Source organism: Nelumbo nucifera, chromosome 1 (assembly GCF_055504915.1).
Source record: "Nelumbo nucifera cultivar China Antique chromosome 1, China Antique-T2T, whole genome shotgun sequence".
Taxonomy (NCBI): Eukaryota; Viridiplantae; Streptophyta; class Magnoliopsida; order Proteales; family Nelumbonaceae; genus Nelumbo; species Nelumbo nucifera.
Window position 1 is genome coordinate 5,602,076 of NC_142649.1, and position 61,554 is coordinate 5,663,629.

At 37.1% G+C, this 61,554-nt stretch overlaps 3 protein-coding genes across 5 annotated transcripts; all 3 read left to right on the top strand.

Annotated features, from left to right (window-relative positions):
• Positions 1-2,997: 2,997 nt before the first annotated feature.
• On the top strand, positions 2,998-15,176 carry LOC104605203 (protein FAR1-RELATED SEQUENCE 5-like). Its single transcript, XM_010269860.3, has 3 exons — positions 2,998-3,151; positions 6,175-6,626; positions 14,649-15,176. Coding segments are annotated over exons 1-3 (654 nt in total). The 5' UTR covers positions 2,998-3,150; the 3' UTR covers positions 14,850-15,176.
• Positions 15,177-25,365: 10,189 nt separating this feature from the next.
• On the top strand, positions 25,366-50,145 carry LOC104605202 (protein FAR1-RELATED SEQUENCE 5-like). Of its 3 annotated transcripts, none has more exons than XM_010269857.3 (3): positions 25,366-25,622; positions 26,351-26,787; positions 49,461-50,145. In XM_010269857.3, coding segments are annotated over exons 1-3 (642 nt in total). In that variant the 5' UTR covers positions 25,366-25,621; the 3' UTR covers positions 49,665-50,145. The 3 variants fall into 3 exon arrangements, with proteins under 3 accessions (XP_010268159.1, XP_010268161.1, XP_088752491.1); XM_010269859.3 differs by lacking the exon at positions 49,461-50,145 and adding an exon at positions 30,802-31,094 and having other exon boundaries at positions 25,441-25,622; XM_088896365.1 differs by having other exon boundaries at positions 25,468-25,629.
• Positions 50,146-51,361: 1,216 nt separating this feature from the next.
• Positions 51,362-60,522, top strand: LOC104605201 (protein FAR1-RELATED SEQUENCE 12-like). The gene is made up of 3 exons (XM_010269855.3): positions 51,362-51,514; positions 52,639-53,075; positions 60,145-60,522. Coding segments are annotated over exons 1-3 (642 nt in total). The 5' UTR covers positions 51,362-51,513; the 3' UTR covers positions 60,349-60,522.
• The last annotated feature ends 1,032 nt before the right edge of the window (positions 60,523-61,554 follow it).

Genomic DNA, 61,554 nt, shown 5'->3' on the forward strand with positions numbered 1-61,554 from the left:
GGGAGTAGTCAAATCGCGCTACATCAGGTCCCTAAGGAAGTATAAGTCTGATTGTAAAGAGACAAGTTTGAAATCATTGGGCAACGACGGTGACTTGTTGTCGTTGGGAAAGATTGAACTCAACACTAGGGGGAGATCGAGCTTTGTGTGGAGCAGGGAATAAGCTATCTAGTTCCTCCATCGGAGTGTTGACAAGGTGTCTGGTTTGATTGACTCCATCAATATAGATAGCAAAGAAGAACAGAGCCCCACAAACAGAGAGACATAAGAGGTTTGAACCTGGTTTGGCTCAACCTTCTTCGGTTGGGACTCACTCACCGATGGAGAATCCGGAAGACATGGTTTTTGGTTCTGGCTTTCTGCTGCTTGCTTCTCTCTCTTTTGTTGTTTGCGTTTTGATGGGCCTATATTTGATGCTTGACCCCCACCCACTGTTGTACCACCTCTCATACAGTTGGGGTTTAGATATTTACCGAAAGATTGACCTGAAAGTGATCAATTAAGCCCTGTCCCAACAACGAAGGATTATAGTTAAATTCTTAACTTAAGAAGAACTTACCGAAAGATTGACCTGCTTAGTACTCCAACACTGGTCGTTGCAATCTTTGGAGTGGTGGCTGGGGTCTTTGGGATGAACTTCTCAATATCATTGTTTAACGAACCACAAGCATTCAAATGGGTTCTTATAATCACAGGAATATGTGGGGTCATTATATTCTGTTCATTTTTGTGTTTTTTCAAGTACAACAGACTCCTGCCCTTGTAGATGCAACAAAAGTGAGAGAGAGAAGGCAAGGGAATCTCTCTTTTAGGCCTATTTTAAATCTGAAGAATGAAGAACTGTCGGTTAACGTTACCTCTATCGTTCCTTCAACCTAAATTGAAGAGAAACGGGAATAGGGTAAAAAGAAAGAAAACTGGAAAAAGGTATAATGGTTTGAATATTATGATAAAGGTTAGTTTTGTAATTATGAAATTATTTAAAATGCATCTGATCTCACGTGATGGGTGTGACTGAAAGTGAATTAACGCCAAGTACGGATTGTTATAAATTGAAAGTTCGAATACTGAAATATCATATTTTAAAATTACAAAACCAAATTATCACTTAGCTAAAATATAATATACTACTGATCGAGAATTTTCCCTATTTTTTTTTTACAAGTTGGAAGAAAAAACTCCCTACACAGGTTGCCGCATTCAACATAATCGTGCGATTTCTGATGGCCCAATAGTAATGGCCGCAACTTCCATTACTGTTGGCTTACGAGGCCAGCTCTTCTACTTCGCAATTGTACATGCCGCTCTCCCTCAAGCGATCATCCCTTTTGTGGTCCACACAGCAATTCTGAGTATTGCATATGTAAAGAGAACTAAATTCAGATTGGATATGTTATTAATTTGTTGATTATCTCATTCGGTTGTTGTGGGCTCATAACCAAATCAGATGGACGGCTAGAAATGGTAAAATTATAAACATTAACAAAGGGTAAAATGATAATCTAATAACACTCGTTATTCTCTTTGACATCAAGTTATTACCATGAGGTTTCTTGGATGCTTTGAAAAGTTATGATCAGTTTAAGAGAAATGCTGTGGTTAATTTTAGAACAAAGTTCATCCAACCCAAGCCCATCCCAATTATAATTTGATGTACTCGGGTTGGGTTCAGATTGGTTAATGAAGCCACTCTAAAATTATACATACATATGTATGTATGTATGATTGTAGATAGTTGGACCAGGTTCGAACTATCTAAGGGTTAGGCCTGGGCTTGGCCTGACTTCTTGGGCCCAAGCCTAGTCCAAGGACTGAAAATCCAAACCCAACCATTATAAAATTTCAGGCTGGACTGAGTCGGACTTTGGTTGGGCCGCCCAAGTTGCCCCCCTACCTGTGGGATTGGGATTTCCGTTCATCACATTCTATCCATAATTGTGCCAACAATTTCCATCTACTATTAAGATTGCTTGGTCATTTCATCTTCCCTAGCAGCAATGCAGCATTTCCTTCAAGCTCAAACGAAAGCCTACAAACCTAATTGATAAATCTCCTTGGAAACTGTTTGAAAAATAAACGAGAAATGTCAAAATTAATACATATTCATTGTTTCCCTTATTAATCAAAATATAAACTATCCAATGCTTCCACGAGCATAAGCAACAAAGGAAAAAAGTAAAAATATAAGCTATTTGACTACTTCCATATTATAATCCAAACCATATTCATCAAATTAGCAAATATAAAGGCTCAGATAGTCACTACATTGTAAATCCAGCAAAAGTACCAAAAAGGAAAAAAAATAGCAATCTAGCACATATCAATTTCAGTCTTAGCTAAATTTAAGCATCCACAAGAAAAAAAAAAAAAAAAAAACTTTAACAAAAATTTGCATTTCTTTCATTTTGCACTCTCATGCATTTGTATTAATGCAAATAAAATTGCACTGCAATTAAATACAACCTAAACTTCATTTGCTACAAAGACCCCCTTAACTTTCACTTTGTGACAATACACCTTTCGTTGGAGTTCAAACTAGTTAACTTCAAAAAAGATTCTTATTTAGTTATTTAAAATTATTTAAATCCTAAAACTACATTTTTTTATTTATTTGATCGAATTATGATTGAATTAGTTTTCTAAATATAAGATTGATACCATCTTGGTTATTCTAATTGACTCTTGCAAAATTTCTAGTTGGATTCAATATTCACATTAATTGGTAAAGGTTTCATTTGCTTTTACTTAAATTTATTAGAGAAACGTGTGGATACTTTTTATATTTTAAGATGAAAAGAGGCATTCATGTGAAACAAGAATTTAAAGAAATTTGTTTTTCTACATTATTATTATTTTAGCTGATTTTGTTTGTAGAAAACGAAGGCAATTTTGAGTCAATTGTAGAAAAAGGACGATGAAAAGAAAATAAAGAAAGTTGAAGTGCGTATTTTAGTAATTAAGTGAGGGGTTTTTGCAAATGAAAGTGGGGTAATTGTCACTGGCACATAGTAAAAAGGGGGTCTTTGTAATTTACCGGAGACATGATTTCTTTAAGCTTGCCAAAGACTAAAATTGAGGAGCTAATCTCTCTCGTTCTCTCTCGGAGGAAGAACCCGTGGAAATTATTTTTTGACTTCAATCCCTCAATCAAGTAAGTCTAACACTCTCCCTACAACTTCGTAGGTTAATTCAAACGCAATTTGTATTTATTCTGCACTCGATTCAGTGTTCAATCAAAAGAACCAAGAGTGAAGTTAGCAATTCAAAAGGGTAAAGAATTTTGACCAAAAGCTTTACATTTCTTTTTTTTTTGGTTTCTCTATTTTCGCCATGAATTTCTTTGACGAAGGAACTGCATATTTTGCACTCTCGTTTCTCTTATGAATCATGAGTTTCTCAAGGTAAATGTTTCGTTTTTTTTTTTTTTGAAAAATGTCTCGTTTTGGAGCTCAGAACCTCTTAATGTCTTAATAAACGAGGCAAAAAACTGTTTCTAAATGGCATATGTAGCGATTACATCCTCCTAAAAAATTGGAGGACAGAAAAAGAGAGTTCATGTTTGATGCGTGGGCCATGTGGAAGTGTGGGTCCCACCCAGGGTATTCCAAAAACTACCTGATTGGAATGGCCATTATTATGGTAAAGGAAAGGGAATTACCACACGCGAGTTTAGTAGTTAATCAGCTCTGTAATTCATCTCTCTTATGGGTTAGCTGTATAGGTTTCCTTGAGGTGCATGCAATCCGTTTGGTGAAATGCCTAGAAGAGAACTTCCTTTCCGCCCACCCCTCACCCCCTTTAGTTACGCATGAGGTAGACCCTTTGTACTGTCATAGACTTTCTATGAATAACTTTGCTGATCCAAAATGCTCAATTTATAAGCTCTATTTTTAGGATTCCAAACACCAAAGATTCAATACTATTGGATAATTAAACCAACTATTAAATATAAACATTTTTGAATGGTCAAAAAAAGAAGGATTCAATTATTTAGAAAATAATTTATTCATTTTGATGGTTTAAGGTATCCAACCAATCTGGATATTTTCCTGTTACTAGTAAATGTGCACATGCATTTGCACGTGGCAATTTCAAATAACAATAATAATTCCAACATGTTTATTGAAACCCACTAAAAAAGATAAAGTAATTAAAGTATGGTGTGATAGTGGATTTAAATTTTGTAATTTGTTTCCACTGTTAATAAAAATGCTAATTATTTATCAAATTTATTTTTGTTTAATATGATAAACATATAATATTAGAGATGTGCACAAATTTTTTCGATAAAATTTTGTATTTTTATAACTTTTATTTCTTTCTATTTTATTTGAGTTTTTATTATATTGATCTATTTGACTTGAAAGGTAAAGCAATCCCAATTTTGGGAAATTTTAGATTTTCTATGTCATTTCCATAATTAATTGTAAAAACTATTCCCGTGTATGGAACTTTGTTTAATATGACAAATCTATAGTATTTGAGATATGTCAAATTTTCTATTTTTTTTGTAGTTCTATTTATTTTATATTTTATTATTTAATTATGACATCATTGGTTAACCCATTTTACCTAAATGATTGAATCATTAGGGTGCAAGTTGGGCCAAGTTCACGCTCAATCTAGGCCCAATCCTATGCATTGGGCCTAAAGCTTGCACCCAAGGTCAAGGTTGATCTATCCAATTTGGGCCCAACTCACATTAAAATTTGATGCAATTGGATTGGACTTAGGCTTGAATTGGTTATACATGTATGTATGTATGTATCATCAAGCCAACCTTAAGCTACCCAAGGCTAAGCCAAGGCACACCTCAAAAATTAAAACTTTTGGGCTAGGCCCAACCTGAGGACAAAATATCCAAGCAAGTTTGTCTAAAATTGCAAGCTGAGTTGGTCCAGGCTCAGATTGAGCCCACCTAATTTGCACCTGTATGGGTCACTAACCACCAATTAGATGGAAAAATAGTTTTTCTTTTGAGTTAGTTTAAATTTATATTCTATTTCCATCATTAAAATAACTATTATTTATTACACTTATTTTTGTTTAATATGATGAAATACGTAATATTAGAGATGTACCCAAATGTTTCAACATTTTTTTTGTGTTTTTAATGAATTTGTCTCTATATTTTTAAAAATTTTTGTTATTTAATTACAACAATGTGGGTTGATCATTTTGACCTAAAACGCTGAACCATGGACCCAATGCTTGAATAGGAAAATGGTTTGTGTTTCTGGGTCAGTTTTAGTTTTTGTATTTCATTTCCATCATTAATAAAAATATTTCTTATTTATCATACTTATTTTTATTTAAAATGATAAATATATAATTTTAGAGATATGCCTAAATTTTCTTGTAATTTTTATATTTTTATTTATTTTTAAACTTTTATTATTTAACTATGAGACCATTAGTTGACCCATTTTACTTAGATAGTTGAACTATGTATCTGCCTCACCGACAAAAGGACAGCTTAGTTTTCATGTTGGATTTTAAAACATAGGTTTTTTATTGTTAAAATTATTGGGTATAAATTTAATTAGTAGAATTTATTGGTGAGAAACAAAAATACTTCAAATAAAGAATCTAAGGAGGGAGAATGGGAATTAACATCTTAATAAGAGGGAATTGAATGAAGTGAAAAGTAATAGCTTAAATTACATTTTCTGCCATCACAGTTAGAGAAGGACCAAATTCAAAAGTTGACAAAGCTCATTTATTTAATATGCAATAAATATATGATTTAATGAGAGAAGGGTTTAACAAAAAAAAAAAAAAGAGAGCAGAAGTGAGTAAATAACTTAAATATAAGACTTAATAAGAGAAAATTGAATGAATTTAATATAACTAGTATAATGAAGGATCATATTCAACAATAAGGGTATTTTAGTTAATAAAAATTCCAGAATCTATACCTAATTCCCACTTTTAATAGTAATATAGATATCTCCTAAATGGCAGCTCTATTGTCTCTTTGCTTTCTTTGTATCTCCAAAATGGCGGCTCTACCGTTTCTATGCTTTCTTTAATAGATTTTTGACCAGTTGTCTTGAACAAATTAGGTGGTACAATGCTTGTACTAGTCTATGGGCATATGAATGATTCTCCTTTTTTCTTCTGTAAGCTTATCAGTTGTTTTAATGCATAGAATGACAAAATATTGTGTGGCAGTGGATGGAAAACATGGTGTGGTTGAGGGTACAGAAATCATGGAGAGTTCCAATGGAAAAGAATTAGCTGTATGTGAAGATGAAATCATAGAACCTTATGTAGGTATGGAGTTTGAGTCTGAAGAAGCTGCTAAGGTATTCTATGATGCATATGCTACACACTTGGGCTTTGTTATGCGTGTTGATGCATTTCGCCGTTCACTGCGTGATGGCAAGGTTATTTGCCGCCGACTTGTATGTAATAAGGAGGGGTTTCGCCGAAACAGACCCAGACGGAGTGAAAGTAGGAAGCCTCGAGCCATCACCAGGGAAGGCTGTAAGGCAATGATTATGGTAAAGAGAGAGAAGACAGGGAAGTGGGTTGTTTCCAGATTCGTCAAGGAGCACAATCATCCATTGGTGATTTCTTCCTCTGGCAATAGTCGTCGAAGTTTGCTTCTTTCTCAAACACCAGTAAGTTTTCTTCACTTTGTAGAATCTAAAGATGACCAGTCCCATCCACTGCAAAAATACAAGAATTCATTTCTGATGTTCTATTCTCTGTCATTGAATTTTAGTGTTTGGAAGTCTTGATAATTTTCTCTACTTTCTAAGTTGAGACTTTATTCATAATGAGACTTATAAAAAAAGGCTTTATTCATAATGAGAAGAAAGAAAGAAATCCCTGCATTCAGAAGGGATCTTAATGCAAGGAAAGTGGACAACATATATATAGCTGACCTATATGTAGAATGAGTCTTACCTTTCCCTTTTTGCCTTAAATTGTGCTCCTCAAAATTGTTATATTTTCTTTCTTCTTTTTCTTAACTTGCATACTGTAGAATTGCTGAATTGGTACATATTGTTCATGTCAGCACATAAATGCTAAGTTTCAACTAATGTGTGAAAGCTCAAGCGAGTAGTGGTTTTTATTGAAGAAGAAAAACTATTCCTCTGAACAAATAGATGGTACAGTTTACAACTCCTTTAAGCTTAAAAGCTTGACTTAGATTCTCTCCACATGACTTTTTATCCTAAAATCCTTTAACTTCCCCTTGTCATGGTAATGGAAGAAATTAGTGTAACCTTTTAGCCTTTAATGTAGCTGTCATCCAACACTTTACCCTCTTTCCTTGTATAAAAACAAGTTTATTTCCTTTTGTTCTTCCTTATCTAAGCAGGGATTTCTTGGGATTTTGGGTTCAGAAGATGATTAAGGGATTGTGAGCCAACTCTTGCTTCTGAGGAAAATATTTTCTTTTGAGATGGCTATGGAATCAATTGTTTTTTTTTTTCATTTTTTAATTAGATAGAGAATAGAGTCTAGTGTACTTATCTTCAAGGGCAATGGTACACAGCCTATGTCCTCCCAAAACTTCATTTTCTCCCCTTTCCACACATCTAACCTGGTCTGACCAAGAAACTAGTTAAGGATTGACAAAATTGATTCCCATGGAGAAGTGATGGTGTATCTAGGGGCTTGATTTGTATTTGGACCATTAGGATGCAATCCATGTATGCTCATAATTTTGGAGTGCCACAATTTATCTTATTCCTTAGGAAACATCTAGAGCAATTTTCCAAGCAAAGTATTATTTTACAAGTCTAACCTTTCTCATCTTGAGCCCACCATCTACCTTTCTTGTGCTTACAATACCCCAGTTTATTAAATGATCTTTTTTTTTTCTAACCAGGATGTTGTTAGAGAAAGTTCCTCATGGTTTTCTCCAATGTCTTATTAACTTTCACAGGGGCTTTAAAAATGGAGAAAATGTGAACTGGTAGATTTGAAGCCAACCTAATAAGTATAATCCCTGGTGAGATATAATGTTTTTCCCATGATGCCAATGTTTTTGTGTATTTTTCCAAGGGAGGGCTCCAAAAGGGGTTGTTCTTGGGTTACCTCCTAGAGGTAGACCAAGATATGTGATTGGCCAAGAAGATTGATTTTCAAATTTCACACTTTCTTAAAGCTTCTTATTAAGGCCAACAAGTAGACTAGATCTTCATCCCTATTTTGGTCAAAAGTAATGATGTCATCAACAAACATGAGGTGAGTTGAAGGAATCTTCTCATTACCCAACTCCAGAACCTCTAGTTATGCCCATCCTATTTGTCCCAGAGATTAGTTTACTAAAAACATCAATGATAAGGTGAATGGGAGTGGTGACATTGGGTCCCCTTGCTGGAGGCCACACCTGGCTGGGAAGAAATCTCTTGCCGAACCATTTACCATTGTTGAGTAATGAATCGATTTGAGACAGTCCATGATCCATATTCTCCTTTCGTTCACTAACACCTATTTCCTTCAGGACCTAGATCAAGGACTACTCCACATAATCATAAGCCTTCTTACACACAAAACTTTCCTCTCCTGCTCTCTCTCTCTTGATCGGTAACAGTGAATTCTTTATTAACCATAAGCAGAACATAGCTACAATTAATGCTTAGCACTCCCTACAACTTTGCCCAACCTTCTTCTTCCCTCTATTTAAATTTTGTTACCTTACTTTATTTTCTCATTCATGCCCTGTAGTCCCCCAAGAAATTGATTCATGCTGTTTCCAAGTCTTTCTAACATATCAGCCATTCCATTTGGTCGATCTCCTTATCAATGTAACTCTACTGTTCAATTCCATTTCAATATTTCTTTGCTCCTTGACTGACTATCATTTTCCTTTTGAAGCACCTTTCACAATGAGATTCCTGTTTCTGAGTGTTTTACCCAGTTTTTACCCCTGAAGTACTGCCATTAGTTCAGATCCCGTGGAGTTCCTAGTCTCTTGCTCTCAAATTTTCGTGAACACTCTCATTTGCAGTTAAAATCTGATCCATGATCTGCCTTACTTAAATAGAAGCTGTTTGTTTGGCAATCTTCAAGGATGTGTGAAACAGTAACAATGGAGCTGCTTGTTTGGCAGTAATGATGATTGGCTGGAAAAGATGCATTGGCAAAAGAAGGGGTAAAAAGAGGGAACTTATTTTGGGGAGGGAAAGGAAATTTTTGATATATCCAGGTTCTGTTTTGGCCATCCCAACATCTGGGGTGTAGCCATCCGTATCATATATATATATATATATATATATATATATATATATATATATATATTTCTAAGTTGTTTAATAAATATGTTGTTACTCATCAAAAAAATAAAATAAAACAAAAGGGGTAAAGTAGCAATGGTCCAGATGAATTATCATATGCTCCATTTCTTGGTGCACTAAATTCTGAGGTTACTTTACTTCTCAATAATTGAAGGTGGGATTTTTTTATCAGATCTCTAAGTATAGAACAAGGCCCATTCTGCTGATTGGAGAAAATAAGTCTTGCAATTGGCCAGACTTCTTCATATAGGTCTCAACTTGAAGAAATCACACATTACAATAGTGACCCCTTTTAGTAGTAAAATTGAACTCCCCATCTTACCCCTACTTAAGTTATTAGGATATAATGACTGACCTACCCTCCCATTAAATATTATAGCAGTAACTCTCTATGTTTTACATCAAGCTGCTGTGTATATGTTGCGTAGACCCAATTTGGATACAAAGAAATCAACCAATGGGTTATACAGCACCTCGTGAACAGATCTGCAAGTTTAGTGTTTTGAATCCACGGGAGTATCAGTTGGTTTACAGCCTTGTGAACAGATCTGCTGTGTATAAGACATTTGGACGTGTAATAGTTAAGTAATTCAACTTACCAACTGGACTATATTATCCCAGGTCATCAACCAACTCCCCCTGATCAAATACAAGTTTAGTGTTTTGAATCCATGGGAGTAACAGTTGGTTTACAGCCTAACATACCAATCTCTTCAAGTAGGCTGAGTGTATACTTCCTTTGTCAAAGGCATATCTCTATCTTGGATCTTGCGATTTTCAATACCTAAAAAATACCACAACTTCACCAGATCCTCAGTATGAAAACATTGATGGAAAAATATCTTCAGCTCATTTATGCCTTTACAATCACTACCCATATTCACAATATCATCAATTTGTACCATAAGGCAGCTTCTGAATGCCAACCAAAAATTGAATAACCTGATTGGAATCACCATATCACTAAATTCACCAAAGCAGGCATGTGGGGATTGTTCCAGTCCATATATGGCCTTCTTCAATCTACACATAATCTGAATACTCACCCTGAGCAACAAATCCAGGTGATTGTTCCATATTAACCTCCTTAAAAAGATCATCATATAAGAAGGCATTCTTTACATCTAACTGAAACAAAAGCCAATGAAATGCCGTAGCCAATGCAGTTATGACCCAAATAGAAGAGATCTTAGCCATAGGTGAAAAAGTCTCATCAAAATCAATCCCATGGGTCTAAGGAAAACCTTAGCTACTAGCCAAGCTTTAAGCTGTTCAACAATCCTATCACAATGAAACTTAATTGTATATGTTGGAGATATCGGTTTGAACAATAAAGCTATTATAATAAGACAATTCCGAATCCAATAAATCAAAGCAATAATAATAGATGAAAGTAGCAAAAGTAATTGAGCAGGAACAATGGAAGAATTAGAAAGTAGCAGCACTAAAGTATACAAGTAATCAAAATAAACAAGGAACTTATCAATTTAGAAGATTGAGACACATTGGATCACTGTTGTCCTTGAATCTAATCTTGCCCCCTTTTGGATGCTGAATGCTTGGATTGAAGCATCCAGACTCCAAAATTCAAAGAGCATGCTCTTTGAGTTGCACTTCCGACGGAACTCAATTGACCTCTAATACCAATATCAGAGAAGAAAAAACAATGTAGAAGAGAAAGGTTAGGGCTTTTTTGTTGTTAGAGAACTATTGAATCTAATCTTGCCCCCTTTTGGATGCTGAATGCTTGGATTGAAGCATCCAGACTCCAAAATTCAAAGAGCATGCTCTTTGAGTTGCACTTCCGACGGAACTCAATTGACCTCTAATACCAATATCAGAGAAGAAAAAACAATGTAGAAGAGAAAGGTTAGGGCTTTTTTGTTGTTAGAGAACTATTGGAGGAGTATCATAGGTAGACCAAAAACAACAGCTCCACCCGTTGTCTCCCACACAAGCCTATGAACTCTCAAATGCAAAACAAGCATGTTATATATGGAAAACAAAGCTCAAAGAAAAAAGCAAAAATAAATAAAAATTTATTTATTTATTTCTATCACAATGTTTAAGGCTTTTATAGTAAATAAAAAATTATTAAAAAAGAAAATGGTAGATTACAATTTCAGGTGATGACTGAGACAGAAATCAAATAAATAATACCACATCCCCTAAAAGACCACTTTTCCCCACCAATCCAGACATAATCGAGAAGAATGCAAAACAAACCCCAACAACACCCCTACCCCCTACTAGATAATTTATCAAAGAACAAAAACACCTCTCACCACTCTAAAGAAAAATTACCCCTAAATCTAGGATATATCAAGACACAAATCCCCAACAACCCTTTTGCTTCAACACGATAGAACTTCTAAACCCCACATTTACATTCACACTTGCTAATTGATATTTTTCCAATCTGTTTGTTAACATCAGAGCTTGTGAATTTAAGGTTTTTCTTTCTCTCTCTTCTAACTCCAAGAAAAAACTCCTATTACCCTCCTTTTCCATCCTATCAACTTTCTCTACATGCAATCTCTAACCAAAACATCATGGTTGAGTATGAATTTATAACAGTTGAATATGGCTTGTAATGGTTTAATACGAGTTTGTAACAGTTGAGTATCAGTTTGCAGCAGTCAATTATCAATTGATATGCATCAATATTGACTGATACACACTGATACAAGCCTAATACGTGGTGGATATGGAACTTTTTGGAAACCCCTATTTTCCTACCATGTCATGTATCAGTTTTATCCAAAAACCGATACATATTGGACTCTATCTTCCATTACATATCAATACTTTAAGTAAAAAACATATTCATAAGAAAAAGAAGAAAGAAAAGAAAACTCAAAAAATATGGGGTCTGAATCCCTATTTTGTTATAGGAAAGGAAGAAAAGAAAAAGTGGATAAGAAGAAGATATTGTGTTGATTAGACAAAATTTTAAGTTCTTCCTTATTGATTCAGGTTTTGAAGTCTTTGGGGGTTAAATATAGCATTTAGCAATGTTTGTGTTGATTAAACCCTAACAAATAAGAAAATAATAAAAAATAGTATATGAACATAGAAAATGAATGTTTTAGTTTAATAATGTCTATATTATAATTATAATCTCAAAAATTAATAATATAAAAGTATTTTATAATACAATGTACAAAACTGCTTGGTGATTAGGCAAGGCAAGCCTCCAAGGGTGCCTTGTCACCTAGGCGTCACCTTGACAACTATGGGTGTGCCTATGTTTCTTTTATCATTTCATAAAATACCATTCTATGTTTTTGCATATTTTACAGTGTTTCCACCATGTCTATAATTTTTACAGTATTTCCATACTGACATTTCCGACATGTTTATTATATTTGGACAATATTTCCACTGACACCGACATTTTAAACCTTGCATGTTGGTCCTCTCTTGTTGGATTATTTAGTCATTGTGAACTCTAGCAATTCTTTTGCAGGACCTTTTAGTTCTTTGCTACTAGCCCTTGGACATCTACAGCATGTATGTAGTGAAAGTCCCAGCATCCATGTTATTGGGATTGGGGGTGTTTGTCCTACACTTGGATTGAACTCCACCTTCACAATTCCGAGGAAGGGAGAAAGGCTTCCATAATAGCATGGATATCGTTCACAATTTAATGTCAATTTGCCAACTGTTATGGTTAACTTGTGCTCTTTTCACTCAGTGACCTACTTCACCTCTGGGTTTTCAATTTATCAATCTTGCTGTATAAGAAAAATTTTTATTTGAGATATATGAAGCCACAATGGTTCACTTGTCCTCCTTTTAATTGCCACATAGTTGTCAAGGCGACGCCTAGGCGGGCGTCTAGGCGACTAGGCGGTTTTTGAAGGTCACCTCGCCCAAATGCCATATGTTATGCGCAAGCCTGGGCGGGCGCCTAATGTATCTAAAATAATTTTTTTTTTTTAATTTATTAGCTTGATATTTCATTGGTTGTTGTATTCCTTTAAAATAAATATGTTACACTGTATCAGTTTATTATTAAGACAACTATAGAATAGTCTATACAACTAAACTAAGACAAGGGTATACAACTAAACTAAGATAAAGGTTTTGGTTCGACTGGAGGAGGAGAACCGAACATGCGAACTCTGCAAGCTCGAGCAGCCCAGTTCCATCGCAGTTGCACTCGCACCTTAGTTCGAGCAGGTACTTCTTCTTCTTCTTCTTCTTCTTCAGATTTCAGAGTTTCAGCATTTTTTTTACTTTTTTTTTTCGAAAAACAGAGGCTCCGCCAGTCCTCCCTTTCTTCTTCTTCTTCTTCTTCTTCTTCTTCTTCTTCTTCTTCTCCTCCTCCTCCTTTCTCTTCTCGGATATCAGTTCAGTCGAAAAAACAGGGGCTCGCCAGTCCTTTTCTTTTTTTTTTTTTTTCAAAAAAGCAGGGGCTCCGCCCCTATACTCCTCAGTCCTCCCTTTCTCCACTTCTTCTTCTTCTTCTTCCACCCACCCCTTGAGTGGTGTTCTCAGTCAGTCACTCTCACTCTCTCAGTTGTCAGTACGCCCCATGAGTCCCTTTTTTTTTTGGAAAAAAACAGGGGCTCCGCCCTACTCTTTTCCTCCCTTCAGTCATTCACAGTTTCACACTTGAAGTCTTGAATCATCTCAGTTTTTAATCTCTTCTCTAATCTCTTCTTTAATTCTTCTTCTTCTCATTCAATTTTTTTTTTATGTCATTAATATATATGATTATGTGGCTGACTTTTTTATGGCTGAATTAAATGTCTTGAATCTGAAACTTGAATCAAATGTTTATGGCCAATTCTTCTTCTCATTCAAATTTTTTATGGCTGATTCATGATTGTATGGATGAATTGAATCAAATGTTTTTTCTTATGGCTAAATTACATGTCTGAAAAGCATATATAAAGTAAAAACTCAATAAAACAAGCATTTTAAAATTCCAACGCCTGGGCGCCCTGTGGTCGCCTAGCCTTGCCTAGGCACCTTGAAAACTATGAATTGCCAGTCTTTGAACTTCATCCCCTTTTCTTTGCCAATCTAATTGGACAATAATGGAAATAAAAAAGATAATGAGAAGGAAAAACTGCCTCAGATTATATAACCAGGATAATTTTAGATCAAGTCTCTTCCTTAGAAATCTCATTGATTTCCTGCCTGATGGTGACCCCCTCTGGTTAATGCCATATGTGTGGTGTGGTTATCATAAACTAATTATTTGAATTTGACATGCATGCTTTTGTCATGTTAAATCTCTGCCGATGTTTGCATTTAAAAGGAAAAGAAACTAAAAAACAAACTCTCTACTTGTGTTTGCATTAGAAAACAAAATGCTGGTGTGCACAGACACAAATACACATTAGTAATGGATAGCATATATTAATTTTCTAATTTCAGGATGAGAAAGACAAAAAGATCCGGGAATTATCAACTGAGCTGATGCGTGAGAGAAAGCGCTCAGCAGCTTATCAAGAACAGCTGCAATCAGTTTTGAAAGATATTGAGGAGCATACTCATCATTTATCAAGAAACATTGAAGATATAATTCAGAACGTGAATGATATTGAATCTAAGCGGCAAGTACTATCACAGAGCTGATAGCCACTAAGCTGTTGAAGTAGCTTCCATCCTTGTACAATACACTCTTTTGTTGGATGGTTTATGTATGCCTTTTGCCTATCCTGAATGTATGTTCTTAGATTTTAGCTATAATCAACTTGTACTTAAATGATAGTAAGCATTCTTGGCAGTGCTCTGAACTAAGTTGTGACCTGAGGTTGTCTCATGAGAATATAATAGGATATGGACATTGGAATTGGAACAAAGAATCTTGTATGCAGTGATGGAAAAAGGGAATCTTGTATGCATGGTTGTATCTGAAGAAAATATCATGGAAGGTGTGCATTTTATATTATTATTCTCAAATATGTAGCATCAATTGAAGGGCTACATTTCTAAGAAAAGATTGCCTTTTATTTCTCCCTGCCATTCTAAGCTATATATGTGGCGATTAATTGACAAGTTTGCATCAAAGAATGAGCTTTAGTGGTTGAAAGGTGAGGGTTTTGATTTGTGCGGTAAGAAAAAGGTGAAAGGACCTAGTACATCTATATCTATACTAATAAAAGTAAGAATGGGGTCTGGTTTTCTATAATTTTCATTGGACATAAATTACCCCTTTAATCACTGAATTTCTTGGGACAAATGCGTACTTTGACAAAGCACCGTAATTAAGAGTTTAAGACAGTTGTTTTATGGAATTTTCAGGACATAAATTACCTCTTTAATCACTGAATTTCTTGGGACAAATGTGCTCTTTGACAAAGCACCATAATTAAGAGTTTAAGACACTGGTTTTCCAGAATTTTCATTGGACATGAATTATTCCTTATGAATTTCTTGGGACAAATGTGTATTTTGACAAAACACCATAATTAAGACTTTAAGGCATCTGATATTGTAATAGTCATTGTTCAAAAGTCATGCATGTGGATAGACTCCACCTTATCCTTCCATTATAATTTATTAATCAAAAAGAAATGTATCCTCACACCTTCACATTCACCATTCTAAATGTAAATTTTCCTCTCAGGAACAAAATTTACAAATAAAAAGGTTAATTATGAATATGTGACAAGAAATAATGATTAAATGAACCAAATCTAAATCTCATTAGTTATATATCATTATAGCATTTTTTTGGAGAATTTTTACTGGCATCCCTTTTTAAATTGCTTTTATTGATTGAAATAAATGGGCTATTAAAAAGTAGTTCCAAACCGGTGTAATTGGACTTCATAAGGTATTTTTCCAAGTCCATTGAATTTGTGACAAGTGGACAATGTCTGGTATTAGTCAAACCTTTAATCGGATGGTTCTCTAAGGTTGTGTTTGGTTTGAAGGAAAAAAAAAGTAAGGAAATTATACTTTTTCCTTTCATTCCCTACTTTTTCCTTAATGGCAGCAAGGTGAAGCGTGGTCAAGTTTTGCCTGTCCTGTCCCCGACCCCAAACTCAAATTCCCTGCCCCGAACCCTGGTGGGGCAATAAATTCTAACCCCATCCCCGTCCCCGTGGGGAATAGGGATCCTCGAATTTGCCCTACCCTGCCTCGATTGTTCCTACTTGTATACTAAAAAATTTATTTATTTTATTTTTTTGAAACCTATTTAAAACTATTTTATATTACATAATAAAATAGTATAATGATATAATATATATTAATAGTTATATAGGTACTATGTTACATAATATAGTAGGGGTAGGGGCCTGATGATGCGCAATCCGGCTGGTCTTAGTTGTCAACGACCTTGCCTCTGAACTCGGTAGCAGGGAACCTGAAACGGAGGAGATGAGGAAGCTCCGGGGGGAACCCGGTGTAAAGGCTCCGAAGCTCAAGTTAGAATCCTTCAAAGGCAAATAAAACCAGATAGCGCAAAGATTGCATACCTCCTCTTTGAGGGGGTGGAGAGCCTTTTATAACCACCTCGCACACTCACTCCTAGACTTCTGTCAGGTCGGGAATGATTACTTTCGTGCTTCTGCCAGTTCGGGTGTCATTGCCTCTGCTGGGGCAGAACCGTCACTGCTCTTTTTGTCGGAGCCGTCTCTGTAACTGGAGATGGCGGTGGCAGGTGACGATGGCAGGTGGTCGTTGAAGTGCGGCCGTCAAGCGTCAGATCCCAAGTCAGTCAGGTGCGCCGCCCTTGGATACGGACTCCTTCGGTGTCAGGTACGATGTGGTTCGTCCAGTTCAATGCTTTGGAGGCGAAGTGCCTGGAGCGGTGCGCGAGGCGAAGTCTTGAGTTCAGATAGGGGGGTGTCCCGAACTGTCATGAGACGGGCCAGTTCGGGTCTCTGCTTTGTGTGACTCGGGGCCAAAGGGAGAGTTCGGGCTCCTCGTAGGGAGTTCGAGCTCTAAGTAGGGACTTCGGGCCCCTTGTAGGGAGTTCGGGCTCCTCTTAGGGAGTTGGTCTCCTCGAGGGGAGTTCGGATCGCTGGTCTCTCCCCTTTGGTGTTTTCTACCCTCGGTATGCTGTTTTAAGTGCCGAGCTACTTATTTTTTGCCACGTGGCATGATTTGCGAGGTCGGGCCAAATCTTCCTTCATCAATTGCCCCCCACTCCTCGTGCTAAGGGTCTTGCCCTGGCGCGGGGAGTTTGCAAGGTGTCAGGTAGATTTGCCTTGCATTTTGAATCTTGGTTTTGCCGGCGCGAGGTGTGCTGTCAGGGTTCCTTGGGCTTCTTCGAGCGTCCATTAGGCGGGAAGCGCGCCAGCCTGCCTAAACGCTGATAGATGTGGCGACGCGCGCTTTATTTCGAAATTTCAAAAAGGCGCACCACTTGGGGGGCGCGATAGTGGGCGTCTTTTCAAATTTGAAAAAGACGTGCCACTACTGTTTTTACTGAGGAGACATGTGCTGGCGTTCCGTCAGTTTCGAAAAGATGTGTGCCGGCACTCTGTCAGTTTCAGAAAGACGTGCGCCAATCACGTCTCGGTCTCGGGGGACGTGCGGTCAGTGCGGCTGCAGGCCGTCGGATTGGCTTTGATCTAAGTCGTTGTCTTTCGGTCACTATGAATATAAATAGCGGAGGGGACCCCAGTTGTTGTCACTTCTGTATATTCTCATGGCGTTGTGACTCGTGCTGGCTAGCCGGGATAGGGCGTCGGCCTCAGTGTTCTCTGACCTCGGGATTTTCCTGATGAAGTGTGACTGGAAGTTGAGCAGAGCCTCCTTTACTTTTACTAAGTATGCAATCATAGTGAGCTCGCGTGCTTCGTACTCGCCTGTAACTTGGTTGACCACGAGCTGGGAATCACTACAGATAACTACGTGCTTTGCTCCGACCTTCTGTGCTAGGTTCAGCCCGGCTATCAGTGCCTCATACTCCGCCTCGTTGTTGGATGCCGCAAACTCAAAGCGTAGTGTGTATTCCAACTTTGTTCCGCTCGGGCCGCATAGCACTATTCCAGCACCGCTGCCCTACTGGTTCGAGGAGCCATCTACGTGAAGGATCCAGGGCTCCTCATCCCAGTTCGCGTTTGGTCTAACCAGGAGAGATGCTACACTGGCTGCTACTTCACGGGGTTCAGACTTTATTGGCTTGGGAGCTCCGAGCTCGCCCGAACTGGGGATCTCAGGCTCAATCAGCTCAGGGGCTTCGAGACTAGACGTGCACTCGGCGATAAAATCTACCAAGGCTTGGGCCTTAATAGCTGTTCTTGGCTTGTACTGGAGGTCGTACTCGCTGAGTTCGATGGCCCATTTCGTCAGTCGACCGGAAACCTTGGGTTTGAGTAAAACTTGTCTCAGAGGTTTGTCAGTCAGGACGATGACGGTGTGAGCCTGGAAGTACGGGCGGAGTTTCCGAGCTGCTATCACCAGTGCGTATGCTAGCATTTCTATCTGCGGGTACCTTGTCTCTGCTCCCTGCAAAATTTTACTAACATAATAGATGGGTCGCTGGACCCGGTCTGTTTCTTTTATTAGTACCGAACTGACCACCTCGTCGCTTGCCGAGAGGTACAGTTCTAAGACCTCGCCCTCCTCGGGCTGGGCTAAGGTTGGCACACTAGCGAGGTAACCTTTTATCTCGTCAAACGCGAGCTGGCAGTCTTGGGTCCACTCGAACCCTTTGCCTTTGATTGCTTTGAAGAAAGGTAGGCAGCGGTCTGCTGATTTGGACATGAAGCGGCTTAGAGCGGCTATGCGGCCGTTTAGCCTCTGAACTTCTTTTACTTTCCGGGGTGGTCTCATATCTAGGATGGCTTTTATCTTGTCCGGGTTGGCCTCAATACCGCGCCGATTGACAATGTAGCCTAGGAATTTGCCCGAGGTGACGCCGAAGACACATTTGTTGGGGTTCAATTTCATGCTAAACTGACGCAGGATTTGGAAGACAGAATCTAAGTCTTGTATTAATTCTTGTGAAAACGTCTTGACGACCATGTCGTCTACATAACATTCTATCTTCGTGCCAATCAGGGGCCGAAGCAGCCTATTTACAAGTCTTTGGAAGGTCGCCCCGACATTTTTTAATCCGAAGGGCATGACCTTGTAGCAGTACAGGCCGAACTCGGTTATGAAGCTGGTTTTTTCCTCATTGGACTGGTCCATCCGGATTTGGTTGTAGCCCGAGTAGGCATCCAGGAAGCTTAGCAACTCATGTCCCGAGGTCGCGTCCACTAGGCGGTCAATTCTGGGGAGGGGGAAGCAATCTTTCGGGCAAACTCGATTCAGGTCGGTGTAGTCGATGCACATGCGCCACTTGCCGTTCGCCTTTTTTACCAGCACTGGGTTGGCCACCCAGCTTGGGTAATGGACTTCCCTTATGAAGTCTGCTGCGAGGAGCTTCTCGACCTCCTCGTCGACCGCCCTCCAGTGCTCTGGGGCTAAGTTGCGTTTCTTCTGTCTAACGGGTCTGACTATAGGGTCAGTATTAAGTTTGTGAGTTATCAGGCCAGGGCTAATACCGGGCATGTCGGCCGCAGACCAGGCAAAAATATCTAAATTTTGAAGTAAAAAACTCACCAGTTCGGTTCGTAGGGGTTCCTCGATGGAAGCACCGATCTGGTTCCTCGTAGGGGTTCCTCGACGGAAGCACCGGAAGCACCGACGGAAGCACCGATCTGGTCGCTCCGTTCAGAGGCAAGGTCGTCGGCCACCTTGGTTTTTCCCTTCAGGGCGGCAACATAACACTTGCGGGACTCGAGCTGGTCGCCCCGTGCTACCCCCACACCGAAGTCCGTAGGGAACTTCATGGCCAAATAGTAGGTGGAGACCATCGCCCGTAGGATATGCGTGATTGGCCGCCCTATTATGACATTGTATGGGGAGGGGGTTGCGACCACCAAGAAATCATGGTTGAGTATGACCACACAAGGCCATGTGCCGACTTCCACAGGTACTGTTATTTTTCCGAGGGGCCTGACTTCCTCTCCGCTGAAACCCACCAGAGGAGTGTTCGTGGGCTTCAGCTCGCTCCTCTGTAACTGTAGCTGGTCAAATGCTGATTTAAAGAGGATGTCCGTTGAGCTGCCCGAATCTACGAGTACGCGTCTGACCTCGAAGTCTTTGATCCTTAGTTTAATGACAAGCGTGTCATCGTGGGGGTAGTGGACCCCTCGCGCGTCGTCTTCCGTGAAGAAGATTGGTTCTTCGGTCTTTGGTCTTTTTGGGGGGTTCCATTCCTCGAGGGCCGCTTCGCGAACTGAAGTCCGGGCTGCTTCCGAGGTACACCCTGCTACCACCGAACCTCCCACAATTACATGGATGGTTCCCCGAACTGTTCTCTCTTCCGGAGGCTATCGCTGCAATGGTTCGGCAGGTCTGCTGCTAGATTCGGGGGCATCCTTTTCGTGCTCTCCTTGCCGACCTGCCTTATTGTTATTATTGTTGTGCTGTACAAAATTTCTCAAGTATCCGCGACGGATGAGTCCTTCTATCTCGTCCCGGAGATTATTATACTGCTCGGTACTATGACCATGGTCTCTATGGAAACTACAATACAAATTCTTATTTCTCTCGCTCGGATTTCCCTTTAGGCAAGGTGGCCACTTCACGTATGGGGCGTCCTTGATCGTCATTAAGATCTCGGTCCGCCTTGTGTTTAACGACGTGTAATCTGTCCGAACTGCTAGGGGAGCTCAGAATGACTGGTTCGGCTTCGGCTCTCGGGCCGGGTTTTTCCTGTCGACTGGGTTGGAGGGCTCGCCTTCCCTCTTTCTTTTCTCGTTCCCGCCTTCAGTTCGTTGGTTGATTTCTTCCTCTGTCCTCATGAACTTGTCCGCGAGCTTGAGGAATTCGGCCACGGTTGCGGGCTGGTTAGCTACCATGTGCCATTTGAACTCTTTGTGCGTTACCCCTCTTTTGGCCGCCGCGAGCTGCACCGCGGGGTCCAACCGCGGTATCTGCAAGCATGTTTCATTGAATCGCTTGATGTAGCCCCGGATGGATTCTCCTTCCCTTTGGACTACTCCGAAGATGTTTTCCTCTGTTCTGGGGCACCGTTTGCTAGTGACAAAGTGTGCGGTGAAGACTTGCACGAATTGGGCCCAGCACTTTATCGACCCGGGGGCCAGGTTCCTGTACCAAGTGCGGGCTACCCCACTGAAGGTGGTGGTGAAGGCCACACACATGCACGATTCGCTGGCCCTGGCGAGGTGCATTTGGGATTGGAAAGCGTCAACGTGGTCGTTGGAGTCGAAGGACCCGTCATACTTGTCCAGAGGTGGGAGCTTGAAATCTCTGGGCAAGGGGGCCGCCAGGAGTTCTGATGCGAGGGGGGAAGGAACTGAGAGAATCGGGGCAGCTCCTACCTTGTCCGAGCTCGTCTCTTCTTTGCCTCTGAGCTCTGACAAGACACGGGTGGCGGTTCGGCGACTTCGCCGGCGCCTTCGTTGTTGAGTGGGCCTTGTATTGGCGCTGTTGGCCTTCATGTTGCCGAGCTCGATGGTCCCGGAATGCTGGTAGTCTGTTGCCAGGGCGCCGAATCGGTTTTCTGTGAGCGGGAACTCGGGCTTGGAGCGCCGAGGTGCCGATCTTGCGGGCGAGGTTCCCGACCCGCCTGCGAGCTGCGAGGCGGGGATGATTTTTCTCTCTTTTCGGCCTGGGGACGAGGCCTGGCTGTTAGGAGGGTTTTGGGGCCGGGAGGCCTTTCCTTGGTGGGGGCGTCTATCCTGCGGGGAGGCCTTAACCGGCCTCGGAGTAGGGTGCCGAGGTGGAAGTAGTGGTTGATTCAGCGGCAGTTGGGGGAACTGCTGTTGATAGTGATACTGAGAGATGTTGTGTAGTACTTGGTGCTGGTGAAGCTGGTGTTGCTGGAACTGTTACATTTGGGCTTGCATTGCCCGCATGCACTGCATCAGGTCGTCCAACCGGTTTTGGCTGGCTGCCAGGGGACAGCAGTCGGTTCAGTAAAGGTTGTCTCAATAGGGGGAGGAAAGGGGATGCTCGTTGCAGGAAGGTTTACGGGCGCCACTGCTTGTGGCGCATTCAAGCTGGGGATCCCATCCACCAAAAGGGGGATGGTGAACTGTCCAACGCACACCACGGGGACTTGAAGTTGTTCCCCGGTGGTGTTTGTCTCCGTGCCACGTCCGGCGTTGCTGGAAGAGGCCATGAGTGTTGGGTTTTTTGAAGAAAAGGGGTTATGAGAGTTTGGAGGGAGGCTTTTTGAAGCGTTTCCCGCAGATGGCGCCAATTGATGATGCGCAATCCGACCGGTCTTAGTTGTCAACGACCTTGCCTCTGAACTCGGTAGCAGGGAACCTGAAACGGAGGAGATGAGGAAGCTCCGGGGGGAACCCAGTGTAAAGGCTCCGAAGCTCAAGTTAGAATCCTTCAAAGGCAAATAAAACCAGATAGCGCAAAGATTGCATACCTCATCTTTGGGGGGTGGAGAGCCTTTTATAACCACCTCGCGCACTCACTCCTATACTTCTGTCAGGTCGGGAATGATTACTTCCGTGCTTCTGCCAGTTCGGGCGTCATTGCCTCTGTTGGGGCAGAACCATCACTGCTCTTTTTGTCGGAGCCGTCTCTGTAACTGGAGATGGCGGTGGCAGGTGACGGTGGTAGGTGGCCGTTGAAGTGCGGCCGTCAAGCGTCAAATCCCAAGTCAGTCAGGTGCGCCGCCCCTGGATACGGACTCCTTTGGTGTCAGGTACGGTGTGGTTCGTTTAGTTCAATGCTCTGGAGGCGAAGTGCCTGGAGCGGTGCGCGAGGCGAAGTCTTGAGTTCAGATAGGGGGGGTGTCCCGAACTGTCATGAGATTGGCCAATTTGGGTCTCTGCTTTGTGTGACTCGAGGCCAAAGGGAGAGTTCGGGCTCCTCGTAGGGAGTTCGAGCTCTAAGTAGGGAGTTTGGGCCCCTTATAGGGAGTTCGGGCTCCTCTTAGGCAGTTGGTCTCCTCGAGGGGAGTTCGGGCTCCTCTTAGGGAGTTGGTCTCCTCGAGGGGAGTTCGGACCGCTGGTCTCTCCCCTTTGGTGTTTTGTACCCTCGGTATGCTGTTTTAAGTGCCGAGCTACTTGTTTTTTGCCACATGGCGTGATTTGCGAGGTCGGGCCAAATCTTCTTTCATCAGGGCCCATAGGGATGGGTCAAATTGCCATCTCTAAAACCAAACATAGCCGAATGAAAATCAAGATGAGTAGACATATTTATTTATTTATTTTGTTTACTAACTCTCACCTCCCATGTGTGCTACTTTTAAAATTATGACTACTTTTAACCTCACCTCCCATCTGTACTACTTTTGAAAGAAAGTATATGATATTGGAAGGACATGACATTGGAAACACCCCCCCCCCCCCCCCCCCCCCCTTGATTTTTTTTTTTTTTTTTGGTTACCACTTTTTATGATGTTCCAATATAATGTCTTCCATGGTGTCATAGTTAAATAAGAATAATTATTTATTAATGGTTGAAATGATATGCAAAATTTAAAAACTACCCAAAAGGCACAAACCATTTTTTTATTCGAGTGGTGGGTTAATGGGTCAACCTTACTGGTCAAATGGGTAAAATAAAATTTTTGAAAAAGATAGAAGGACTAAATTACTAACACATATAAGAATCTTGAATAAAAATATGTATTTATTGTGTCAAAAAAATATGTGTGATAAATAAAATTATTTTTATTAATGATGGAAATAGAATAGAAAGTTAAAACTAATTCCAAATAAAACTATTTTTTATCTAAGTAGTGGCCAACAATCCATAGGGGTCTACTTAGGTAAGCCCAACTCAAGCCTTAATGACTTAGATTGCGATTTAAGACAAGCTAGGCTTGGACCTAGCCCTTAGGTAGCTTGAGCCCAGCCCAACTATATATATAGACACACACACACATTATAACTAATTATTATTATTATTATGATATTATTTTTTATTGAATTTCAAGGCACAAAACATATGCAACTATTATATGTAAATTACTATATCGATTATTTTATAGCGGGATGCATAAGAATCATGAAATTTTATTGATAATATATCAATCAAGAATTCTGGAACATATTATATATTTTTTTACAAATTATTACATGTATAAAGCTATTATTATGTTATTTTCTACCGAATTTCATGGTACAAAACATATGCAGTTATTATATGTGAATTATCATGTCGATTATTTTCTATTTTATTATTTTTAATTTTGAATATTAACCAAAAGTCAACTAAAAATTAATTCTCAAATGTTTAGTTAACAATATTTTTATTTTTGTAAACAATAAACACGCTATTATAAAATGTAATTAAAATTTTATAAAAATATATAATATTAACTTAAAATATATCAAATATACTAAATTTTCTAAGATACACATCATATGAAAATTCATGATTTTTAACTACTAAAATAATTATTCAATTATTAATATTTTTATTTTCATATATTTTGAGATAAAAAAATCATTTTTGATATAAATGTAGATTAATGGATTTGACAAATTCAATTTATATTATATTCTCGAGGTTTTTGTAAATAATATTTTTATTTTTATAAATAATAAATATACTTTTATTTAGTTCAAATTAAAATATTAATTAATAATTTATAAAATTTTAAGATGCATATCATGTTCAAATTTATAAATATTAAGTACTAAAATAATTATTCTATTATTAATATCTTTATTCATATAAATTTCTTGAGATTAAACAAATTTTTTATATAAATTTGGATTTAAGAAATTATTTATTCTATTATAATATTAGTTTTGAATATTATTTTTTTATTTTGAAGGAATTGTTAAACACAAATGTAATTTGTTCGTATTACACGCAAACGGTAGAATAAAAAAAAGTTATTTTATTTTATTAAATTTTATAAGAGGAAAAATGACCTGGGTAACCCTTAATGATTTGTGTTCGAATCACTCAAGGCGCCATGATAAATTTTAGATCCTTTATTTGAAATGGCAGTTGGCGAGTACATTGAAGGGTCAGCACATTTGCTCATTTGAAATTTGGTGCCGAATTTGTTGATCTTAGATTCGTAGCCATGGATGTGGGGTAAAAGAGTAATTGCGCTCAACAGTCATTTGAGTAAACGGACAAGTAGGGGCTGAAGGTGTTTACGTGTCATGTCCAAATACGGTGCCCCCAAAACCAAAGCGTTTTTACCTGATGCCAGGTCATTTTATCAAGATCTTTTCCAGACGAACACTGCAGTAGATTGCATTTCGATGAATGCCTTATCAGGACTATACTAATATTATCAAATAAATCCACGTTAAAAACCCCTAAATTTAAACATCCGAGACCTACGAACCCAACTTCCCTCTTCTCTCTCCCCCCCCCTCAACCAGAAGGAGGAGATCCGGGTTTCTCGACTTCGAGTCTTTGATCTATCTGGCTTCGAATCTAGTAAGTTGTATGTTTCCTTAGTCAAAGATACCGGATATTTGCAGTTTTCATCTCTCTCTCTATCTAGGAACGGCTCTGATCAGATTATGTCTTAATCTATACGTTTTGGAAGTCTTTTACCCATTAAAACCTTAATGAAGATTTTATAATTTGAAAACCCTTGTTTTAAATTCTTTTTATTCACTCGAAGTATGATGGGATGCGTTCTTTGGAGTTACCATTGACGATCAATATTCATTTTCGAAATTTTTTAATTTTTGAGCTATTTTCTTATCTCCGTAGTAATTTCGAAGTAGTTGATTTCTTGGACCCAGTTATTACTAATGTGCACCCTTTTAGTTGTCTAATTGTTTAGTTCTATCAATTGCACTTTGTGCCTTCACGTACCAATTGAGTTCTCCTTGTTAGAATAGCCAGAGAGAAGTTTACATTGTTGTTGCAGGTTTAATTTGTAGTTTTGTCACACACACACGTTTCTCAGTTCTCTAGTAGCATGTAATTCCATTTTCCCTGACATACACACAAACCGTTCGAGGAAATAGGTAGGAGAGGCATAAATTCTTTTCTTTTTTGCTTTTTATTCAAAGAATATTGCATGCATTTCCCACTATACCAAAGGTAGTTATCAAGAAATTAAATTAAAGGAAGTAAAAAGAAAAAAAAAAAAGAATGAAAATAAATAACAATTATATAGGTATGGAGGTAAAAATATCTATGTTATGTGGCAGTGGATTTAGAAACTCACATTGATGAGGAAGCCAGAACAATAGAAAATGCTACTGGAGGGGAGTCAGTCTCGCGTGAAGGAGATGCAATTCTAGAACCATATGAGGGCATGGAGTTTGAATCTGAAGATGCTGCCAAGGCGTTCTATGATGAATATGCCAGAAGGGTGGGGTTTGTCATGCGTGTCATGTCATGTCGCCGCTCAGAGGTTGATGGAAGAATTCTTTCTCGTCGACTTGGGTGCAATAAGGAGGGATTTTGTGTTAGCATTAGAGGCAAATTTGGCCCAGTTAGGAAGCCAAGGGCAAGCACAAGGGAAGGTTGCAAGGCAATGATTCTGGTAAAATCAATGAAGTCTGGAAAATGGGTGGTTACAAGGTTTGTAAAGGAACATAATCATCCATTGGTGGTTTCAGCCCGTGAGTGTCGCCATACAATGGTGAGTTCTTCTTTGCTTAATGTTATTTTAGAAGTAAATATCCTAAAGCATCATTTCCATTGGTTTTATTAATTACTATGCACTCTTTGCTTCATTATATTGGACCCTTGAAGGTGATTTGTTGATTTTTCTTTCATCTGGCAGTCTATATATGATCAACAGATATTAACTATATGGTCTGTATTTAATCTCTTTCATAAAAAATTATGACTGTTAGGACTTGGCCCACCTTACCTAGGATGTTCTCTCCTGCAATACTTAGTGTGGTGCTGAGCCATAGCACTTATGCTCAAGTAGCCATTTGGATTTATGTGCAAAACCAATTACTTAATGAGTTCGCATTTATGTGGATGAGATAGATCACATCATGTCCTTTAATAGATGGAAATGATTTTTACTGATAAAGAAATAAATGGAAATATGAGTTCGCATTTTGCATCCTTCTTTTCTTATTTTAAACTTGAGAGAAATTGATGTTTATTAAATTAAAATGAAAATTATAAAAAGATGGAGCAAAAAAATGAAAAAAAAAACTATCCAAATGGCCCACAGGGAGAATTTATAAAGAATCCTAATTCATTACCCGGTAGCTCTCTGAAGACACCTAACTTTTCATGAATATTTTTATTTTATTATAATTTAATTTTTTGTTGGAGGGGATGGTTTTGTTCAATCCATCTTCAGAGATTTGGAGGGAGACAAATAAGCTATCAATAAGGAAAAAGAGGTGGAAATTGAGGTGAGATGTGAGAATGGATGTGTTGAATCCTGAAGATTTTGCTAAGTAGAAAAAAATGAGATACTTGGATGAGATGCGCTGGAGCATATAACAACTAGAGTGAGGGGTAGGAGAAATATTTGAGAATTATAAGGCTAAATCTTCAGGGGGTGAAAAAGACAAATAAATATTAAATGTGAAAGGGAGAGGCAGGAAGGGGGAGTAAAGAGGTATATGGGTCTAGTGGTAGTCTATGGTGGTTGTGGGTGTTCTTCTGCGTCTCATGTAAGGTTTGGGGGGGGTTGTTATTTGTTTGTTCGGTTTTGTTGGCTGCTGTCAATCATTGCTTTTGTCTGTTTTTCTTAGAGTGAGGTGTTTTCTCTAATTTTTTGCTATTGTTGATGGATTTTTTAGGTGGTTCTGTATAGTAGTTCCATTTGTTTGTCTGGTGTGCTTAGGGTGAGTCATGAGTGTTTTCTCTATTTTTTAGCTATTTTTGGTGCATTTTTTAGGCGGTTCTGTGTAGCAGTAGTAGTACATTTATTGTTCTGGGGGTTGACAGGGTGTTTCTATTTTTTTTTTCTGCTACTCTTTGTTCCTTTAGAAAGCCTTTGTTTTCTTTTTCTTGGACCACAATGCTTGTATATATTTGATATACTTCTATTTTCTTTTATAAAGATTTAAGAACTATAATAAAATGATCTTCCCTCTCTTCTTCCTATGGGTTGGAAAATCCACTCTGGAGCAAGATTTAAAATGTTAGCATTGGTGGGAATATCAGTCACCTAAATATGGGAAACATTATAGATATAGTGGAAACATTGTGAAATATTCAGAAATATAGAATGATATGCGGTGCTCCCTTTTGAATTATTGTTTTGTTCCAAACCATCAAACTAAGCTAAGAAACTATGGTTAACTAACAAAATAATACGTTCCAAAGTTGTCCTATAAAGTATAATCCTTAAGAGTCAAAACTACATAATATGGTGAGTTTAAACAAATTTAAACTCATTGAAAATGCAAATGATTCTAATAGATAAACCAAATTACACAAACGAAACCTAAGACTTAACCATAGTTGTGAAAGCGTCTAGGTGATTCTAGGCGACAATGGGGTGCCTAGTGCCTACTTGCCTAATTGCCTAGGTGATAAGAATTTTACAGAATAAAAAACAAACTTTTGGCTAGTTCCCTAGTTTTATATACCATTCAGCATGCTATTAATTGAAAAAATAGCAATTCTCTTTGTTAAAAACATTAAGCTTCCTCTCAAAACATGACAACCATTTTCATCATTCTCTCCTCTTCTTCCTTTTCTCTTCTCTTCTCTTCTCTGTTCTCTCCCACACTTTTTTTTTTTTTTTTTTTTTTTTTTTTCTGGCTGATTCCTAATCAGAACACAGGAGGACTGTCAATAACTTCATCCAAGTTGGTATCAGAGCAGGACTAGGATTGTTCAAGGTTCTCATGTGGTCTTATTCCAACTGACTGTATGGGAACTTCCTAGGGCTAGAAGCTGAACATATATCGCCTAAATCTTGGAGGTTATTGGAGAGTTTGCTGCTGCCCAGGGTATTGTGTGACCTTGGAGATTGCCCAATAACTAGAGAGACTTAGAGAAATCAAGTAAATGCTAGGTTTAGGGCTTAAACCTATTTTTGAAAGTTTTACTTAAGGTTTTCTGGGTTGCTTTCTTATCCCTATAGAGTTCGATAGCCTTTAGGAGGTGGTGGAATCATCCTAGAAGGAGCGGTTGATGTTTTTCCCTATTGTTTTTTCTCCTTTTTATTGTTAGTTGACCAGTATTGTTTAGCAGTTGACCAATATTGCTTAACAGTTGACAGGTATTGCTTAACACTTGGCTAATATTGCTTAATAGTCAACCATTATTGTTAACAGTTGATCGGTTGGGAGAAATTAACATCTATCATGGAGACAATTAGGAGTGAATCAAAGGTCCAAGGGGAAGGATTTATAGGGGCTGGAAGTATGATAGACAACACCTTTCAAATGACTACTGTCAAGTTTGATGGAACCAATTACTTGGAATGGGAACAATCAGCCATGATGGCCATTGGAGGTAGAGAAAAACTAAGGTACGTGATTGGAGATATAAAAAACCAACCAAGGAGGACCCAACTTATGCCAAGTGGGTTCAAGAAAATTATTTGGTGATGACTTGGATGTGTAATTCCATGCAGCCTCACATTGCAGAAATTATTAGTGGGTGAAAACAACCAAGGAAATATGGGAAAATATGAAGGAGACTTACTCTCAGCCTTTGAATGTTGCTGGGGCTTTTGCATTAAAGAGTGAAGTAAACAATCTTAAACAGGAGGAGAAACCTGCATTTGCCTACTTTGCATTGAAGTCTTTATGGCATGAGATTGATCACAAGAGATAATTGAGTGGGGAAGTCGAGAGGATGCTACAACATATAGGAAGTTGGTGGAGACAAATAGGGTGTTTGAGTTTTTTGCTGGTTTGAATTCAAATTATGATATTGTGAGACAACAATTACTTACTAGAGACAATATTACTCTATCTCAGGCTTATTCTCTAGTTCACAGTGAAGAGAGCAGGAGGAAAGTTATGTTACAAATTCCACCTATGGAATCAGCTTTAGCAGTAGTAAAATTGAAGAATGATACTATGATGGTGATAAGGAGAAAGATACGGGGAAGGGGGACAAGAAGGGAATATTTTGTGGTTATTGTAAGAAGCCAAAGCACATCTGAGACACTTGTTGGAAGTCATCCACACCTTATTCTAGTAAGACTGAAGAGTAAGAAAGGGAATGCCAATTTGGCTGTTATCAGATGGACCATCTTCTTCAAGTATAAGATCCACATCTCTAGATGCTCTAGTTGCTGTCCGAGTTGCCTTGACTCAATTGGAAAGTGAGGCGGGTATTTTAGGACCATCTTAGCTGTTAACTATTGCACCTACTACTCCCACTTCAACTTTTGCTCATTTAGGTACAAGGACTACTACCTATCATGCTTCTGCCTTAGGTAACACTAGCATTTTTTTGATTGTAGATTCAATTGCATATGACCGGTTTGTCCTTTTTATTTACTACTTATTGCTTATCCTTTGGCAGAAACAAAATATCCATTATTGATGGCTCTCTTGTTCCTATTTCTTGCAAGGAAGACATTTGAGTGTCTGATGCCATTAATTTATCCTTAGTTTTGCATGTTCCTAAGCTTAGTACTAATATTCTTTTAATTAGTAGTATTATTAAGAATCAGAATTGTTCAATGAGCTTTTTCTTTAATTGTGTTTTCTAGGATCTAGCGACAAAGAAGGTGATTGGGACTTTTCGTGAGGCAAATGGAATCTACCTGCTTGAGCATCTATCTAGGAGGCATGAAGGGGTTGGGGGGTCTTTTGTTTCTTAGTTTGTGAGTCAGCTTATGCTTTGGCATAATCAGTTAGGCCATTTATCTTTTGGGTCCTTGAAGAGCTTGTTTCCTAAGTTGTTCAAGTAATCGAGTCAATCCAAGTGTCAAGTTTGAGATGTAAAAGTTGTGAAATGGCAAAACATTGTAGATCAACTTATTTATTGAGTAGTAAAGAAGTAAAATTGTGCATACCGATGTTTAGGGACTATATCATATTATTAATATGGGGAGATATGGATATTTCCTATTATTTGTTGATGGCTATTCTCATTTTTCATGGGTATATCTTATGCGTTCCCGAGATGAGGTTCCTACTTTGACCTATGCCTTTCATTAGATGGTTTTAACCCATTTTGGAATCACAATCAAAATTTTTAGATCTAATAATGCTAAGGAGTATTTTTGCAAAATCCTTGGTCTCACATCTTCTTGAGTATGAAGTTATCCATCAGAGAACATGTCCCTATACACCTCAACAAAATGGAGTAGCTGGGAGAAAGAATAGGCACATCTTGGAGGTTGCTAGAAGTATGTTGATTTCCAATGGCTCCATACTTTTCTGGGGGATGCCATCCATACAATTGTCTATCTCATCAACAGAGTTTCTTTACGAGTATTAGACATGAAAGTTCCTTTTAACCTGTTGTATCTTGACAAAGATTAGTTCAACATTCCACTTAAGACTTTTGGGTGCACTTGCTTTGTTCAAATCCTTAGACCTAATCATTCTAAATTTGATCCTAAGGCAGATAAGTGTATCTTTCTTGGGTATGCGCAAACTCAAAAGGGGTATTATTGTTTTGATCTTGTCTTTGGGACTTGTTTTGTGTCTATGGATGTTACCTTCTTTGAGGATGCCCCTTATTATCTTAGGTTTTCAGCTCAAGAGGGAGAGTGATGAGCAAGGATTGCAGGGTATCTTTGCTCTAGAAGTCCCATTGCCTATTCCAATCATTGAAGGGGAGTGTGGTGAAGGGAATTGTTAGAAGTGCAAAGAGTTGAGAGTGTTTCACAGATGGTGGTAGAAGCAGGTTGGTTCCGATCACGACCAGTCTTGGCCGGTTCCAATCTCCTCAGTTGCACCAGATTCAAAGGGAAGCATTGTTGGACCTTGACCTTCCATTTTATTTCACAAAGGGAAGCATTGTTGGACCTCATCTATTGCTCATTGCATCTCCCAGTTCCTTTCTTATGACCATCTTTCATCATCATGTAAGTTCTTTTTAGGTTCCATTGTTGTTATACCCATCCCCAAAACAGTATAGGAAGCCCTGGTGGTACCTGAGTGGAAGCAATGAGATGGGTGCTCTCATTAGAAACAATGCATGAGAGATGGTAGATTGGCTAGAAGGAAAAAAACCAGTTGGATGTAGATGGGTGTTTATAGTGAAGTACAATGCAAATAGCTTAGTTGACAGATACAAGGTCCGACTGGTGGCAAAGGGATACACACAGACTTATGGGATTGGTTATTTAGAAACCTTTGCGAAGTAGCCAAGATGAACACTATTAAAGTTCTTATGTCTCTTATTGCAAATTTCTCATGGCCACTATTCCAAATATATGTAAAAAATGCATTTCTCAATGGTGATCTGCAGGAGGAAATATATATGGAACTATCCCCAAGGCTCTATGATACAAACTCTGGAAAGGTCTATAAGTTGAAGAAGGCTCTATATGGTTTGAAGCAATCTCTAAGGGCATGGTTTGATAGATTTAAACTTTCCTTAGAAAAATTTGGATATGTGTAGGCTCAGTCAGATCACGCTTGACTTTACTTGCAGTATATGTTGATGATATTGTGGTGACTGGTAATGACACTGGTGATATTGATTCACTCAAGCAACTACTTAACAAGTAGTTTGAGGTGAAATTATCTGGGTGGCTTATGTTTTTTTTTTTTTTTAGAATTCAAGTGGCTAGGTCCAAACATGGTATCTTTGCTTCTTAGAGGGAATATGTCATTGATCTTTTGGAGGAAACTAGGAAATTAGGAGTTAAGCTTACTAATACACCCATTGAGCAGAATCATAAAATGAGTGCAAAAGATGGTGAACCTCTTAAAGACAAGGTTATGTTTCAATGGTTAGTTGGGAAATTGCTTTATCTTTGTTTGACATGACCTGATATTTCTTTTATGCTATCAGCTATCAGTGTTGTTAGTACATGCACTCCACCAGAACAACCCACTTACTAGCAGTTAAGAGGGCCCTTGTATATTTGAAGAGATGTTTAGGCAGAGGTATACTCTATAAGAATAATGGTCATATGAAGTTAGAGGTGTATATGGATGCAGATTGGGCTGGGTGTGTTGATGATAGAAGATCCACCTCCGGGTACCCTCCTTGGAGGAAATCTTGTTTCATGGAGTAAGAAATAGAGTGTTGTTGTCTGTTTCAATGTAGAGGCATAGTCCATGGCTAATGGTTTGTCCAAAGTATTGTGGCTGAGATCTCTTTTTGAGGAGTTGGGAGTTGAGTATGAAAAATCCTTGATGTTGTATTGTGATAATCAAGCTGCCACTAACATTGCTCATAACCCAATATAGCATGACAGAACCAAACACATTGAGGTGGACTGGCATTTCATCAGAGAAAGAGTAGTTTCTCAAGAAGTGTGCCTTCCTTATGTTACATCTAATATGTAACTTGCTGATCTTTTCACCAAAGGAATTGCAAAGGCCAAGTTGGAGACAAATTTACACAAGTTGGGAATGACAAATATCTATTCCCAACTTGAGGGGAGTGTAGGAACACAATACAATAGTTTTTTCTATGTGGTCTCATCTTATATTCATGTTATTTCTCATATTGTTTATGTTTTTTATTTACTGTTATTATCTGTTGTTAGGTGGTAGAGGCATATTTGTCTTTGTATTGTAACCCTTTATGAGAAAATATAAATGCTAATGGTGGGGCTCCAAGACCATAATTTATTGCATCCCTTTTTTTCATTCTTTCCTCTTTCTTTACTCTTCTCCTCTTCTTTGTTTTGTCCCACTCTTTTCTTTTTTTTTCTTGCTGATTTCTAATCAAACACGAGGATTGTCTACAATTTCAAGTCTATAAAACTATTTTGGTACCCATTGTTGCTATACCCATTCCTAAAACAACGCAGGATGCCTTGTTGGTGCCTTAGTAGAAGAATGCAATGAAAGCGGAGATGGATGCCCTCATTAAAAATAATACTCGGGAGTTGGTAGATTAATCAGAAACCTATTGGGTGTAGGTGGGTATTTACAATGAAGTACAATGCAAATGGTTTAGAAGGATACAAGGCTCAAGTGGTCGCAAAGGGGTACACATAGACTTATGGTATTGACTACTTAGTAACCTTTGCACAAGTCTCCAAGATGAACACCATTTGAGTTTTGTTGTCTCTTGTTGGAAATTTCTCATGGCCATTGTTTCATATGAATGTAAAGAATGCCTTCCTTAGTGGTGATTTGTAGTTGCAGGAGGAGGTATATATGGAGTTTCTCCTTGGTCTTATGATACGGATGTAGGAAAGAAAGTTTGTTAGCTAAAGAAAGCTTTGTATGGTCTTAAGCAATCCATAAGAGTATGGTTTGATAGTTTTAGATTTGCCTTGGAGTAGTCTGACTATACATAGGCTCAATCTGATCACACTCTTTTTGTCAAGAATATAGGCTCTTCCTTGACTCTTCTTGTATATGTTGATGATATTGTGGTGATAAGAAGCAATACTGATGAGATTAGTTCTCTTAAGAGGTTACTAACAAGGATTTTGAAGTGAAAAACCTTGGTGATTTGTGGTACTTATAGGTGATTGAAGGGGTCTGGTCTAAACATGGCATCTTCATCTCTCAAAGGAAATATGTTCTTGATCTATTGAAGAATAATTAATAAATTAGGAGTTAAGCCTATAGGTACACCCATTGAATAAAATCATAAGATGAGTGTAGAAGAGGGTGAGCTACTTGAAGAAAAAGTTGTGTATCAATGGTTTATTGGGAAACTTCTTTATCTTTGTCTGACATGCTCTAATATTTCTTATGTTGGTAGTGTTGTTAGCTAACATGTGTGTTCTCCTAGAATGACCTATCTACTTGTTGAGAGGATTATTGCCTACTTGAAGAGATGTCCAAGTCCAGGCATACTCTTCAAGAAAAATGGTCATATGAAGATTAAAGTGTATACAAATGCTGATTGAGCCACAAGTGTGTTGATGATTTGAGGTCTACTTCAGGGTATTGTACCTTTGTTGGAGGGAATCTTGTTTCATGGAGGAGTAAGAAACAAGATGCGGTTGTTTGTTCTAGTGCCAAGGTAGAGTATAGGTTTATGGCTAATGGTGTGGTTGTAATGTTGTATTATGGCTGAAATCTCTACTTGAGGAGTTAGGTATTGAGTATGAAAGGTCCTTGATGTTTTATTGTGATAACCATGCAACCATTAATATTGCACATAATCTTAGCATGATAAAAAAAGACTCAAGAAGCATGCCTTTCCCATATTGCCTCTGAAATGTAGCTTAGTGATGTCTTCACCAAAGTAGTCACTAAAGTCAAGTTTGAAATAGATTTACGCAAATTGGGAATGACCAATATCTATTCCCAACTTGAGGGAGAGTGTAGAGATACAATAGATCAATATATTAGACTTAATTTATAGTGGTCCCATATATATACACGTATATATATATGTGTGTGTGTGTATACATACATATATATATATATATATATATATATATATATATATATATATATATACTGTGCCATGTTAGCATTGGCTTTCCTTTCTCCTCTACCATTTATCAATTTTGTGTTTTTTTTTTGAATTTTTATTTTAAAACTGAACAAAATAACTCAAGTAGCCAATCAACATTTTAAGTCTTTCAGACTTTCATCTCTCCTCATTAGTCATTCCATTACCTCTCTCCTCCTATAAGCCACTCCACTAATTCTCTTTCCTTTCAATTACTCTGAATTGCTTAAAATTCATTGACTCTTTTTCCTTTTTTTATTTTTCTTTTCCTTTTCTTTTTTTCCTTTTTTATTTTATTCTTTCTCTTATTAATCTAATAAACCAAAAGCAATTTGCTTAGGGGTGATCATTTCAGTCCGGCTCAGGCCAAGCCCGCATCAGGCCTACAAATTTCAGGGCCACGCTTGGGCCTAATACTTCAAAGGTCAGTGTGGGCCCAACCAAGCTCGTAAACAAATAATAGTTTAAAAATTAGTTAATAAAAACTTCACAAATAGTTAAATTGCCTAAATATAATTCTTTTGATCAGAAACGCTAACTTTTCATTAGAGATAAATTAAAACTGAAATATAGAAGTCAGCCGAGTAAATTCTCTCCCTTACAGTCCCTTGTTTCGCTAGGGCGTCAACAAAACCATTTGCTTATCTCCTTACCCACTTGAAACAAACACCCACCTCCCTTGTTATGCTAAGTATTTCCCTTATCAGCTGTCTATACTGCCAAATTCCCAGCTGTCCTGATTGCATCCACCCAATCACCGATTTGGAGTCCCCCTCTATGTCAATCTGCTGTAGCTCCAATTGTTTGGCCAGTTTTACACCTTGATGTAGTGCCAAGATTTCCGCTCTTAAGGAATCTCCAACTCCTACTGGACCTGAATACAGAGCCATTATCTTGCCTTCATTATCTCTGAAATCACCTCCTATACCAGATGGGCCCAGATTACCTATAGAGCTTCCATCAAGGTTCTGTTTTACCCTTTGCCTAAAAATAATAAGAGAGAGAATTCTAGACATAGGTCCCACCCCTTCCATCATTAACCTATTTTAGCATATTTTTATAGGCCTCTTCCATTATTAGCCTATTGTATCCAAAGATAGAGAATTTTACTCTCATTCAAATTCCATTTATTTGTTTCATATTCAAATTCTATTTAATTGTTTAATTATCAAAAAATTATAATTTGAAACCTAATTATTAAAATTAATAAACAAATCATTAAAATTTAGCAAGTTTTTATCTAACAACTATTAAAAATTAAGAAATTAATAAAAACTAGTAGTTCATAAATTAAAAATTAGAATACATTTGAAAACTAATATTAATTGGATAATTAAACTTAATAATAAAAAGTAAAAAATTATTAAAAATAATAATACAAACCATTTGCATTCCATATAATAATTATAAAAATTAGTTAAAATAACAAAGCTAATAATGGTCCAATTAGAAATTTCATAAGATTCCTACTTAGGGATGATCATTTACAACTTAGCCCAACCCAATTAGACCAACAAATTTCCAGGCTCAAGAAACTATTTTATTTTGAGCTAGGTCTAGCTTGGATCTGCACCAAGACCACAGATAATGCAAACAATATGGCTATAGATGGACCAAATTTAGATAGGACCTAGCTACATCCACATCTGCATCTGATTATGAAATCTCTAGATCTGCATCCGCATCCGATTATGAAATCTCTAGATCCACATCTACATCCAATTATTATGTTGGATTTCGGATTTAGTCCACAGCCATCTTATTGTGTTTAAACTTTAAAATATGTTGGATTTCGGATTATGAAATCTCTAGATTTGCATCTTATTGTGTTTATTTTTTACTCATATAAATAGCAATGGACGGGGCAGCAGAACCATAAGAAAACTCTGTTCTCATTCTCTTCTGCTCTCTTTTCTTCTTTTTCTTTTACTTTGCTGAAATCTGATCTAAAACCTGGTTTGACCACCAACTATTTCAGCCAAGTATTTAATAAAGCAATTTCATATTAAATTAGCAACTAAAAAGACTATACTTTTATAAATAAAAAATTAATAGAGAAGTTCGGATAATAGGAGCTGGATAGCTAATCCTGTTGGGTTTTCACTCGTTCCTCCATTAGGTGCTTAAGCAAGTAGTTTCTCTCCCACCTGATTTACTTGTGCATGCTATTTGGGAAGTACCAACACCTCCAAAAATTCAAGCATTTTGTTGGGCGGTGTATCATGTATCAACACTAGTGAGAACATTCAAAGAAGGCCCAATTGATACCTTTCACCTCATATATGCATCCTATGTAGAGGTAGTTGTGAAACTGCATTACCATACTAATATCTTGTCCATTTGCATCCAGAATATGGGAATGTTTCTTTGCTTTGTTCAGAGAGGTGTAACCAGTTGGATGATATTAAAAACTTGTTTAACACATCCTTCTCTCTGCCAAACAAAAGAAAAAAAAAAGCAAAGTAACGCGGAGATGCAATAGGGCCATAATTTTTTTTGGTGCATATGCGAAGAGAGGAATATTATAATATTTAAAGATAAGTCAAGCAACATAGCAGTCATCATCAAGAAAGTTACAACCAAGGTGGCACATTGGATGAAATCTTTGAAAGACTTCAAGGACTTTTCTCTTGATGATATCATGAGGAATTGTTAGGCGGTGATAAGCTTATCCATGAAAAGGAACATCACTTACATCTGTTGGTTTTCTCAAGCCTCTAACTCTATTGTATTAAATTTGAATGGATATAGTGTAGGTAATCTAGGGGATTCAAGAATAGGATGATTGTTCAGAGATTCTAATGGAAACATACCATCTCTTTTTCAGGGCTTATAGATCATGGTGTCTTAGTTAGGACTGAATTTTTATCACTTAGACTTGGGCTAAGATTGGTTGTGGATCTTAGCTATGGTAATCTTTTGGAAGGCAACTCAATTGTAATTATGGGGTGGTTTACAAGAAATTGGATAGGTTCTTGGAAAATAGGCACATTACAAGGAAAATCAACAAACTTGTCAAAGAGTTGCTTGTTGTTTATATGTGGTTTTCGAGATTTGTTAACTCTTTGGCTGATGAACTGGCTAAACAAGGAATCACTAGAAACTAATTGTACTAACTACTAGGGTTTAATACCCTAAGAAGGGGGTTGTGTAAGGTGTATAAAAGAGTGGCTAGCTAAGGCTAGAGAAAGAAAGGAGTGGTAGGGGTGCATTTATTGTAATATATCCCTCCTAAATGTTTCTAATAAAGCACTTAGATGGTTACCTAAATCCAAGGTGTTAGTTTAGAGTGGTTGTTTTGTCTTTGTTATTACTTTCTTACATCTAAAACATACTTGGAATTCTAGCACATTAGTAGTTTGAGTAGGTTGGGAAGGAAAAGAAGGAACAATAGAAGCAAAAATAGGAATTGAGATTAAAAAGAGCAAGGGGAAAAAATTCCTTACTCTCAAGCAGGAGGCAATGATTTGTTTCAGAGAAAGTTGGAAGAAGGGTGTGAAGATGATGAAAAAGGAGAAACAGAAGAAGGGAAAGTTGAAGAGGTGGCCATAGACCAAGTGAGGGAGGTGGGGAGGCAGTTGATCTAGAAAAAGTTGTTGAAACAAAGGTTCAAGTGAGCAAATTATTAGGGCTGCGATTTTTAGGAGGGGAGGAATTTGCACGAAAAACATTCTTGGAAGTGGAAAGGAAAATGTTTATGCCTACTTTATAAGTGTTTAAAATCTTCGGGGTTGATAGAATCTTATTGGGGGAAGTTATTTTTAGATTTTGGGTGTGAAGATGGGGGGTGGTTAGTTTTAGTAAAAGTTTGGGTGGGAGTTCAAAGTTATATTTCTAAGAGTAGTGTGGAGGGTGCTGAAATTTTCTTTTTTTCTTGTTGGGTGATAATTATCACCTTTTACTGTATTCCCCTTTCTTTGCTATGAATGAATTTTCTTCTTTATTTATTTCAAAAAAAAAAAAAAATTCCACTCTTAAGTGGCCATACTTAAAGAAAAGAGACCTTATTGGGATGTTTCTTCAAGTATCTAAAGGCCCATTTTGTTGCAGCAAGACGAGTAATTATAGGTGAATGCATGTACTCGCTTAACACCCCAACTGCAAAAGTTATATCAAGACTGACCATAGATAAGCATTATAATCTATCAATAAGCCTCTAGAACCGCCTCACATTAGAGGGGTTCACCTTCACTTTCACCAAGTCTATGGTTATTGTCAATTGGAGTGTCATCTAGTTTAGCTCCTAGTTTCTCAATGTCCTCAAGGAGATCTAGGATATACTTCCTCTACGAAATGAAGATACCCTTGTTTGATCTCGCAACAACGCAACCTCAATTCAAATTGAGAACCTAAGAAATTTCTCTAACTCCTAATTCCCTGTGATAACAATGCTACTCACATAGACTATCAACACTACTATTGGATTTCCATCTCTCTTAATGAAGAGAGTATGATCACTTTGGCACTACTTAAATCCAACCTGCTCGACTACACTGTTGAACCTACCAAACCAAACTTTGGGTGACTGTTTTAATCCATATAGAGATCTCGAGGTGATAAGCCTTTCCTTTTGTCTCCTTAGTACATGACACTAGGTGTTGAACCATATTGGCCTTTTCAAGCTCACTATTTAGGCATAGTTTTCAAGGCGCCAAGGCGAACTTAGGCAATAGGGGAGTGCTTAGTTGCCTGGTCGCCTAGGCGTTGCTTAATGTCTAAAAGAAAAATAAAATAAAAAGGGGATGAACCCCTATTTTGCCGTTGGAATAGAAATACAGAAGGGCAGAGCCCCTATCTTTCTTCCAAAAAAGAAACAAATCCTGTTTTTTGTTTCAGAAGAAGAAGAAGAAGAAGAAGAAGAAGAAGAAGAAGAAGAAGAAGAAGAAGAGAGGAGGAAAGAAGGGGAAGAGCCCCTGTTTTTGTTCCAAAAAAAGAAAAAGAAGGGGTGGTGCCCTTGTTTTTGTTCCAAAACAAGAAAAAGAAGAAGGGGCAGATCCCTTGTTATTGTTCCAAAACAGCGGCAGAGCCCCTGTTTTTTGTTTCAGAAGAAGAAGGAAAAGCATAGCTTCTGTGATCAATTTCCCTTTCTTCTTCAAAGACATACAACTTGGAACTTGGCGGAGCCCCTGTTTTTTGTTCCAAAAGGAGGAGGAGGAGGAGGAGGAGAGGAGAGGAGGAGGAGGAAAGAAGAAGGGGTGGAGCTCTTGTTTTTGTTCAAAAACAAGAAAAAGAAGGGGCAGAGCCCCTGTTTTTTGTTCCAGAAGAAGGAAAAGCATACCTTTTGCGATCAATTTCCCTTTCTTCTTCAAAGACATACAACTTGGAACTTGGCGGAGCCCCTCTTTTTTGTTCCAAAAGAAGGAGGAGGAGGAGGAAAGAAGAAGGGGCGGAGCTCTTGTTTTTGTTCCAAAACAAGAAAAAGAAGGGGCGGAGTCCCTGTTTTTTGTTCCAGAAGAAGAAGGAAAAGCATACATTTTGTGATCAATTTCCCTTTCTTCTTCAAAGACATACAACTTGGAACTTGGTGGAGTTCCTGTTTTTTGTTCCAGAAGAAGAAGGAGGAGGAAGAGGAAAGAAGAAGAAGGAGGAGGAGGAGGAGGAAAGAAGAAGGGGCAGAGCTCCTATTTTTGTTCCAAAACAAGAAAAAGAAGGGGCGGAGCCCCTGTTTTTTTGTTCAAGAAGAAGAAGAAGAAAAAGAACGAAAAGCATAGGCTTTTGTGATCGATTTCCCTTTCTTCTTCAAAGACATACAACTTGGAACTTGACAAGGATACCTCTTGAACTCATCTTCGAATATCATCTCTTTGAGAACTCATCTTTGAATATTTTATCTATCATAAATCGTAAAAAGATAAGAAATTAAGAAAAAACTTGTTATAATATGAAAGAAATAAAAATAATGATTTGGTGCATCATGTCTATGTTTATATTAAATATGCAACAATTATAACATGTTATAGATATATCATATGGCGTTTGGGCGAGGCGAGACCCAAAAAGCGCCTACACGCCTAGCCGACGCACCTTGACAACTATGTATTTAGGAAAACATTTTTAACATCCAACTGGTTTAGGTGCCATTCAAGATAAGTTGCAAGAGAAAGGAGGACACATATCGAATTCATCTTTTCAATAAGGCCAAATGTCTCAGTATAATCAACTCCATAAGTTTGAGAGAAACCCTTTGCTATCGATCTAGCTTTGTATCTTTCTATGGAACCATCAACCCAGTGTTTAATAGAGTACACCCGCTTACACCCTACAGGGTTCTTTACCTTTAGGAAGGTCAGCAGTCCAATCTCAAGTGTTGTTTTTGTGAACAGCACTAATTTCCTCCAGCATAGCATTTTTCCACTTTGGAAAAAGTTTAGTATGAAGGATATAGGTTCTTGCAAGTAGTAAAATGACTGATGGGATGAATGAGTAATTCCTGGCTCAGTTGGACATGCACTACTCTTCAGGTTTGCCTCTTGAGAGTCCACTGGATCAGGTGCTGTAGCCAAAAGAGAATTTCCATTTGGTATTGTGAGTGGTTCTTTTGGCAATGAAGCAGACATGAATGGGAACGAGAACAAGAACATACACGCTGAACAGAAGCAAGAATGGGAATAAAGAGTAGGTGATGCTTTATCACCTAGTTTCTATGTATTCCTTTTTCATTTAATGAAAATTTCCTTTTTCTAAATGTTAGGGTCTTAATATTTGACCTTTTTAAAATGCTAGTTCTTCCCAAACATCCTTTCCCTATGGCCATGGCTTCAATGATGTCCGATCCCAATATGATAGCACTGATGTTGGTGCTAGTGCTATTGCTACTAATGCTGGTCCTAGTATTTCTAGGACAATCAAAAGCAAAACTAGTAATGTATAATCTTACTTCACAATAGAAGTTGAGGGAACGAGTATGAAAGCCGTCTATAAAAAAATGCAGAAATGATTTTAGTTACCAAAGTAGTGGTAGCACTGGACATTTAAGAGGACACATAGACAAAACACAAAAAACAATGATTCGAATCAAACACAAATTACAAATCTACTTTATTTGGTAATTTTCAATATTCACAAGAATAAACGAGACAACCACTAGCTAAAAGTATATTGTACATGCTGAACAACCATTTTTTATTTTTTGAAGATCCATGATTTGAAAAATTTTTACAATCATCTATAAATTCTGCTTTTAAAAAAGTTTCTAGAAATATGTCAAGAATGGATGCTCATAAAAATTTTCTTTCTTATGAACAAGACTTAATTTCTACTTTTCAACTCTTCCAAAATTTTACTTTGGCTATTTGGACTTTTAAATATGATATTAGTTATTATTTGTGTCACTGGGCATTTCATTGATGAACCATGGCTTTTACAAAAAAGAAATTGAAGTTTTACAAGACTTGAATGGCCAGATACTAGCTTAGCAATTGTTGATATAAATACTATACATATTTATGTTATTGAAAATAATTTTTTTTTTCTATTAGTCTTGGTAATGCTATACATATTTATGATGTTGTCATAAGTATTTTAAAAATTTTATTTAAAACCTATTTTACAAGGAAAATGATTTCATATTATATGTGCATGTCATATTTTAGATTTATATGTTCAAGATGGTTTGAACATTATTTCAAGACATATTTCAAAATTTAGAAGTTGTAGTTTGTTTATTAGATTTTTCTGGTTTAAGAAAACAAGATTTTAAACACTCATGTCTTAAAAAAAAAGATGTTCTACATAGGTGGAATTCCACCTTTCCAAGACTTATAAAAAATAATTCAACCTATTCTAAGTTACAGAGTTGCATCCCATATATGGAATTCTTACCATATTTTACAATAAAAGAATGCCCAATAATGCCTTAAACTGAAGATGATTGGAATATTGTCATTCGTATAGAAGAATTTTTACAACATTTTTATGATGCTATTAATATTTTCTTGGCTGTTTACCCAACTTCATGTACATTACACAATCAAGTATATATAATTAGTGATTGTTTTGCAAAAGCAAGAAATGAATGTTTTAAAAATATTGTTGAAATAATAGAAAATAAATTTAAAAATTATCGGGAAAATATTTCTCCTTTATATTGTTTATCTACAATATTAAACTCTGGAATTAAACAAACTGGTGTAAATATTTTACTTGATTATTATCATGAGAGTATGGAAAGTGTAACTGATGTTGAAAGAATAAAACAAATTAGTTCTTTATGGTTTATATGAACCACAATCTGGAAATAAAAAGACTTGTACAGTGCCACCGTCTGAGACTACCAGTGGTAGTACATCAAATGAGGTTTGGTCATTATTAAGTAAAAGCAAACAACAATCAGTTGCTAGCTTTTCTTCTTCATCAAGCTCATCCACAATCTGGGGTTGTGCCAGCCCATGGGTGGCCCAACCTGTTTTACACATTGATTCAGGACTGTAACACTTATATCCTTTTTGAGTACAGGAGTATGCAATAAAAACACATTTAATAGCCCGAGTTTCAAGTTTATTAGTACCAGCTCCATTTTGTGAACAAAACTCATGCAACCAAATACACGGGGACAAAGAGGCGAAGGATACAAAGTGGGAAACAACACAGGAAGGAGATTTGCCATTAATAATAGTAGATGGAAGACGATTGATAAGGAAACATGCAGTATCAAGATGTGTCATGCCTTATGGGAGATAATCCACTAGGAAGGTCATTAGGAATTATTTCCATAAACTCCTTTATCAAGATGTCAATTTTAGGGGGAATATTGGTGGGTGTCATTACCATCCCCCTAAACCACTGAAGCATATATCTCCCCTATTCTTTCAAATCATCTTCAAATTTAGTAGAAACTAAGAAAAAACTTCCCCTCCACTTTATAAGTTTTGGGTTTGTATGTTCCTTTCATGGGGGCTAGGGTAATTTTCTTGCCATCTTTTATAAAGGTATAGTGATTGGTTTTGTCCCTATGAGTAGCATGTACATTGTATTGCCAATGTTTTTGAAACAGTAAATGCCATGCATACTGTTGAGGTTCTAACAAACCTAGGAATAATAAAACAGATTGGCAAGAAGAGAAAGTAGATGAAAAACGCAAAACAGAGCACACAAAATACACACAAAGGTTTACGTTGTTTGGCTTATAGCCTATGTCCACGGGTGTCAAAGGAGAATAAGTCCACTACCAGGAATGGAGATTTACAGTTACAGAGTTTGCAGCATCTCACCAAAGCCCAAGCTCCCAATACACCCACTGCTCAAGCTCCCTTGTCTCTCACACACTCTCTTGTTTTCCTTTCTTGGACTCCAAGATACAACATAAATTTTCATGCAAGAATACAAGGTTATTTATAGAGAGAAAACCCTAATTGGAACGGTCCGCAATCCTGAGATCAGCAAGGTCAGAAGACTCATGAGTCTGGAGTCTCATAAGTTCCAAATGAGCTGTGAGATCGGATATGCTATGAAATCCACCTATCTTTGAGCCCTTTGCTTCCACCACAGATCACTATGAAAATTTTCCTTCAGGTTTTTCTCAACTTGGTTTGGGTTGGGTCATGGAGTTAGATCGCACTTGGAATTCAAGGCACCAACACAACACATTACACATCCATATCAATAACATCACATACTACATCTGCATAATATTTTCAAATAAACAATGGAATGCAACATTGTTTTGTTACATTAGTGCCATTTATGCCCTTAAACCTGCCAATGGTGTATGGAGTTGGGTGATCTCATCTGCAATTTGTCCACCATCATCTGTGACACGAGATTCGAACTACTACCACTGTTTATGATAAGATCATATATTTGACCTTTGATTGTGCATCATGTCTTGAAGATGTTTTGGCACTGGGGATCTTCTGAATACTTTGATGTGTATAGCAACCTCTGCACTACTAGAGCAAATGCTTTCATCTTTGTGTGTCACATAATCATCTTTTTCTTCTTCCCTATAATCCATATCATCAGTGACATCTTCTACTTCGTCTGCAAGTGCTACTGTCCTCTGCTTTGGGTCATTCTAATTGAAGCTCTACCCAGCTGCTAGTTTGGTAGCCTCTGTAAGAGACCAGACTAGCTATAATGCAACTCAGTCTTGTATGGAAAGATGAAGTCTATCAACACATCTTGCCACCTGTGATTCTGTTTCAGAAAGGTTGTTACTTGCAGAGAGTTGTAGGAATTCTTCTATGTATTCACATACTGGCCTATTCCTTTGTTTGCAATCCTGATATTGCTGCAATAGCATCTGATCATGGTTTGGAGGTAGGAATCTTGCTTTCAACAGCTGCTTCATAAGATGCCATGACCTAATGGCAGCCTTGCCTTGGCAAGTTGTTGTGGTCTGCAACTCCTCCCACAAGAATACATTCTGTATTCTTGATCTTGCCTATCTCTGCTTTGCTCTACAGGTAAGATCATCGAGTTCTTTGTCACTTGAATCTTCCCCTCCACATGGTTTTGTCTAGGGGGTTGGTTTGCAGTGTTATTCTGGACAGGTAAACCATGAGCCACTTCAATGGTTTGTTGCATGCCTTGGTCACGATTTTGAAAGTGATTTAAAACCTCCATGATTTGTGCATGAAATGCCTGCATTTCTTTCTGGAAAGCCTCAAAGTTAGCTGTAGAAATGTTCTGTTATTCTCCATGAGCATCATTGTTGAAGTTGCCAACCATTGACCCTGAGTATTTCAAGCTTTGATACCAATTAAAGAAGAATAGGAAGCATGGAAGGAAGAAGAGCACCATCTTCTTCAAAGAAAAACAATCCTTGAATCCACAAGGAGCACAATGAAGGAAGGGTTAGGATCCATCATATGGATGGCCGAACCATGCTAGATGGTTGGGCGAAATTTCAAAAATTTTCTAATCTTTCTGGGAATCGAATTCCCTATGTTTCGAAAAACTGCATTTTTCAATGATTGATCTTGCACTGAACCGGACCAGATTTGAAACCAAACAAAGAGGGAGATATATACCTAGTACGGATACCAAAAACGCAAACCCCAAGGTGGAAGTTCATGCCCAAATTAGTCCTAAAACCAGCCTCCGCTGAAGAGTGTACTCCTGAAACCAGTTCAGTAACGTAGTTTTCAGCAAAATTGCAACCCAACTACTTGGATCAAACTGGGGAGGTGAGCACAAAATTTCTCTGGATTTTTCTTACAAAAATCATAGGAAAACTGATCTCTATTAGTCCCAAATAAGTTGTAGTCGAACTAGGGTTTCCTGGAAGACAAAAGAAGAAGAGAGAATAGAATTGAGAGAGGTGTTCTTGATCAGTTCGCCCTCTTCTTCTTTTATCACTTTATGGAGAACTTCTCCTAATCAAATTAGGAGATTATCCAAATCTAATATAGATCTGGACTCTATTAAGAAATAAACCTTATCTATTTAAGAGGATAGGTGCTCCATACCCATTTCCAAACCGAGATTCACTCTAGTTGTTATGTGATAGCTTAATTAATCATATTAATTATGGGCTTTAGGCCCATCAACTATAAGGCTCACGACCCAAGGGTGTTGCATGGCCAACTTAGGCCTGATTTGTATGGCGTGGGACCTCACAATGACCTCACATAAGTCTACATGGGTTCAGCCCAGCCTCTGTGAAAAGGCCTAGCCGAATTCACTATTAAAAGCAATGAACCCCTGAGCACATCACTATGGGCTCAAAATAGGCCCAACATTTACACTTAAATGATCATTGAATTCAGCCATTCTATAAAGACCCATGGATAATGGACTTGAGTAAGATAAAGCCCATCAGGAAATCAACCCTGTAATGGTCTCTTACACTTAACCTCTCGGTTCATAATGATTGAACACTGTCCAACAGGGAATGACCTCTCCCCTGGCTGCAAGGTGCAGTGTTACACTCTATTTGGATGGATCCTGGGAATTAAAACCTTTTGCAAACATTTTTTTCATAAAACACACACACACACACACACACACATATATATATATATATATATATATATATATATATATATATATATATATATATATATATATATATATATTGCAAAACCAAATCTCAAACACAGTTGAAATCCACTACTGGCAGTTTAGGTTTCCATCAGAGAGTGTAAACTCTACCATTCACTTTGTCCAACAAAGGGGTTGATCCTATCACTATGATCACCCACTTAAGTGAATTCTCATACTACCCCAACATACCCAGGTTTTGACCCACAATGGATCTCACTGATTGGCATATCAAAAACAACCCAATCTGACACTTAGTGCAGTACCATAATCAAGTCTAGGGGTTATGTGTAACTTTCTAGTTTTGCCCATCATTTTCCAAGGTCCAAGGCATAACTAGAAAATGGTCCGGGTTTAGTGTTTCAACCAAACACACACTGCATGTGCTTTGGGTTTAATCCTGGCAGCTGAGACAAACTGCCCCAATTTCTTTGGCAGTACATCAGTGTTAGCCTTTGTAGGATAAACTCCCCAAGTCTATCCAACGGTTGAGAATATTCTAAACTAACACATTTTTTTTTATGTAGTTTTTGTGTTTTTTGTGTTTTCTGTATGGAGAGGCAGCACCTCACGCCTCTCTAAGGGGATTCTCATGTAACCGCTCTTTGAATTAATGGAATATGACTTTACTTATAAAAAAATTGTAAACTAATACGAGTCTCATAAATGTCTAGTTTAAGGGGTAATTTCACAGAAGCATACCAATATCAACACGAAACAATAATGTACTTTTATTCATTTACAATAAATGTATCTGTACATCAATCTAATTGGAGCTAAGGGCATACACTGTCTAACACACAAGAGAAAACTCAAAGACAATTGTCTTATTTATAGGCAACTCATCAACTAAAACAGTAAACTCCTAATTGGACACAAACTTTCTAAAACTTCATATTAACCAAAACGGAAACTTGCTAATCTAATCTGGACTCAAAAACTTGAAATTAGTGTTTTTCGGTTTTCCCGCAGTCAGCAATGCACCTTTTGTAAAATGGTCATGGCTTTGCATAAGAAATTCCAATTTTGGTTCTGCTTGATGCGTTGGAAAGTAGACTTAAAGAAATTTACAAAGACATCCCTGCGATTCCCACAATATTATGTGTGATTTCACTGCAAAGCCAACCTAAGATGCCAACTCTGTTTACGGTTGTTTGAAGTGTTAGCACCTGTTTTGGCCTCTCTTCCTTTCTTTGTGCTCATGGACCTTAAAGAACATTTCAGCCACTTGTTCTACATAAACACATAAGCCCAATAAAGCTGTTCCCTAAATGTCCTTGTTTAGCAAGAGAGTGCCAAAGAATTTGCAAATCTATTGACCCATTTGAAGGTGGCGTCGACTTCTTTTACTGTCTTACAGATTTCCTTCATGAATCACGATCTATCTATGCACCCAGGGTCCCAAGCTTATTCGTCATCCTACATCCCACAAGCAACATGATGTCCCCCTCAACCACAATTTGTCTAAGATTAGGGTGCTTAGCTAATTGACTTGAAGAAGAAATGATATTTCTACTATTTTAGCAAGATTTTACTTAAGGATTTAAACAGTGCTGGCATGTCCGTTTAAACATATATCTTTTGTAGTAATATGTATCTGCAGCTGAATTGATTTTATGGGTCTCCATTAGATGCCGTTGTTTGATTAAATTGAAAATAAAAGTGGATGTTAGGTGAAGGGTTAGGTTGCACTCTATAACAAATATATAGTGGAAAGACTAGAATTCCTTTGAGGTAGTGATAGGATAGATTACTATATCTGACAAATATATTTCTCTTTTGGATTTGTCATCTGTTTAAGCCATTTCTTTGATGTTTCTTTGATCATATTTGAAGGATGAGAAGGATAAGAAAATTCAGGAGCTTACTGCAGAGCTGCGGCGTAAGAAGCGCTTATGTGCTGCATATAGAGAACAGCTACTCATGTTCATGAAAGATGTTGAGGACCATACTGAACAACTATCAATGAAGGTTCAACTAGTTGTTAACAACGTACGTGAAGTTGAATCTGAGGAACAAGAGCCTACACAGCATAGATAACCCCAGCAATTTTATTGAGTGTGCATTACCATTTTGACCATTGATGGTCATCTGTGGATATTATTTATTTAAACTGTCTTCAAATCACTTTATACCCAAACTTGTATAAATATATTGTGGCACCATGAGTTTGAGGATAATATCTATAGGAGAACACTGTAGGAGTTTTAAGATTGAAGCAATGTGGTCAAAATCTTTCTTTACGTGGAAGCTGCACGAGCAACAATGGTGGTGAGTTCTCTGGAGCTTTGAATTGCATCGCTCGAGCTTGCGTGGATATTTTACGAAGCATGGAAAACGGTTTTTGGTGAAAACATTTTTAGTAAAGGTTAGTTGCGGATGCGTTTTCCTGTGGGTTTTTAAACTGGGGAAAATTGATTCTGCAAAACTTGATCTTTTATAGATTTATTAATGTAAGCAGAAACAAAGCTGTGTTCCAGACTTCCAGTACATAAATGGGATTGTAAATTGTTTGAAGCAATGATTGGGAGTGTACAGACTTTTTTTTTTTTCTGTTCTGCAGATCCCCTGCCCTACAATGTAGGTGGACTAGTGAAATACAACCTCATGACTTGCGACAAAAAAAAAAAAAGGGTAAAATACAAAAACCTCTCCTGAAGTTTCTGACAATCATAATATTCTCTCCTATAGTTTCATTTTAACAAATACCTCTGAACTTTTGAGAAATTCAACAAAAACCTCCCTTCCATCGTTGTCCCAAGCGGAAAATGTTAGATTGATGCATCAGTTTTTTTTCAAATACCCATTTTACCTTTTATAAATGATTTTATATACAAAATTATTGAAGTAATCCCATTTTAATTCAACAAAAACATCTTTAAATGATCATTTCAAAAATTTTACATGCAGAATTACTGAAATATTTTTTTTTGGGTTAAAATGGGATTATTTCAGTAGTTTTATATGTAAAATAATTTATAAAAGGGTAGAATGGATATTTGAAAAAAAATGATGCATCAATCTAACATTTTCTATTTGGGACAATGACGGAAGGAATGATTTTGTTGAGCTTCTCAAAAGTTCAGGGGAGGTATTTGTTAAAATGAAACTATAGGGGAGATTTTTATGATTGTCAGAAACTTCAGGGGAGGTTTTGTATTTTACCCAAAAAACAAAAACAAAAACACAAAACATAAATCTTTCTCTAGCCAGGGTGGAGTGGGGAAGAGCCCCCATGAGAATAGAAAAAACTTTAGCTGTTTGGGGTCAATGCCACATCACCATAAGAATGAGTAAATTAGTAATTACATATTAATTTATTTTTAATGAAAACTAAAGCATGAGAATGGGTCAAATTGCTGTCTCTATAAATTGCTTTGCTCCTACGTGGAGTGAGGAAGAGCCCCATGAAGACGGGTCAAATTGCCATCTCTACAAATTGCTCCTACCACGAGTAAGTGGAAGAAACGAGATATAGGTTTCGCACATGAGCCATTGTCACCGTGGATACCATCCGTGAAAGGTGAGGCTCTCCCTTCTCATCCCACAAACCAAACGGAGCTTAAATCCGGGTAGATTTAGGTTGGAGCAACTTCGGGTCGTATTCGGTTGAACCAACTTATACCAAACTCGACCCGTTGATATCGTAAGGCGTGCAGAGCTGGGATGGTAACATATGATATTGCCTTACAAATTTACGATTACGTTGATTATATGCTAACGTATTGCATTAACTTAAAAAGCAATATACCGAATCATCCCTCCGTCGTCTGTTATGAAGTCTGAAAAGAAAATTTCCCTCTTTTCAAAATTTCTTCGAGTCTAGACGCTTAAACCTCCTTCCTCTAGGAGAAGAGCAGAAGGAAGAAGGTAGTAGAGCTTAAAATCAAGTAAGTTTTTCTTTTGTTTCCCATTTCATCTTAACGGAAATTCTATACCAATCGAAATATTTATTAAATAAATTTAAGTTACTGTAAAAGCCCTAAGATTTCATTTCAAAACTCCAGTCAAACAACCAGAATTTCAATACCAGGAATTCAGAAGTCTTAGATGAAATCCGGGATGGATAATTATCAAAATACAACACTTATTTAGGTTTCACGATTTTGAATTCGAAAGGCCTCTATGAATTTGGTCTTTTATTTTTTTTTCCCTTTCGAATTATCATCGAAGGATATTTTGCTGTAACAGGAACTTCTAGTTTCAGATTTTCTATTTCTCTTCAATTTCTCCAATTTTCTTTTATTTTTTCTTTCGTTTTTTGGGAAACTATGCGGTATATACTTATTAGTGGAAATAGGAAATGCAATATTTCGTATATTTACATGTTTAATGTTGGATAGAGCAGCCTGGTAGAGAGGTTTGCATTTTCCTTGTTGATAGAATAATATATGGGCTTGTACAGAAATACTTCTGATATATTTTTGGTGATTTCTGGAAAACTATTGTTCTTCATTTTCACATAAAAACCCTTTGAATATATTTTGGCACTTCTAGTTTAAACTTTTTTTTATTGCTTTTATCCAAAATGGGTCTTACTTAAGTATAGTGCAGAAATTTTGAAAGTATTTCCAACTTATTTTTTTCTATATTTTCTAAATTACCTTATATTGTTTTTTTTATTTAGCTGTAGAGTGAATGTTTGGTACCATTGAACAAGGACTTTATGGGAACCTTCGCTTGTTTAAGAAGCAAATATTGTTTTTTAGGCTAAACCCCTATCATCATAATTCTAAAAGTTGCAATGAAAGCTAGAAAAAATCTGAAGTTCACTGTTATAAAAATGAAAAGACTATGAAGTAGATCTGGTTGAATTGTGTCTTAGTAAATTTTGTTCCTGTATCCTTACCAATTTGCTATGTCTGGACTCTAGAATCATTCTATGAAACATAACTGTGGTCTTCAGGCATGCCAGCTGTTTACTCAATACCAACAGAATTCTCAGATACATAGCCTTAATCAATTGAATTTTTATGGCATGCAGAAGATGATAATTGGTAATGTTGTGTGGCAGTGGATTTGGAGAATCCTGTGGGTGATGGCACAGGAACAACAGAAAGATCTGCTGCAGCAGATTCAGCTGTCTATGAAGGTGATCCAAATCCCGAGCCCTATGAGGGTATGGTGTTTGAATCTGAAGAGGCTGCTAAGAATTTCTACGATGAATATGCCAGACATGTAGGATTTGTAACCCGTATTGTATCCTCCCGTCGTTCAGAGAGAGATGGATCAATTATATCCCGTCGACTTGCATGTAATAAGGAGGGGTTTAATCTGAACAGTCGGAAAATAGGGCGTGTCCAAATTAGGAAGAGAGAAAGCAAAAGGGAAGGTTGCATGGCTATGATTCTGATAAAGAGAGAGAAGCCTGGGAAGTGGATTGTTACCAAATTTATGAAGGACCATAATCATCCACTGATGGTCTCCTCTGGCAAGGATCACCCAACCCCGGTTAGTCCTCTTCACAAAAGATAAATATAAATTCAATTTTCATTTGTTTTTTTATTGATCTCATCACAAAATTTTGATGGTCATTTTCCTACTTCTCTTGTTTATTTATTTTAATGTTAAAATCCATTTACAGTTTCTTTCTTTGAAATATATGTAGAAGCTTTTCTTCTAGTGTGAAACACAGCTTAGCCAGAACTGCCCTTAAGGAGGGATGTTTTCACTTTGAAACATTACTTTTACTTTTAGGTGAGGGGTAGCCCTTAAACTGTGTTTCATTAAGATAACATATTCCCTAGAAAATAGGATTTCAATCCTAGAAAATAGGATTTCAATCCTAGAAAAAGGTACAAGTGCTTTTAATTTTTATGCACTAGTTTCTTGATTATAGTTTTTGATAACCAAACATGAACATGGTAATACACCATTTATATTGCCAACAATGGGTTAGTTCAATTTCCTTGTTGATGTTTGAGAAATCTGTAGTATGTATTCCTTATTTCCCTGTTTGTCTCCATATAAATACTTACGCTAAAAAAAAAATTTCTCTCCAAATTAAATGCACTAAAACCTTCTTTTCTTCAAACCTACAATGTGTATCACTTTCCCTATCTCTTTCTCATGCACAAAAATTTAATGCTCTTTCACAGACTCATGCATATCCACCCTTAACAAGACACATAACGTTTAGAGTCCAGTGGGTGGGTAGGGGGTAATGTTTTGGCTGATTCTCTTGTTAAACAGGGATCCTCTAGGGATGGGTATTTTTGGGAAGCTTTGTAATCTTTATTTCTGATCTCTTGTAATGTTTAGGAGAGGCCTGCATCTCACGCCTCTCCAAGGGATGCTTGCAAAGCCTTATTCTTCTTGATTAATGAAATTAATTTTCAATTATAAAAAAAAATGTTGTGTATTTATAATTTTAGAGTTTTTGAATAATCAATTTAAGGGTTATCAGGTCTTCTTTGAATTAAATTAGGAGTGGCACTTGTAATTTTCCGTATTTGAGTTCTACTGGATTCTTATGGTTCTACAGTCTAGAAATATGTATGGATGTTTGACAATGAAGGAATGGTGTTTATTTGTGATCTTAGTACAGCTTATGCTATGCGTGTTGAGTGATTCCCATTGCCCTAAAATGATTCTAGGAACCCGTTTGTGTATCCAGGTTTTCTTTCTCTCTATTTTCTTTAATCTTGCAAGAATCCATTACAGCCATCTAACAGGCATGACCATTATGAGTCAGAAAGTCATTAATTTGGGAGAAAATGCCACATTTGTCGCTCTAATTCCCAAAAATAGTGGATGCTAAATACCTAAAGACTTCAGGCCAATCAGTTTAGTAGGTAGCCTCTACAAAACAGGGCTCAAGGAGGTACTCCCTAACATATAATATCACAACAACAAGAGGCATTCATTCAAGGTGGACATAATTAACCAATGTTTGATTGTTAATGAATGCTTTGAAGACATGATGAAGACATTGAGTCAGAAAGGATGGGCATGCAAGCTAGGTTTGGAGAAAGCTTACAATCTAGTGCATGAGGATTTTTTTGGAAGAGGTTCTAAAGCAATGTGATTTTGATGTTCAATGGAATAAGTAGGTCATGGGGTGTGTAAGGTCCTATCACTATCATGTCAAAGGCATATTCTGGAAGGAGGAGGATGTATGTGGATGTGTCTTATCTGACCACACGCCTAAAGAGATTGTATTATATACTTCTAAGTTACAAAATGTGTGAAAGGGCAGTAGCGTCCTTCACAAGTACAAGTACAAGAAAGAAAAAAAATAAAAGAACAATTATATGGTACATAAAGGACATAATCTTATGGTGCTTCCAAACAATAGATCAGCCTATAGACTCTCTGCACTCCCCACCCCACCCCCCCCCCCCCCCCCAAAAAAAAAAAAATACAAAAATACAAAAAAACTGATACTGAGGAAGGAACATCAGTTTGTTAGCTAAAAATCTATGGTGAGGACAATAGCCTTATTGTAGATGTCTGCAAGTTGAAGGCCAGAGGAGATGTGAGGAAGAGAGATGTAGCCCACTAGGAACTGATCTTGAATAAAGTGGAAATCACCCTCAATATGCTTTCTGTGTTCATGGAACATAGGATTTGAGGCTATCTTGATGTGCTTACATTATTAGCATGGATGGGAGTAGGAGTTGAGACTGGAATATGTAGATCGTGAAGGACAGAAGGAGAGCCTTCAATCATATAATCTCACTACAAATGGATGACATAGCATGATATTCTGCTTCAGTGGAAGACTTGGAGGCTGTTTGTTGTTTCTTACACCTCCATGGAACAAGAGAATCATCTACGAAAACATACCACCCAGTTGTGGACCTTCTTGTGTCTGGGCAGCTCGCCCAATCAGCATTAGCACAAGCAATTAGTCTAAAGATGATGATGAGAAAAATAATCAATGAGACAGAACACCTCGAAGAGAGCTTGAGATTAACTTCAAGTGGTTGCCGAGGAGAGGAAATGAACTGACTGGCCACATGGACAGCATAAGAGATATCGAGGTGTGCCATTGTGAGATAAATAAGTCTGCCCACAAGCTGCCAATATTAAGTAGCATTTGTAAGAGGTTCACCATCATCTTTGGAGAGCTTGAGATTAACTTCAAGTGGGGTATGAACTTGCTTATCATCAGTGAGATGAGCCGATTTGACCAAATCAGCAACATACTTGTGCTGATTTACAAAGTATATCTCAGAAGAACAAAACACCTCCAAGCCCAAAAAGTAGTAAAGGAACCGAGATCCTTCATCTTAAAAGAATGAACGAAAAGATTATTCAGATGAGTATACCCTCATTATCATCACTAGTGATAAGAATATCATCCACATACGATAGTAGGAGAGTGATTCCTTGAGGTTGAGTATGAATAAAGAGTGAATAATCTGAGGGGCTTTGGAGTCTGGAGCATAGTTTTCAAGGTGTCTAGGCGATTCTGGGTGATATTGGGGCACCTAGTTGCGCTTAGGCGATAAAAATTTTATAATATAAAAAACTAACTTTTGGCTAGTTCCCTAGTTTTATATACCATTTAGCATGTATATTAATTGAAAAAATAGCAATTCTATTTATTAAGAACATTAAATTTCCTCTAAAAATGTTTGGTGGATGGTCTTGCTAAGCAAGGTGTACAAAGACAGTCTATGTTTTAGGCTCAGTTGTAATGCTTGGGGTTTAGACACAAGGTGTCTATTTGTATACTTAACAACTTGTTGTACTTCATTATTTTTTCTTAATGAATTCATTTTCAGAGTTGCTGATCAAAAAAGCTCTAAAAATGTGGCAAATCATCACATCTAAAAGATAAAAGTCTTTTACATATATTAGTTTCCTTATTTTCAAAAATAATACTAGTATTTAATAGAGCAACTTCATATCAATTAGCAGCTAAAGAAGGTTATAAACTTTATATGATAAATATTCAAGATGGAAAGTAAAATAGAAAACACAAGGATTGAGTTTCTGTTTTATTTAATTAGAGAGAGAGAGAGAGAATAGAAAGAAAGAACCTCTTTATAAATCTATTCTTTCTTTCTTTCGTTTTCTCTCCTCAAAACCCTTTGATCTTTTAAATTTCAATAGTAAAATGTTAAAACAAAGTATAATTGATATATATTTCGCCTAAAAGGGCGCCTAGTTGCTAAAAGTCAAGGTTTTTGGGCGAAGCGCCAAGCCAAGGGCACCTAGTTGCCTAGGCGACACCTTGACAACTATGCTCTAGAGAAATTGTACATCTAACTCCCTTGTCTTGCAATAATTCCCTATCTGTGGCTGAGATTTTATGAATATCATTAACAGGTGTAGAAACAGGGTTGGCATCAAGTATGCCCGTCTCCAATAGATCTAAAACATACTTCCTCCAAATCATCACCAAGCACCATGTATCATCTAGTGCAGCAGCATACAAAGGCCAAGGAGGGGGCTTTTTGGGGAGAGTATTACCAAGATCACTCATAGAAGCCATAGGAAGGTCTTTCTTGTTAAACATCTATTACATCATCTCCAATTCTTTCATAATCGATCGAGTACTTCATATTCTAACTTACATCATCTCCAATGCAGTGGTCATGTGTTTTGAGTTTTTCCACCATGACATTCTTTTTCCTCATAATATAAAACTGTCATATCTGTTTTGACAATGGCCACTGGACCATTAAGTAGATTAATGTCTGTGCCAATGACTAGGTAATCAAACACCTCACTCTACCTACATAGTCTCTGTGCATCTCTGAACTAAATCCTTAGTTTTGTAAAGATACTGATTTTTAGGGATGCAAGGGATCGGATTGTATTCAAATCAGGGTATATCCGAATCCGATCTGATACACTATAGATCCGATCGGATCTCATAAATACCGATTTGAATTCGAACCCAATCAGGATGTCGGATATCCGAATCTGATCCGATCTGATTTCATTTTTAAAATAATAAATTATTAAAAGGAAAAGAAAATATAACAGTTTAAATAAAGAAAAACAAAAAATACAAGTATTTTTCAACTATTTTTATCATATATATACATGTTTTTATAAAAAAAATAATATAAAAATTTTATAATTAAATAACATATATATATATATATATATATATATATCGGATCTGAGGAACCAAAAATAGGGCTATCCAAATCCAACAAAATAGGATCGGACTTTGGACCGGATCATGATCCAATCCATTTGCACCCCTATTATTTTTACTTTACATATACTTTCCATATATGTAATTTCACTTAATACATGTACCTTGATAAGGGCCTTGTTCAAATGGCTCATCCAATTATCTATTATCCATTAGATGTGTATGCCTTGATAAGATAGAAAATGGAAATGTATTTCATGATTGTTGAATGTCACAATACAACTGCTGAAAGTTTACCATAAGAAGGGAGAGAAAAATAAAATGAAACTATGCAATGAAAAAAAAAAGAATTTGTATATGCCTATCAGATAATACATAGGATAATGTATGAAATATTTACATCTCTTTGTTCTTATCCAAAGAAAAAAGAGAAAAAGAACAGAAATCTGTGCCTTTGGTTTCTATTGGCAAAAAAAATGTCTGCTTGTAAATCTTGAGAAGTTGGACAATGGTAGGCGGCACTTCATGCTAATTACGTTGTGTTGGACATTCTGGCTATTGGGAACCTTAGGATGGTAGTTAAGGAATATGTTTATCTGAATAGATGATCCAAACCATTTGAGTTGCATAAAGTATCCAGGCATTGAGTCGTTGGCTCATCCAATTCCAATCATTCTTTTGGGTGAGTGATCTGGGTGCATTCCGTTTTTGATAAGGGAGCACTTCCCTAATCATGGGACAAGAAGTTTGAAAGACAAAAGTACCTCCATGTTTAATCATTACAAACAATGACTTCTTTGTGTTTTCAATAGGGAAATGCCTGGTTTATCATGTAGCTGTGAAATGTGGTGAGGCAAAGCAAAGCCAAACCACCCTGCCTCATCCACCTTATGTGTATGTCAAGAGGCTTAGGCCTCAAATTGAGGTGTGCGTCTCATCTATGCAACATTAAAATTGAAAAAAAAGTAAAACGAAAACATATTAATGTATAATATTCTCCAAAATTCAGGAAAACATGATTATTTTTTTTTGGTAGTTGGAAAAACATGATTACTTAATTGGTTACACTCAAATATCTCTATTAACCTGAAAATATCGCTTTGCATTTCTCTTACTAAACAAAATAATCCTAATGCACTACACTATGTCTTAACATATTGCATCTAAGAATAGCATCTACTATCTACATCCATAACACCCATGACACGTGAAAATGCCAATCTACAAACTAAAATGATAGTTATCATCATCATCATCATCATCATCAAAGCCTTGTCCCAACTTTATGGGATCAGTTACATGAATCCTGTTTCACCATTTTATTTTGTTCAATACCGAAATAAATAAACAAAAATAAAAATAAATAAAATAAAGTTATTAATACGAAAAAAATGAACAAAAATTCTCTTTCTTTTTATTCACTCTCATTTTCAAGTCATTTATTTCTAATAAAGAAGTTGTGTATGTTGGAAAATATTCATTTGAAATTTGTTATAAATTAGTCTATATTGAAAGATATATTAGAATGTATGTAAATTAAGTGAAAACATTATTTTGTTTAAGTAGAAGAGATTATAAATATAAAATCAAATACAAGACAAATTTCAAAGACATGAGTCATATTAGAAAGTATATAAATGTACTAAAAAGTATATACACAAATAGACTATGAAAAAATAAATCATATCTGAAAATGTATAAAGAAAATAGAATTTATAAGTAGACTCAGTTTGTTGTGTGTATGTGTGTGTGTGTGTGTGTGTGTGCATGCATATGCATGTGCATGTGCGTAAACTAGGATGCATGCAAATTAAGTAAACGGATTATTTTATTTAGGTAAAGTAGGTTATAATATAATATAATATTATATTTGTCCTCCTGTCCTCCCCAGACACTGCATAGGCGAGAATCAGTATAAAAGATTATAAGCATGAAACAAAGTAAAAAGAGGTTTTAGATTGATAATCAATATCCTCTGATATATTAACCTAGGATCTCTTCTGTGAGCCAAACATAAAGTGAATGGTGGATTACTTCTGTGAGCCAAACATAAAGGAAAAGAGTAGCATGTGGAGTTACCTGAATGAAAAGAGAGTATTTAAATGGTTGACTTGGGATATGACAATGAGATTACAATGGGTAAAGAGGCGTGCCAATTCCTTTGCAGATGCACTAGCCAAACAAGGGGTGGGAAGAATGGGCTTATTTGTAATCTTTTAATATTTGGAGGAGTTGAGAGAGTTTATCTCCCCCTGCCTTTGTACTTATCTTTCTTTTGTTCATTAATGAAAAGCTTCTGTTATTGATAAAAAAAAAAATTACTATTGCCTTTTTTCATGCATGCCTCTTAGGCATGAGGAGCAACACTAGCTTCTAATAGTGTTGTTTTTCTATGTTAGTCCACTATCCATGTGATTTCCATGTCAAGTTGTTTGAGATAATTTGTGTAATTTAATGCAGGATGAGAAGGATAAGAAAATTCGGGAACTATCTCTAGAGCTGCATCGTGCAAATCAACGGCTAGCTGCTTGTCGAGAACAGCTGCACACCTTTATAAGATATATTGAAGAACATACCTACCACCTATCAGGAACGGTTGATGATGTAGTCAACAATATCAAAGAAATTGAATCTAGAGACAAAGAACTTTCACAATACAGATAGGAGTGGAAATTTCAGGCCAGCACCTTTGTATAATTCTTCCATATTGTATAATTAAATCTCTATTTATAGTCCACCATAATCTTTGTGCTCTAAAGCATGTATAAATTCATTTTTTTTGTTAATAAAGTGTCTACATTTGTGATGGTTACTAGTTAACATTCCATTTCATGCTCATACTTCTTTGGCCTAGTCCTTGTTCATACCTTTCTAAATCATCCACAACATTCACTCTTCCTACCTCAACTTCTCTAACCCAATTAAGTATGCAGAAAAATTCCTACAAAGCCGGAAGTTGAGCCAAAGGAAAAGAGCAATTAAGCAAAGAGGTTATTCCATAAATGGAACCATAGCCAAGTCATTGTGATGGGTTTTGTCATGACTTTTATTAGAACTCTTTTCTTTCTTATTTTCAAACTTAAGTGTGGAAGTAATTCAGAATTTTAGATTAATGCTCGATCACTTATTTGACACACAAAAGTACTTGTTTCACTGGTAAACCTCCATATGCTTGAATTTAGGCATCTTCGTCTTTTTAGGCAACGTTCAAAGTATTGCAATGTATCAATTCTACGATATGTATTGGTTTTCAGGGCCACTGATACATGAGATATGTTTAATCAGACGTGTTTAATACATTTAACTCATAGTAATTATGTTATTATAATGATCAACATACTAATGTCACAGAGTAACTGGTAGGTGGTAGCCAATTTTAAGCTATGCATAGGGATATGCGCGGGACAAGAATGCAGTTGGAAATTTAGGATGTATCAATATTGCAAAGCGTATTAAAAAAGACATTTTTAATAAGATATATACAGAGGCACACTTAGGAAAATGCATGGATATGGTGGAGAAATTAGGATAAGTGTGAATATTAACAAATCCTGTATGTATCTCACAAATTCATTAAGATACTAAATTTATAACACAAAAGAACAATTTCAAAATTTGTAATTGATTTTTGATATGGCAATGGTAAACACATTTTATAAATAAGAAATGCACATTTGGTAATATTTAAAAGTGGGTCAAATTTAAGTCAAATACGTTTTTTCCTTGTTAGGAGAATAGGAGGAATGATGTATAAGGACTAGAAAGTTATATTAGGGGGAAGCTTAATTACATAACATAAATTAATGGTGGTAAATGCATATACTAAAAAAATGAAAGAAAATAGAGAAAAAATAAATGTCCAAGAATTAG

Coding starts and splice junctions, on each gene's coding strand:
- LOC104605203 (XM_010269860.3), top strand. Junction 6,627..14,648: donor TGCTTCTTTCTCAAACACCA/GTAAGTTTTCTT, acceptor TTCTAATTTCAG/GATGAGAAAGACAAAAAGAT.
- LOC104605202 (XM_010269857.3), top strand. Junction 26,788..49,460: donor GTGAGTGTCGCCATACAATG/GTGAGTTCTTCT, acceptor TCATATTTGAAG/GATGAGAAGGATAAGAAAAT.
- LOC104605201 (XM_010269855.3), top strand. Junction 53,076..60,144: donor GCAAGGATCACCCAACCCCG/GTTAGTCCTCTT, acceptor AATTTAATGCAG/GATGAGAAGGATAAGAAAAT.